Source organism: Clarias gariepinus, chromosome 16 (assembly GCF_024256425.1).
Source record: "Clarias gariepinus isolate MV-2021 ecotype Netherlands chromosome 16, CGAR_prim_01v2, whole genome shotgun sequence".
In the NCBI taxonomy this organism is placed as follows: domain Eukaryota; kingdom Metazoa; phylum Chordata; class Actinopteri; order Siluriformes; family Clariidae; genus Clarias; species Clarias gariepinus.
Genome location: NC_071115.1, coordinates 6,579,104 through 6,651,192, shown reverse-complemented (window position 1 = coordinate 6,651,192; position 72,089 = coordinate 6,579,104). Strand labels below are relative to the sequence as shown.

The window sequence follows — 72,089 nt, the reverse complement described above, 5'->3', positions numbered from 1 at the left end:
TTGTCTTTTTTAATCATTTCGAGTCAAAGGCTAGTGATGTTATAAGTAACACGCTTACACAAGTAGCAAGTTACATACATACAGTCACATATATACTGCATAGATGGATGGATAGAAATACATTTATATAGAAAGATAGCCCTGCTATTGTATAAGATGAAAAAAACTATGTGACATGCTTTTTAAAAAAAAATTATTAACTTCCAGGTTAATCAGCAACTTCGCTTTACATCACTTCATCCTGCTGTTGATTATTTTCCGATAACAGCACACTCAAACAGTAACCCTTACTTATTGTGTATAAAAAAGCTTGCCTATTATACCTCCTCCTAATTTTGCCTTAGAATGCATTGATTAATTTCTTATTAAAAAACAATTATTTTCTTAATGATGTGTTTTAGACCGGATCAATTTGATGCATTTGTGCACACCTTTTATGTTTTTTTTTTTTACGTTTAAGTTACTGTAAACTGTAAATTGTATCAGCTATGTCTTACTAGCAAATAGCTGCTCAAAAAAAACAACCGATACAATAAAAAAAAGAAGTACATAACATTAATACAGTTAGATGTGCACCAAATGTTAAGCCACAATATCCCGATGATAATAATAATAATAATACTGAGTCTTAAGCAGAATAAGCAATGATGCTGTAAAGTTTAATCAAATTCTTTTGGCTCTGGGTTTTGTTATACTCGTAACAACCAGGAAATGCAATATACAGTAATCAATAGGCTGTGCAAAGTACAACAGCTCTGGGTTTATATCTGTATTCGACATTGAAAAATGCACATGCGTATTTAAATTCGAGCTCCGTTCCTAGTTTATGCATAATTGGACTCAAAGTTGGACTCATCTTTGCATAAAACTTAACTTTTTATTTATAAACTACTTTACCCTACGCTAAAACTAAATTCTCATGAAAACCTTCACAAAGAATGCCTACATTTAATCCATAAAAATGTTCATACATGCATTGACCTTAATGTAAATCTGTTAAATGATATAATTATGAACAAACATACATTATCAAAACATATACAGTAAATAAGCAGTTTACTGTATTTTGACTGATACGTGTATATAATCTTTTTCTCAGAGTAACAGTCTGATCTTGTATAATAAACTATTATTAATAGATTATTTGGCTGCATGTAAATGTACCTTTTTAACACCTGTTTTCCAAACTCTTCCACTTTGCCTTCTTACACATTTCTTTAAGCACGTAAGGAGGCATTCTTCTACTGCAGTGTCCATCAATTATGCAGTTTATTGTTATTTTTTAGTCTAAATGTAAACCTAATATCTTTAATACCTTTAATATACCTTTAATATCTTCTTTAAACATATTACTAACAATATCATGACGCAAAACAAATTGTGACAGTGTTTTAGCTTCTTTTTGGGGTAGGTATAACTTCTTTTTTTTTTTTTTTTTTTTACTCTTGAAAGATTTTGGAAAAGTGAAATAATACTGGTTAGCCTTATTATAGGAAACTATATTACTGATACATAACATATATTTTTATATTAACAGATAATTGATCATATAATGTCCAAAAAAAATTCTGTAAAAATTAAAAATCGTATGTTTCTTGGATATTATTATTATTTTTATTATTATTATTATTATTAATAATAATAATAATAACAATAATACTGCTTTCTGTAACACGACAATGCTAAAAACATTATACACATATATGTATAATCCTACATTAAATATATATATAGGATGTCCAAACACGACACTGCATGACATTTTTACTTGTTTGCAATAAACATAAACATAACAAAGCATAACACATTCAGAGAAAATTGCATGACATTGCATGACTGCAATTTTCTGTATAATTATTGAGTTTATATATATATGTATATAAACCCACACTATTTATACAGTCTATACAGTAATAATCAACTTATGTTTACTCCTACAGTACTTACAAATATTACATGTAAAGTCATCTGTTTAAAGACAATAAATGCAAAAAAAGAGGAGACAATGTGTGATGAGCAAAATCCTGTATATACTGACTGCAATTATGTACCAAGGTGGTAATATAAAATTTATAACAAACATATACAAGAAATACAAAGCAGAATGAGATAATAACATGCATAAATGGTTAATTAATCTATTAACATTAAATTCATTCAAATCAAAACTAGGCAAAGCATACTTCCTAAACATGCTTCACATTAAGTTAAATATTATACCACCAAAAACAGAGAAAACAGAGGAGGGAAAAAAGTCACATAATTACTAAGAAACTTGAAAGAGGAAATCATTTTTATGACTGGCTTCCTGTTACAACTAAAGTTGCAACATTGTTTCAAACTGTAACTCTTTACAAAGCGCGTTTGAAATTTAAATGTTGATCGGTTTTTTTATGTTTCTGTTAATATTTTGAGAAGCTGTAAAGGTGTGAGGTGACTAAACAAACCGGTATAAAGTCAGTTCAAAAGTTCGAACTGTGAGCTGACCGTTAGTAAGAACGGCACTTCCGGTTTTTGCCGCCATTTTACAGAAACAGAAACGTTAGCGAATCTAACCAAGTCGCGTCCGTTACCGCGAAACCGGACTAACGTGACTTTCCGGATACATATTGTGTTTATTTGGACTAGTTAAAGTTAGATAAACTTACCTGTTTGTGTTAATTTGAGTGTAAATCTCTGTGTGGTGTCGTGGTGATGGGCGGTTTCTTCACTTCTCTCTCTGTCTCTCTCTCTCTCAGTCTGTTTCTCTCTCTCTGTCTCTTTCTCTCTCATGACGAAGCTCATGGCGGTGTAACCCAAGGGGAGGTGGGATGGAAAACCAAAAGTTTACTACACATTATAATATCATACATCAGGCATATATTTATACAATACACACTTATTAAGTTTCTAATCTAGTGCCAAAACACACCTACATTTTTGTAAAATAAACTTGTCATATGAATCTATGTAAATAAAAGAAAGGTTCGGTCTGTACATTGATCAGAACTCGTTTTTTTCAATGATTTTTTAAAACGTTTTATACGCAACCAATATCAGAAAAATTGCTGTCTGCATGTCTATATGTCTGTCCAGCCAGGATTTGTCACAGCATCACGCAAAAACTGGCTGGATGGAATTTAGCAAAACTTTTGCAGTACTCATGTTTTTGCCTGAAGTTACATCTGCGCTATAAATGAAATCAAGACGTTGAGTAGAAAGGACGTTATGAGCAAGTTTTGTGCCAGATTACATCACAGCAGCCAATGTTTTTCTTTTTATGACAAATATTGCACTTTTCCCCCCTCGAGGCGGGCGTAGCTATACGTGGCAATCGATGCGAGAATTCATTTTGTATCCGGAAAACACAGAAACGACAAAATCCTCAAGAAACAGAAACAAATGCGTGACACAGCACGGTTTACTCCAGTAAAAACTGAACCTTCAAAATTTATTGGACAGCTCAATATGTTTATTCAAAACTGCAGAAGGTTTAAAACCAGTTTGTCTCATCCAGTAGGTTCTGAAATCATGGTGATAATTAAAGCAGTAATGTGAAGCGCCACTTCGAGATTGTGAGGGTGTGTAAAATATATTTTCTTATTATATTATATTATTATAATAATATATTATTATAGTAATATTTGGTTCTTTAGTGATAGGTTTCTCACTTTCCATGTGGAAGGCCCGGGTTCTATTCACAGGAAATACCCAAACCCCAGCCATTGGATGCAGTGTAAGTCCGAAACCCAGATAAAATGGGAAGGTTGCATCAGGAAGGGCATCTATACCACTGGTTCATTTATCACAGGTTCCCTGGAGCCTAACCCAAGAAACTTTGGGCACAAGGCAGGGTACATCTTGGAGAGGCTGCCAATCCATGCACATGCTAAAAACTCACACACCTATTCACACACTACAGGCAATTTGGGAACGCCTAATCTACATGTCTTTATACAGTGGGAGGAATACGGAATACTCGGAGAAAACCCAACAAGCACATTGTGGACAGGTAAACTCCACACACACAGACCTAAGGTGGAAATCAATGTCAAACAATGTCATATATCCATGTTGTCAATTGGTCAACTGATTAGCTGACGTGATGTGATTGGTCACAGTAAATATTAGCTTAATAACTGTAAATGCTGAATAAACAGTACAATAGAGGATATACTATATTTTGAGAATGTCCTAGGAATAGTTATAACAAATTTTAAATCTTTTAAAGAAACATTTTAGAAATTTTGGAGGTGCGTAAGTATGTTCATTTAGACATACCCATGACGTTGGTAGTAATAGCCATAGTTTTTGCCATACTCACGAGATTGGACAGGACACCGAATGATGCATAATGTACAAGGATGAAGTTTTTTTTGTTTTCAACATGGCGTATGAACGTGAATGTGTTCCAGGAGATTTTTACTGTCATGTTAATAATTCTGCTCAACAGTCCTAAACTAGTCCTGATTGGAGGACCCACTATACATGAGAATCTTGTTTGTGCCTATTCATTAGTGCAGTAAACAAGTAAATGTTTCTAGGTTTGACCTAATGTTATGACTAACATCAGGACTTTTATAGAGAAGTGACCAGTGTACTTATCTAGATATGAGACCGACGCGATCAGATGACGTCAGATTAATGGGAAGAAGTGCATGTCTGAAAAGGGATAAACATTACTTATTTACAACTATCAGTTGTAGATTAATCAATATACAAATCTTTGGCATTGACTAACTTCTTGTTAACTCAATGAGTCATGTTGTTTTTCCTGCAGTAAACTCTGTAGCTTGAAGTTTATAGTGTCATACTGAGTTTAAAGTTTTTTTTTTTTTTTTAGAAGAAAGAGTCTTTAATTCTCAAATGGCTCCATTTTTATGTGATTTTTTTCACTTGTATTCTTTTTTCTCTTTAAATCTGAGTTAGGACATAGGGGTACTTGTGGTACAAATGTAAGCTTGCAAGCAGAAAAATCTTTGATTGTGTTAATGTTTAAAATAAATGAGTCATGAGCATGAATGCTGTATGATGTTTGCATGCTTGCACATGTTTGGATGTTTGCATATGACCAATAAAAATAGTCACCATCTTAATATTTAACAGTTTTGTCTATGCGACTGATGATGCTAAAACAGTTGGCAGGTGGAGTTTTACTTTAACCAACTGAAATTGCTCGTTCCACGGAGCTGCGATTAAACGTTTTGCCAAACTCTAAAACAGTCTATTGTTTTAATACATTTATTACTCTCCAAACACATAAAACCACTCCTTCTATTTATCAAAGAAACTGAGTTTGACACAGTATGTCAGAAATTTTCATTTATAATAATTTGAATTGTTCTTATTTATAAAGAAAGCATGTTGCCATGTGCCATGTTAAGCTTAAAATAAATCTTTAAAAATAAATGCTGGCTGTTTCTCATGTCTTGTTATTTCACAGCCACTCAGATCTTCCTAATACAAATTACTCATCTGCACGTTCACTGTTCATGATTAGGTTAAATGACATTGACTCATTATATATATATATATATATGTATATATATATATATATATATATATATATATAGAGAGAGAGAGAGAGAGAGAGAGAGAGAGAGATCACATTATATTAATAGATCTTTGTGCCAAGAGTGACTTTTGAGCCTTTTTATGGATTAAACACGAAGAGTCTAACTACAATAATAATAATAATAATAATAATACTATAACATCAAAGCCATGATAAAGCACCATTTTCTTTTTAATCGTGAGTACATTTAAAGGCAAGTACTTTTGTACTTCTACTCAAGTGGAAATATAAACCGAGAGTTTTACTGTAATAATCTGTACTGCACACATGTGTGGTAGCTCGAATGTTTCCTTCTTTGCTTGCTTGCTTGCTTGACTGCTGGTAAGTAACACAGCAACGGTAAGTATTTTTACCTCCTCAAACCAAAAGAACAAACAGTTCTAACCGTTTTCTAGTGGCATTCATCATTAGAATAATGAGAAGATCCACCAGCGTAGTGGCAGAGATGTTGTGCAGAGATAAAACATTCGACTTGGCTGGTTAGCGATCGACGTGATAACGAGTGTACTGCCATTGACAACATCATCAGCATGAAGCTTTGGACTAACCCTAACCCCTGTACATCACTGCTGCATTACTTTTGGTGAAGCGAAGACTCATTTGACTCATTTTGTAAGTCAAAACTTAATATGACTTGTCCAAGTAGGGAACAAAAACACTGAATTCTTTATGTTTTTCTCTAACTCTAATGCATATTTGCTTCCTTACTCTCTGGAGGTTGATTTCCCTAAAACAACAATTAGTATCTTCGGATGCTTCTGTCGAGGTGTTGCCGCGGTGGACCATTCAATCCGCACAACACTTTGACACAGGTTTTACGCCGAATGCCCTCCCTGGCGCAACCCTCCCATTTTATTTGGGCTTGGGACCGGCATCCATTGGCTAGGGTTCGTGCATTGAACCTAAGCCTTCCGCATGGCAGGAGAACAACTTACCTACCGGCTCGACCAATGCTGATGGTGCTGTAAGCAGTAATGTTGATTTGAACTTTTAATGATATCTTTACGTTTGATATATTTGAGGACCCGAAATCAGTCTCAGAAAATTTTCTAAATGTTAGGGAAGTTATGAGCAGTTATGCGCCAGATTATAATCCGCAAGTTTTAACAGCGTATTGCACATGCGTCAAACTGTGGGCGTGTCTTGAATCAATCGTTGGACAGAATTAAATAAAAACTTTTTGGATATCTGTGTAAGTTTAACCATAAGTAAAATCAAAATGTTGAGTTAAAGTGATGTTAGAAACAGTTTTAACGACTTTAAGCTAATAATGCGCTACTTAATGAATGTAAACAAACACCTGCACCAAAAGATATTATTCAAAAAAGCTAAACTGGATATTTTTCCTGGGATTAGTTCATGTTTTCACTTTTGCTGCAATAACAGCGCTTTTAAGGCAAAACTTTATCTTTATCCGATCTACTAATTCCGATTTCTCATCTGTGATTCACTCTCCGATTACCGAACAGGGAGTGTATTTGGCTGACGGCGAAAGAAGTACAACTTAAACAAACTGTAAGATACTCAACCTTACTTATGTTTGTATTAATAAGTTAGACAGAAAATTTAAGCTGATCAGATTATTTTTAGCTTTAACCTTTTAACTCTTTCTACAAACTCTTTTCTCGTCAACGACACATACTAACGCTAGTCGATGATTAAACTTGGGTTCTATGAGACGGAATTCTCAGTTGAGGGGATGTTTACTTTGCTGTTTTCTCTCTTTAAAGAGTTTTATGAGAAACAGCATTATCACCAGATCAACAGATAATATAACCAAAGTGAAAAAAGACAGATGTGTCCATGAAAGAAGTTTGAACTAAAAGTATGTTAAAAACCAGTGGAGATCAGATGTTGCTAAGGATTAGATGTTTTCCCACACTTGTATACTTTATGATCGGGTTTATACAACATGAGCGGGGTTTAAATTCACACAGTAATCCTCTCACAGGATGTGGTGGAACACTTGGACCATGGGAGGAACTTAAATCAGAACACATGGCCTTTAGAGTTCTTTATTGCGCCCCCTGCTGGTGAATTTTCTCTTCATCGTTCCTAGATGAATATGATATGCATTTTTAAAAATACATTTTTCTCCTAATTTAAATTGGTGAAATAGGTTTAAAGAGGTGTGTACCGGACTGTGAATGTTTTAATTGCAAAGTAATTTAGAAAAATCGTAGAACTTCTCAATTCTCACAATGAGCGGTTTGTGCAATATGTGGCATCTACTTTTCTTCTAGAAATCCCAGCGTCGTCAAAGTCATCTGTTAACTAGTTTAGGTATTGTGTCATGCTGAAATCTTCAACAGCACTTTAAAACCAGGACTACAATTCAAAAGATAATAATAAAAAAAATAATAAAATCGAAGCACAGTCCAGAGGCAGAAATATTGACGTTGAAATTTTGTAAAAGCTGAGCAATACAGAGAATCCAGGAATCATAAAGATATTGAACAAAGGGCGTCATGATCTCAGCATGAGTTCAACGACATGTACACGCTTGAGTAAGCTTGAAGAGCGGAAAAGTGAACTAAAGACTGCTCAAGAGTCAATATATAGAGTTCTGGAGAAGAGAAAAAAAAGGAACAGGAAGTATAATCTGCACCGGCGTGATGGAAAGAGGGAAGTGTGTAAAAAACATTTAGTATCTTACATGTGAAATCTACAGCGACAGCAGGGATTGTTTTGCACTTATACTGTGTGTTATGCGGCTGGAGGTTCTGTATAACAGGAGATGTGTCTATGTTAATATGGAGTCCAGTTCGTTATTGGAGGCTCACGTAGAAAACTGCAGAAAATTCCAGTCCTGAATTATTAAGTGACTGCAGTCACATGTGATGTGTGTGGTGACTGGGGACGGTTTCACTTTACTGTCTTTATGGTCGAGTGGAGCTGTCCCCAGTCACCACATGCATCCCAGGTAGACCACACAGGGCATCCAGAAGCTGGACACCAGGATGAGTCAGACAGGTCCAGAGAGTAGAGGGGGTGTGGATTACTGGCAGCTCATAGAGAGAGAGAGAGAGAGAAGACAAGAGAAGGAGAGATAGAGACAGTCAAATAATGTATAAGGTGAATGTACTGTATATGTAGTGCAAGACGGTACTCTGGAAGGACTGACTATGACAGCATAACTAAAAGGGAGAGCCAGAAGGAAACACAGACATGAGGGGGAACTGAGATGTGAAGCAAACAATCAATGAGAGTGATCAATGAGAGTGGGGAAGACAGCATGTAAACATACCAGTTCACCATAATACTCTACGTCCATGAGTCCCCCAGATCTTCTCTATTACCTAAGACAAATCTATTCACAAAAATGCCTGTACAATACATACACAATACATATAGGAAATGTGATAAAAGTGGATTGTGAGTTCAAGCACTGTTACTACAGAGGAGGCCAAAAGTATTGGAACGAAAGTAAAATTGAATGTTTCGGTGGCTGAGGTGGTTAGCACTGTCACCTTGCACCTCAAGGGTCCGGGTTCGATTCCCGTCTCTGTGTGCATGGAGTCTTTTGTATAGTACTTCAGATTTTTAAATATGGTTTGACTTATTTAGCTAACTAGGTGTCATAGTTAGCTAGGTTGTTTCTGTAAATTTATGTTGCATGTATGTAGCACCACGGTCCTGGAGGATTGCTGTTTCACTGTGTACTGAACTTGACTTGACTTGACTTGATGTCCTCCCCGCGCTTGGTGGGTTTCCTCCAAGTGCTCCGGTTTCCATCCACAGTCCTTTAGGCTAATTGCCGTTCCCAAATTGCCTGTAGTGTGTGAATGAGTGTGTGAGTATGTGTATGTGTCTGTGCCCTGTGAAAGATTGGCAACCTGTCCAGAATGTACCCCGCCTTGTGCCCTAAGTCTCCCGGGATATGTTCCAGGCCCCAGCGATTATATATAGACGATGAGTGAGTGATTGAATAATGTGAAAAACCACCAATCAATAGTCATTATAAAGTCCTTTATTCTTCAAAACCTGCCCGAGTCGAACAGACGTCTGCGGTGCTTTGCTGTCGCTTATTCAATCCCTGCCTGCTAGATTTCTTCCAGAAGATCATGCACAGAAGATCACCATTCACTTGAATTCAGAAACTAAAAGTCCTGCCACATACTGTGTGCGTTCCACCCAATATTTTAACCTGCTGATTCTAATTTACTCTTTGAGAACCAGCAATGTAAAAAAAATAGTCTTTAATCGTTTTTTTTTTTTTTTTGTAGGCCAAAGACTGGCTTGACACATGACCTTAAACTCTTCATTCCAGTTCCTGAAGACAAACCTCATGGCACAACCACTGCAACAATCAGGAAGTGAAACTAGCTGAAACACAGACCTGGTAAAAATTTCACAAAGAAAAGATCTCTATGCTTTTAAATTCCCAGGAGGGAGTTTACATTTTATTAAAAAAAAAAAAAAACATTTCCTTTTAAAACTGGCATACAACACTGCAGCCTCTTACTGTAGATGTACCGCAGCGCCCAGACAATGCATACGTCTATATTAGTGCATTTGTTCTTTGTATAATTGGATGTAAAGATGTAATCATTTGTTTTTACAGGCTGTGGTTGCCGTGTAACATCACAAGCCATATGTTTTATCTTGGGAACTTCAATAGAAAGGAAAAAGGAGAGTGGCTGGTAAACAAATGACTGTTATAAGGCAAGTGAAAACAGGAACTGAGCTTGCTTTGTAGGCAACATTACAGGAGAATAAAAACCTTGGGGATATGTTGATGCATAATTCATCCACTTCGAAACCTTCTTCACTCAAGTCTGATTTATTGTTAAGTCAATGATAGTACAAGGGATAGAGGATGAGTATTCACCATCTTGTACAGGGTCATGGGGGAACCTGGAGACCCAGAAGTCTCAGGAGACTCTGGGCACAAAGTGGATGAGATGCCAATCCATCACAGTGTGCACACACTCTCATAACACTTCTCACGTTATGGGCCAATTAGTCTAATCTGCAGGTCTTTAAACCGTTGGAGGAAACTCACCAAGAACGTGGAGAACATGCACACATCTCTTGAGACAGGAATCGAACCCAGACCCTGGAGGTGTGAAGTGACGGTGCTAACCACTACACCACCGTGCTGCCAGTTTGTAGATGAGTAATGACTCATAATCATAATAAAGAAGAGGATGAATTCACTTGTGCATATGGTTTCTTTCAAAGTTTCATCCTCACATTGTCTTCTTGCTACTATCACCGCAGGGGTGTTTAATATTTTGTTTATATTTACTTGCTTAACAGCCCAACAGGGACAATTAGGCAGTCATGAGACTTGAACCTGGGCCCTTCCGAACTATACTCCAATGCCTTAACCACTGAGCTATCCCAGTCCCAACCTGCTGATGTGGCTCTAAATCGAAGTCTGAACTTCGACTAATCAGTCATTTAACACCAGTCTGTGCATGATTGTTTTACTATAATTGTACAACCTGCCATTTTTATAAGTGTATATTTAAATCCTAATAATGAAATGAGTTGAACCACTAAAAAGGAGTCATTTCTTTTGCTCAACATGCACACAGACTTCTATTTTTTTTTTTAACTGATGACTCAATTCTGCCTGAAGAACATGAGTAATGGCAAAAATATAAAATTACTTTTTTTCTCTCTAATCTTATATCCCAGTATAGTTTAACAAATGAGAACCATCCTATCTTCGTATCGCCCTCATAAGATCACTTTGTCAATAAAGTCTATATATATATACCACAGTTGGACTTCAGTTAAGCTGCAGAAACATCTCAAGGATGATCAGGGGAAACAGGATGCGCCTGAGCTCAATTTTGAGCTTCATGTCTTCATGTCATGACAACTGTATTTATTCCCATTTAAAAACCTCCACACATGAACACACACTGCAGGCAATTTGGGAACGCCAATTAGGCTAATCATCATGTCTTATATCTTTCTATCCATCCATCTAGGAACCTCTGCGCCACTCGGAGGCCAAACTTTGAAGTCTTTGATGGATCAGAGCTCTCTTTTGCATCACAACGGAGATCTAGGCCTGGATATTAGATTTTAAACACACATTGTTATACATGTTTACAGGTAGTCCTCGACTTACGAACGAATTTCCGCAGATACAAACGTAGAGTGTGGTTCTACTTCTGGTTCAATCGTAGAAGTAGCTCACATGTATTGTACAAAAAATAGACACTGCAGTGCACCAGATACCGATATTTATATACATATGCAAAAAAAAGTGTGATATATAAAAAGTCTGATGTATTGTATGTGTGCGTGTGTGGGGGTGCGGGAGAAAGTCGGCTTTACCGGTTTCAATGAATCAGTCCAGGAGCACGATGATAGAAAATGTCTGTCCTGTAAAGTGAATAATAATAGTGAATAATCCTAATTTTGGAAAAAATTCACAGTCCAAATACAGTGGAAAACAGCTCTGAGTCCAGTATACCCCTCGCGATTTAAGGGCGCAGAGACAACACTGAGGGACGCACTCCTTAGGTGCGGTTATGGTTCTTGGACACAGGATGGCAGTGTGGGGAAAGGGGACAGATTTAGTTAAGTGGCTCTTTATGTTTTATGTTGTATATTCGTGTCATGACGTATAAGACTCACTTCGTCGGACTTAAGAACAAATCAGATTTACAAACCTGTTCCAGGAACGGAACTTGTTTGTAAGTCGGAGACAACTCCTTCGGGTATTTTATGATTGCGTTATGCATTATTAAATCAGCAAAAAACAAAATCTGAATTTTGAAAACATTTCACGTAGAGAATCATGTTTCAGACGAAAAAAAAAACAAAAAGAGATCTTCTGTGTTTTGCAAACAAGGAAAAACAAGCAGGTTTGACAAAGTCTTTAATTCAATTCAATTCAATTTAATTTTATTTATATAGCACTTTTAACAATGGTCATTGTCCCAAAGCAGCTTCACAAAAAAAAAAATTAAAGATCTCTCTGATGAGCAAGCCAAGGGTGACGGCGACAGTGGCAAGGAAAAACTCCCTGAGATGGCAATAGGAAGAAACCTTGAGAGGAACCAGACTCAACAGGGAACCCATCCTCATCTGGGTAATAACAGATAGAAATAACATCAAGTGTGTTGTGCAGGTGAAAGTTCAATATATCAGAAGTTGTATAGATTCAGTTCAGCAGTAGGTGCAGAGGGCAGATGGGGTCAGATCACTGGAAGCACAGGAGCAGGATGTGTAGCTCCAGCCATCATAAAGCAGAATCTAGCTGGAGCAGGTCCTTCTCAAGATGCCTTAGAAACCTTGCAGGGTTGGCCTTTGTCTACTGAAGCTGGCAAAATCTCCAGATGCCTCGGGATGGGTAGAAAAATACAGAAAAGATGGAGAGAATTAGCGTAGTTGCCATTCAGGATAGGTGTACTGGAGTATGAGGTTATGGGATGAGTTACGCGTATGCCAGATTAAAGAGATGCGTCTTGAGCCTACTTTTGAATTGGGAAACCGTGTCTGCTCCCCGAACAGTGTCTGGAAGGCTATTCCAAAGCTTTGGAGCCAAATATGAAAATGCCCTGCCCCCTTTTGTAGATTTTAAAATTCTGGGAATTACCAGAAGTCCGGAGTTTTGTGATCTTAAGGGACGTGGTGGATTATAGCGTATCAAAAGACTGGTTAGGTATGTGGGAGCTAAACCATTTAAAGCCTTGTATGTAAGTAGTACTATTTTGTAATTAATTCTAAATTGAACAGGTAGCCAGTGCAGGGATGATAATATAGGTGTTATATGATCATATTTTCTGGATCTGGTGAGAACCCTGGCGGCTGCATTTTGGACTAACTGTAGCTTGTTTATTGAGGATGCAGGACAACCACCTAGTAATGCATTACAATAGTCCAGTCTGGAGGTCATGAATGCATGAACTAGCTTTTCTGCATCAGATACGGATAGGATACTCCTAAGTTTGGCAATATTTCTAAGATGGAAAAAGGCTGTTTTTGTGATATTGGAAATATGATTTTCAAAAGACAAGTTACTGTCTAATATCACGCCCAGGTCTTTTACTGTTGAGCTAGTAGTAACAGTACATCCTTCTAAACGCAGGCTGAATTGTGAAAGCTGTTGTGTGCTGGTTTTTGGGCCGATGAGCAACATCTCTGTCTTATCTGAATTTAGTAAAAGAAAGTTATTGGTCATCCAATCTTTTATGTCCTGGACACACTCTGTTAATCTAGACAACTTGTCAACAACAGTTCTTACTCTTTAGAAGAACTGTACCTGGTTCTACAGAATGTTCAGTAAAACAAGGCAGCTAATTCCCTTAAATAGTATCTGAGACTATATTTTAAACAAAGTAACATCATACCAATTATCGACTTTGCTTCATTATCGTTCAATGCTTTTTAAAAAAAATTTATGTAGACACATTTTTAAAGCCATTGTTGCTTCATGGTGTCTTTTTCCCCTCCTCGTTTAGTTCCATTTTGTTTGGTGGTCATTGTTCTCAAAAACAATGCCTTCGTTCATTCATACTTTCCATGCTGTATTATTTTCTTATCCTGTGTAGGGTCACACTGGGCTTGGAGCCTGTCCATAGAAACGAGGGCACCAAACCGGCGACACCCTGTATGAGTGCTAACCCAATGCAGGGCGCACACACACTCACACACACACACACACACACACTCACTCACTCACTCACTCACTCACACACACACTTACTCACACACACCACTGACTTACTCTGTGTGTATTTTAAACTTGGGGAAAAAAAACAGAACACCCAGAGGAAACCCACAAAACAGGTGTTGATCTCCAGTCTTTACTGAAGGTGCGAGACGATTGTACTGTCCAATGCCATTAAGAAAGTTTCATTTGATTTCTTAAGCATTTATATATATACATCCATCCAGCTAGGAACCTCTGTAGTCTAACTAGGGACTATAGAGGCCAGTGATGAGCATTGTACCATTGACCCCCGGTCAGCATTCACACACATTTACTAACTATAGATAATTTGGGAACAACAATTAGCCAGTGGTAGTTTTCTCACCTGCCATAAGGTTCAGGCCAGGGTTCAATTCCCACTAAATGCCAAAAACCTCAGTCACTGGATGCAGTGCTGGTCCCGAGCCTGGATAAAATGGGAAAGTTGTGTCATATACATATGTGAGGTGGTATCCAAAAGTTTCTGGATTAGCTTTGTTTACAAGAAAGTACTTTATTTATGTATGTTTACACACTATCACTATGTACTATGTCCTGGAAGTCTTCTTTTTATAGCATGTCAAGCTCCTTCTGCAACTCGCGATGGTGTCAAAACCGCGACCCTTGAGCTGGATTCTCATCTTCGGAAGTGGCTGCGTAAGCGAAATCATGTTGTTTCCAGCGAAAAAGCTCAAGTAAGAGGAGAGCTCAGTGACAGGATGCATTGTTGATGTGAAGCATCCAGTTTTTCGCGTGCCACATATTTTGTTTTTTTGAGGGTCGAGCTTGTTAAAGGACTTTTTGATCTGGTCGCACAGCTCATGATGTACAGTCACGGCCAAAGGTTTTGAGAATTACATAAATATTGGAAATTGGAAAAGTTGCTGCTTAGGTTTTTATAATAGCAATTTGCATATACTCCAGAATGTTATGAAGAGATCATTGAGATCATTTCAGTAATCGTCTTGTTAACTCAGGTGAGAATGTTGACGAGCACAAGGCTGGGGATCATCATGTCAGGCTGATTGGGTTAGAATGGCAGACTTGACATGTTAAAAGGAGGGTGATGCATAAAATCATTGCTCTTCCATTGTTAACCATGGTGACCTGCAAAGAAACGCATGCAGCCACCATTGCGTTGCATAAAAATGGCTTCACAGGCAAGGATATTGTGGCTACTAAGATTGCCCCTAAATCAACAATTTATAGGATCATCAAGAACTTCAAGGAAAGTGGTTCAATTCTTGTTAAGAAGGCTTCAGGGCGTCCAAGAAAGTCCAGCAGGCACCAGGATCGTCTCCTATGGAGGATTCAGCTGCGGGATCGGAGTGCCACCAGTGCAGAGATGCTCAGGAATGGCAGCAGGCAGGTGTGAGCGCATCTGCACGCACAGTGAGGCGAAGACTTTTGGAAGATGGCCTGGTGTCAAGAAGGGCAGCAAAGAAAAATCAGGGACAGATTGATCTTTTGCAGACAGTATGGTGAATGGTCTGCTGAGGACTGGGGCAAGGTCATGCTCTCTGATGAAGCCTCTTTCCGATTGTTTGGGGCATCTGGAAAAAGGCCTGTCTGGAGAAGAAAAGGTGAGCGCTACCATCAGTCCTGTGTCATGCCAACAGTAAAGCATCCTGAGACCATCCTGAGTGTGGGGTTGCTTCTCATCCAAGGGAGTGGGCTCACTCACAATTTTGCCCAAAAACACAGCCATGAATAAAGAATGGTACCAAAACACCCTCCAACAGCAACTTCTTCCAATAATCCAACTACAGTTTGGTGAAGAACAATGCATTTTCCAGCACGATGGAGCACTGTGCTATGAGGCAAAAGTGATAACTAAGTGGCTCAGGGACCAAAACGTTGAGATTTTGTGTCCATGGCCTGAAAACTCCCCAGATCTTAATCCCATTGAGAACTTGTGGTCAATCCTCAAGAGGCGGGTGGACAAACAAAAACCCACTAATTCTGACAAACTCCAAGAAGTGATTATGAAAGAATGGGTTGCTATCAGTCAGGATTTGGCCCAGAAGTTGATTGAGAGCATGCCCAGTCGAATTGTAGAGGTCCTGAATAAGAAGGGCCAACACTGCAAATACTGACTCTTTGCATAAATGTCATGTAATTGTCGATAAAAGCCTTTGAAACGTATGAAGTGCTTGTAATTATATTTCAGTACATCACAGAAACAACTGAAACAAAGATCAAAAAGCAGTTTAGCAGCAAACTTTGTGAAAACTAATATTTGTGTCATTCTCAAAACTTTTGGCCACGGCGATGTCTTTTGGCACACTGACTCATGCAGGTTGGTGCTCCCTGTGACTGTACAGGCAGCCTGGTGCTGCCATCTGCTGGCTCGTTTAACCTTTTCCTCAATTTGACCTACAGTAGCTCTGCTATTTGATCGGACTACACGGGCCAGCCTTCACTCTCCATGTGCATCAGTCGCTAGTTGACCGGTTTTCCTTCATTGGATCACTTTTGGTTTGTCCTGATCACAAGAGCTGCAGCTTTGAAGTTGCTCTCAGTTTTTAAAGTCACTCAAATCCTTATGTTTGCCCATTTTTTCTGCTTCCAACACGTCAACCTCAGGGAAAAAGGTTCACTAGCTGCCTAATATATCCCACCTATTTCCAGTGGCCATTGTAAAGAGATATTAAAAATGTAGGTACCGTGAGAAGGGCCACATTGTACTGGATAGACGACTGGGTCAGAGCAACTCTAAAACTGCAGCACTTGTGGGATGTTTCTGGTCTGCAGTGGTCAGAACATACCAAAAGAAATCCAAGTAATTGTGAAAAGGTTAATGCTGGTTGTGACAGGAAAGTGTCAGGCCTTATTATTTTGGTGGCCTATTCAATATGAGGCGGTGGTCATAATGTTATGGCTGATATCTGTAGTCCAGGTAGGGTCGGTGGAGGCCAGTGGTGACCAGTGTATTTATTTCCATTTTGTATGATCGTGGTAGTATTTGCAGAGCTTCAATAACACAAATAAAACAAAGTGCAAAAAATATGTACTAACAAATTGTGGTAATGCTTTGGATAAATAACATCTAGAAATGGGTATTTGCTGGAATATATATATAATTTTTATGAAATATATAAAAATATTTTTTACCCTTAACTTACAAAACATTTTAAGATAAGATAAGATAAGATAAACCTTTATTAGTCCCACAAGTGGGAAATTTGTTTTGCCACGGCAGCAAGTGGACAGTATAAAGTTAAAAATTAAGAAACAGAATAAAGTAAAATAAAATAAAAATAGGGGAAATAAAATAAAATAACAAATACTAACAGTATAAATGTATACTATACAATCTGGCTATAAAATATGGACATCTGTGTAGTAAAAAATATTTACATAAATATATATGTAGACAATAAGTTAACACAGTTAATTAAAAAGTTGTTTATTATTATTATTATGTTATGAAATAGCAATAAAACATCATCAGGGAGCAAAGTCGTCTGTAGATACCTAAATCCACCACTAGGGGCCGCCTCTTGTTTATTTACAGCTCTGTACAGTACGTAGGAAAATTACATTACCAAAATATTGACCAAATAAGGGGATAAAGCAGAATGCTATTTAAACCTTATGATTCATAAAAAAGTTTTCACACTCCAAAAAGATAGCTATACATTACAACCTTTGCAGCACGAGTTGAAAACGTACAAGTCGACACAAATATACGCTGTAAGCAAACGGCAACTCCGTGTGTGCAATCTGATTGGATCATAAACCCATCAATCAACGTAACTCGCTCTGTGATTGGTCGTTTTTTTCCCTTTTCGGCGTTCCAGGCGTAAAGATTCCTAAACGAGAGCAGAGAGACAGAGACAGAGAGACAGAGAGGAGCTGAGACAAAATGGCTGACAGATTTTCAAGGTTCAACGAAGAACGTGATTTCCAGGTAAAAACGAACAAAAACGATGCGATATAAAATGAAGATTTGTGCACGGTGACGATTCTGCGGCACTTTTTATTTCTTTAAGGTTGTTTAAGGAGCGGCTACGCTGAGGGAGCTAGCTGTTAGCTAGCTAGAGATGCTAAACTAGCATTAGCTTGATAGCTAGCGCGGCTAATACAGTAATAAATGTAGGTTAATCTTGTGTTATTGTTTTTTTAAATAGTGTGAAACCTTTTATTATATGGATTTAAAGTTGGTATTGAGGTAAATAATTCGTTTATTAAGCAGCTGGTGCAGAACTTATATCTAAAAATGGGTCAGAATGGGATTTGTTGTGTTTACAAAGACAGTGTATAGGTTTAAAGACCAATAAAATACAAGTCTGTCTGGTAATTGCTTACATTTTAAGCAAACAGTTATATATATTTATATATATAACTATATATATATATAAAGAATAATGCCGTCAGCTGTGCTAGCATGTAAGCTAGCTAATCCATCAAACGCACCTTGTCCTTTTGTTAGCAAGTTTTCTCTCAAATTGTCTGTAATGATTGATTTAATTATGAGTTTCCTAAACTAATTAAAAAAAAAGATTAAATCTGCATTAGTACATTTGTGCAGGACAGCCTGCATTTTTGTCTCGTTGTTATTGTTGTTATTATTATTATTATTTGCTTTAGGGAAAACTAGTTAATGCATCCCCCAGGCACGAGCCAGAATCCCCCAGATGACGTCACAGGTGTAGGAGGAGTTAAATGAAGCCTGTGAATGAATATAATAGTCCTCTAATAGTTAGCTACGATGCTTTCTTAGCAGAAACAGGCCGACTTTGGGGACAGAGCGCAAAGCGGCGAGTTATGTTTATGTTTCTACGTTAATAAACTTTGTGTCGAGAAAATAAAGCTGTGTTAGTGAGGGGACATGTCCCCCATTCAGCCTGGTGAAACAGATCGTTCTGTGTGATGGGAGATTCTCTGGCGATGAGCGATTGGTCGTTTGGAGTCAAAGGGGACAGTGAATTATTAGTCGTTTGGAACGAAGGTGGTGATAAATGTCTTGTCGTTTGCAACCATGATGGTGACGAATAATCGGACATTAGAAGTCAGGGGACGACGAGTGATTGGTCGTTCGGAGTCACTTTGGTGACGAGTGTCTGCGATGGTTCCAAATGACCAATCACCAGTGGTGATGAATGATTGTTCGTTTGGAGACGGTGTGAGGAGGTTTTTTTTTTTTTTTTTTTGGGGCGGGAGGCCGGCGATTTATTGGTTGTTTGGAACCACTTTGGAGATGAGTGTTTACTCGTTGGAGTTAGTGGTAATTAATGTCTGATCATTTGGAATGGATGTTTGGTTATTGGAAACAGCGGTGATCTGTGATTGGTCCTTATGATCAGCGATTATCAGTGATTGGTTGTTTTGATTAATTGTGATCGGTCATTGCTTGTTGGGGGACAAATAAGTCAATTTCTTGATGGCTTGCACTTATGCAGATCAGTAACCCTTTGCACATACGTGTTAAGTGGACAGCAGATCCTGTCCCTTTCCACTTGTTTAACCAGCAGCAACTGTGTGAGCTGGAGAGCCCTAGAGAGTGCATGACAGTCGTTAGTAATTGTTTAGACACTCACTATATATTTTTTTCCCTTGGGCTTCTTTTCTTAGGAATAACATTGCGTAAGGGCTCAGAGTGACAGAGGCACCAAGTCGGGAGCTGTTTTATACGCTGAATGCGTCTCTTTCGCCTTTACCCAGTACAATGCCTCTCTTGTGTGTGTTTTTGCATAGCCAATTTGCAAGTTCGTACTTATAATGCTGGAATTGTTTTCTGTTTAGACTTGAAGCTTGTCTGGTATATATTTACCTGATCTCATGTTTTCGCAATAGTGTTTCACTTGATCGAGGAACAACTTTATTTTATTTTAAAAATAATCACAAACTAAGAAAAGACTGGATTGATATTCTGAAGGTGTGTCAGTTTTATAATTTTTTTGTGTGTGTGTGTGTGTGTTGCTTTGATAAGCAGTTTGTAAATTCAGCTTCTCAGCCACCCACTTCAGAGAGAAGTCTGGATGAGATGCTGTTTTCCGCAGACAGATGGTCTTTCACGTCGAACAAATGCTCAGCTCGGGTCAATCACGAAACGCGACGGGTCGTCCAACTGCCCAGTTGTCCCCACCCCCCCCCTCCTGTCACTTTAGTGGAGGAAACCGATTCTGTTTCTCTGCGATAAACGTATAGACTTTCCAGCATCTAAAGAAAGTTTAAGAGAGTTATAGAAATAGGTGTGTCTGTGTGTAGGTCACTTGTAGATGTAAAGAAGTGTTTGACCTTTTGTTTCGACACATACAGTCATGAGTTACGGAATTATACACACAAAGCAGATATTACTATAAAATATTATTTAAAAAAATACTATTATTTAGTTTCTTTTTTATTGTTCTTTTAATTAATTCAGTGTACCTCTTGTATAAAATCCAGTGATGTCTGAGTCGGTAACAGGGATATCAATTCACCTGGCCTCTTTTTTTCTTTTTTTTTTCTTTCTCTCGTCTCTGAGATTTGCGTGCATGTATTTGTTCAGATTTGCAATTCATATTTACTTTTTTGTCTCGCTGGTCCTCTCGAAGCCCCGCCCGTTCAATGAGCAGGCATGTTTGGTTTGCTAGTTGTGTGTCAACTAGCTTGGAATTTCCTGGTTTACCACTTGCCCAGATTTACTCAACCCTCTTTTTTGGTTTTGTTTTTATTTGGATGACCTTGATGATGATTCTCAGGTCTCTGTGCCCTTTGGTTTGGAGATTGGCACAGCTGTGGCATTCCTCTGGCAGAACGCTGGCCCTGTTGACAGCTCTATGTCCCGCTTTGAGTTTCTGAGGTCAGCTCGAAGGTTTCCCCCCATGTGTCGTTCAGCTATGTAGGCAAAAGTATCAGAACATGTTGGCGGTTCTGCTTTGTCAGAAATACCTTTTTAAGAGAAGTTGAAATGAGAGATGAGGTTCATGTTTAAAACATAAAAGAAAACAAAAAACTAACATGCTGGATCCAGTAGAGAAAGTGAAACAACGTTTCGATGATGTGTCAGGGAAGAGAGCATTTCAGACACGCCTGGGTGATTTGCGGTACCGCGAAGGTATCAGAAGCAGATCGGGTGAAAGTATGACCGGAAGTCCTGAGCCTGCGTTCCCACGCTGAAGCCATCTGTCTTTAGTGACATGTCATTTTGACGGTGACCACAGAAGCTTAAAGCAAACATGGCTAAGTCGGTCACATTAGGGTCTGGTTAATTTTTTTTTTTTTGATCAGTGTGAACACAATCGTTCCATGCTTGGGAACTGTGCCCAAGATGTGGTCTCAAAATTGTACAGCGTACTCGGGATCGCATCAGATATGGAAGTAGAACCGTAAGGCTTCTGTGATTTATTTTATTTATTTATTTTTCTGTCTCTCTTCCTGCTTGTCAGTTCCCGGGATGAGTTACACAGATGTAAAGCCGACATGTGGGATCGTGTGTGAAATGTCACCTAACTCTCGGTGATTGACCTCAGCGTCACTCGTGGCTGTGAGGGCGGAAAAATGAAGCAATGCGTGTTGTGTGTGCACATTGCAGTAAGATATAGGGTGTTTAATGAGAGTCAGATCTAGCTGTGATCGATAGCATTCTGATTGTTTTATTTATTTATAATGTGGAAGTCAGGACTGTAAATTAAAACACAGCCTGTGTGAGATGTGCCTGTTTTGTGCTTCAGCATGGAAATAAGAGCTTTTGGAGGACCTAATTATTTACTGTTTTTTTTTTTTTTTTTTTTTTTTTTTAAAACATATTTTCAAATTTATATAAACTGTGTGTACATGTGCTTTGTTATTGACCTGCAGTGGAGATTTTTCTATCAAGCTCATGCAGCTATATCATACTGTCACCTGTGTTTGAGTTGTAGGTACTTAAAAAAAAGTTCTGCTTTGTCTAAACCTATGAATCGTCTACATAGTTATTTTAAAGTACGTTACGTGTCAAAGATTGGAATTTGAACTGTAGCAGGGCTGGGAAAAAGGTGACTATGATTTAGTTTGTACTCTTTTACGATGGACAACTTATTCTGCAAGATGAAACCAGAAAAATGTCTAGCAAAAGTGCATCTAAAGAACCTCGTATAAAATCTTTTTCTTCTGGCCAAGGCAAGGTTATAATGTGATATTTATTTATTTATCCAGTACAAACAAATAAAAAATAAATAATAAAATACAAATAAATAAATGTATATAGCTACCATTTACATTTAGGCATTTGGCAGACGCTCTTATCCAGAACGACTTACAAAACGTGCTTTAATATTTACATCATTTAAATCCCTTACATTATATCTTTATCTTATATCTTACATTATATCTTTAAGTTTATATTATGTTGGTTTGTATAAATTGGTTGAATGTATCTGCCATGAAACAGCCTGTGAAGCTGATATGGCAAAAACCCTAATACAAACAAACAAGCAATGACACTCGAAGGTTAAATCCGTGTTTAGGTTCAGATTTAAGTACAGCAAGTTCCCGACTTACAACTTTCGAGTTACAACTTTCACACACATACAATATACGGGACTTTGGACATTTTAAACATTCACTTACACGCTGAAAATGGTGTATATAATTGTAAATATTGATATCCGGGGCACTGCAGTGTTTATTATTATTATTATTAGTAGTAGTAGTAGTAGTATTTTTTTTGTACAATACACATAAGCTAAGTCTGTGATTGAACTGAAAATATATCCGCAGTCCGGTCTTATCTGCGGAAATTCGTAACTCGAATGTTCATAAGTCGGGGACTACCTATATATCTTTCTGTCTTTCGAGCTGTCACGATGCTCTAAATAGACAACGGCTGACTTTTATTATTTTTAGCCTTATTCTAGAAAATATCTCAGGCTCCCGTGTTACTATGCCGAAAAATGACTAATTTTAAACCAGTCTCATTTTTTAAACTCGGTCTCTATTTTTACATTTTTAAGTCAGCAGATGAACCGGAGCTCCCATATGTCCTGAGCACACATCTTAATAAATGCTCTGGTACAAAGTTAATGCGCCATCTCATAGATTATATATATATATATATATATATATATATATATATATAATCTATATCACGTCGGCGTGCCTGCCACACCGTGGGAAGTCGGACACCGTTCTATAAATGTGTCTGTGTGTCGTGAACCTCTACTCTACACTTAACAAACCTCTTAATAAATGATCTCTGCTGATAAAGGTTGCGATAGTCACATGGAATAAGTTTCCTATTGAGACTGTTTGGTTTATAAATTTTGCATGATGGATATTTATTTAATTATGTATCACGAATATCGTCTAAGAATCTCTAAATGAAATGAGTTTGAAACAGATTACAACAATTGGGTAGAGAAAAAAAGTGTCAAGTTGAAATAATATTTCATGTCACATCAGGGTGATTGGAACTGTATCACATTTTTTTCACCCTGTTTTTTCAGTTTACTTTACAGAAAGTCTATTTTGAGCTCTGACAGCCACCTACACTGTCACTCGCACTAGACCAGCAACATGGCGGCATCGACAAAGGGACAAGAAGATCCACACCAATAGGTTTTAGCTTTGTATGTAAGGAAGCACAGACACGTTTGAGAGCGTGAGATGGGGTTTTGCTTTCTCTGATTTCGAAGTCAAGCAGCTGCTTATTAAGGTTTATCGAAGTTAAGAACTAAGAGGAAAGGAAATGCGCATTAAAAATTACATCACACTTTATTTTTATCGCTCTTAAAGCTGCAGGGACCAACGGACAAGTCGTTCGACTTCACAGCTGTTGGGGTCGTCTGGTGTCTTCCTCATAGAGAGAATCTATGATTAAATCCCTTGTGATTTTAGAATAATAAGATCCTTGTGATTTAATTTTTTTTTTTTTTTTTTTTTTTGTCAATTCGCTTCACTGGGTCGGGTTTTGATTTAGAATTAGTTCCCTGTTTTTATCTACTCGGTGAGATTCTCTTGTTATGCGAGATTTTTCTTGGGCCGGGGGTAGCTCAGTGGTTAAGGCATTGGACTACGGTTCAGAAGGTTCCATTTTCAAATCCCGCGACCACCAAGTTGTCCCTGTTGGGCCCTTAACCCTCAACTGCATAGATGTATAATAAGATAAAAATGTAAGTCACTCTGGATAAGGGTGTCTGCCAAGTTACTAAATGTAAGCTGGTGCACCAGTGCCACGTAAAGGAGTATCGTCGTGGGGGGGGGGGGGGTTTAACATCACTGTTTAAAATGTGAAATTTGAACAGACAGCACCGCTGGTAGCTTTTTTGTACTTGTAAGATCTTGTAAGAAATCTGGAATGCTGAAGAGTCAAGTTTTGCAGGATTCCACAAAATGTTTGCAGGATCTCGCAAAACTTAACTCGGGTTCCATGTCCCCATCCCCCCACCCCCTTTCCCTTTTCTTTTTCTACCCTTCAGATTTTTGTCTTTCGTTTTTTTTCCTCCCCCATGTCTGTAAGGCTCTGTAAAAGCTCGAGGCAAATCAGACATACAATTTTGTGTCATTCTATTTACTTAATAGTCAGTTGAGACAAAACTTAAATCAATTTAAAAGTTTCCTTGTGATTCACAGCTTTAAGGCTTTAAGACTAAATTCTGTGTCGACTGAGGTTGATCCGCTGAAAACTGAAATCGGGTCAATTCTGGTCACTGGCCGATCGACCGGTTCACCTCCATTGTAAACGTAATAGGTTTTAAACAGTCGACTCTGGAGTCAGTGCAGCGATACGTGAATCACCACACAAAAGAATCGCGATTCATACTGAATCGATTATTTTATTTATCCTTTTTCCCCTACTTTACTAATATCTACTTATTAGGGTGTTATTGAAGTTAATTCAGAAGGATGGGTTCAGAGTAGGGCTGCAACAACTAATCGATAAAATCGATAATTATCGATAATGAAATTCGTTGTCAACGAATGCCGTTATCGATTAGTTGGGCTGCTCACGTCACTGAGGCGCGCGACCACAAGATGCACAAATACACACAGATACACAGCCGCTCGCGCAATGGAGGTTACAGGAGCGTCTGCAGGAAAAAGCGCGCGCCCCGAGTCCTCCAAGGTATGGGAGTGATTTACATTAAACGCCTCTAAGAGGACAATAACCTGCAAGCTATGCAAGACCGAGCTTTCATGGCATGTCATGCACGAACACTTAAAGAGAAAACGCGTTGGTGTTACGGATGGCGAAACGTCAGCAGGGTCGGGAAACTGTATCTCTCCATCGTGTAAAAGTTGAAGTGCTTTTAGTTTAAACTGTTTGCTAACTTCGGGACAGTCGCGCTAGATCTGTTCACGTGCTACTCGCTAGAATCACATTGCGCAATCACCTCATGAGCAATAGTGATTAGTTAAACGGCGCTATTTTAGATCAGCTTAATTTACACGGTGTGAATAACAGTAGAATATTACATTTAGTGATTGTTGTGGTTTTCAGCGAATGCAAATAACAGTATATTTGTGACTATTAGCTTTTTGCATTTCTACAGTTTTTTTTATAGTCCACTACAAAGTTAACTTGTAATTTACTGTGGTTTTACTTATGCATACATCATTTTATTACAAAAAAATTACATTATTTTAGCTGTTTGTATCTTATTAACTAAATATATCAGTGTATTTTTTAAACTATATTTATACTGTATATATTATATACTACATTTTATTTAAGGTTTAAAATGTCAAAATTAAAGATTATTAAACTCTATATGTGGCTTTTGCATTTTTTTAAAGTTTATTTTTATACATAAATAAAACCCTGTTTTTTTTTTTATAGTTATAAGCGAAATATCAAATTAAAGAAGCGCTTAGGTTTTATCCGATTAATCGAAAACATAATCGCCCAACTAATCGATTAACAAAATAATCGTTAGTTGCAGCCCTAGTTCAGAGACGATACAGTTACGTTTTTTCTAATATTTTAGCGTTTTTTCCCCCCCCTCTTTTCTGTGTCAGGTCATATAACATGAAACTCTGTCTAGAATGTATTTTTCAAAAGATTAATTTAGTAGTATGTTTGCCATTCCAGGTGGCGCTCCAAACTATTCACACATTGGCAGGCGGTACAGCGTCCCATGTGGTCGGAGTGTGAAGTTTGTTTAGAATTGTAATAAAATCTGAAAAGATTTGGATATTTATAAAATTGTGATACTAGAGAATCACGATACAAATCGTATCAGCAGACGGATATCGTGATATAATATAGTATCGGGTGATTCCCATTTCTAAAAAAAAGCTGTATTTTTTTCTTTCAAAATGTTGTAGTTGCTCTAATGAAGCAAAAAGATCTAAACATTGTGTTATCTCTCTCTCTCTCTCTCTCTCTCTCTCTCTCTCTAACAGGGCCGGAAAGTAGACAAAAGTAGCTTGACTGTAGAGTTTTAAGGTCTTTATATGGTTGGTGAATTGAAATATTGCAGCAAATGAGTCATTGTTCAGCTTTGTAATTTCTGTGCTGTCTGTCTTTCTGTCTGTTATTTTTTGCATGCAGGGTTAAGTTGTGTTGGCTTTGCTTTGTGAAACACAGACACACTTTTCATACCCCAGACCGCCGTGGCTTAAATCTTAAACTTTTCCACTTGTTTTTTTTATTTATTAATCGTTTTATTATTTAATTTTTATTTTCCCCAGATGGTTTACACGCTTTCCTCCACCTTGTTTGATCTCTCAGTACACAGACACCGATGTATTCCTGGCTGTGTTTATAAAAAAAAAAAAAAATCCCGTCAGCTGGGAAATACCTTGAACTAAAAGGGGCATGGGGAGCCTTTCTCACATTTCCTTGCCTCAGGGCTTACCCTCATCGTTTCTTTGCCAAGATCAGCATTCCTTCACCCTGTTCTGGCCGAGACGCTGACATGCACCGCTGTTTCTGAGCCAGTGTTCAAAATTAAGATGTCAGGGGCAGAAGTTTTTTTTCTTTTTCTTACCACACTTTAAATCCAGTGTACCATGTTGAAGTGAGAATGCATTATTTCAGTTTGATTTCCTTTGACATTTTAAATAGATATAATAAAACCGAAAGCGCTGATGATAAAGTACTCTGAAGTGCTGATCTCAGATCCTGTGTCTGAAACCTGGCAGTGTGAAACTCGCATTCTTTTGTGCTCACAGAACCCAGATGTGTGCAAACAACGGCCTTGAAACTAATTCATGACTAATAGTGGATTGCAATTTATAATTTTTTTTTAAAGGATTTTACTTAACACAATAAAAAAATACTTTTTTTTAATGTTTATTTATTAAGATGGACTTTGGAAGAGTAGTAAGAGTGCCATCTATAGCAAATAGTGCAAACCGGGGATGATGATATAACCGACGCAATGCCACTTGAGCGTTTTTACATAAATTTGCTTATCTAACTTCCAACCTGTGATATTTACAAATCTTTAAATTGAACACTCTGTAAACAGTTTGCTTTAAGGTGTGCAGTTGTGTGCGCTTCTGATTATGTTGTTGTTTCTTTTTCTTTATTTTCAACTTTTGAAAAGGATTCAACAATGTTCAGCTATTTAAAAAAAAAGTATGTTTCCGAAACTCAGTTTTGCTTTGAGACAAAAATGGCGTCCGTTCAAGCGAGCAGTACACACCACGTATCAATGTCCACCCTCCTCCCATGCTCCTCATCCCCGGTCACCTTAAACAATGTCAGCTGACCATGCTGGTCACCAAATTTATAGTATAATGCAGGACATTTGTATGTTTATTTGTTACATTGTATATTGGTGTCAAATGGGTTTCTAAGACTCACTTTGTCGGACTTGCGAACAAATTCGACTTCCGAACATGCCCCCTGAATAAAACTTATCCGCAACTCGGGTACTGTATATCTAAGAATGTAAAATTTAGATTGAAACATTAATACTCATTGAAAATCGTGTTAAAACATTAATACAAATTGATCTAATGTGCACCAGCCGTTAGTTTTTTTTGTTTTGTTTTGTTTATTACAGCCGGACAGAACGACTAATACCGGACGCCTCTGTAGCGCTCACTCTGATGGAGCTTTGTTCATCACCTTTTGCAAGAAAGATAAAATCGTAGGTAAAGAGCGATGAGAGACGTCTTCACTTGCTGCACAGTTGATGGATGTGTCGTGTTGTCAAAATCATACGCTGTGAATCATGGAAAGTAATTGCAGCTATTACGGATGGAGTTCAAAATAATCATAATGGGTGTTTTATTTAAAAAAAAAAAAAAAAAAAAAGGATACAATTATGAGAAATGAACATGTGCTTTTCTGTCCTGTGGAATAAAAGCTGAGGGCTGTGGATGTGGGTGGATTTGGAGAGTTTGTTCTCTCTCTCTCTCTCTCTCTCTCTCTCTCTCTCTCTCTTTCTTGTGACACTTATTGTCAAGTAAACACACACGCACACTATTTTTTCCTCATTGTTTTTGATGTGCATTCATGCCCTGTATGCTCACTTTTATTTTCTCACGGTGACCAAGATTACAAGTTTGCTAGTTAAGGAGTGAAGTGTATTTAAGGAATAAAGATGGAACACATTGATCGTTTAAATTTTTTTTTTAATCCGTGATTTAAATTTTTTACGACAGGCAGTGTTTTATCTCTGGTCTGCGCTCTTATTTATAAAAGCTGTCGGCAGGCAGATTTCTAATTTTGAATAGACCAGGCCCGTCCTTTCACTCTCAGACTCCCAGCGGTTTGCACTCAGGAAAAAATAAATAAATAAAAGCGCTCTCCATGGAGCAGATATCTGTGCTAAGTCTGTACTTTTTGCTCCAGGGTTCATCGCGTGTCAACGCAGGACGTATCCATGTCACTGTGTTAAACCGCGCTAATTTGTTTCCCCTCGACGTTTCAATTCAGATTAAAAGTAGGGAGCGGTTTGGAGTCTCGTGGTTTTGATTTTTGTGTGTGTGTGTGGAGTAGGAGTGTAAGCTGGTTAAAGCCGCTTGAATGTAGGTGAGATGAGGACAGGGATTTGAGGGACGGATTTGTCAGTGGGATGCTATTGAGGTTTGGGCACACAGTAGAGACAGAATATGGACATTTAAATGCTGTTAAAATTAGTAGCTAGAATATAAAACAATTTAATCTATACATGTGTATCAATCTTAAACGATGTGTATTCAAGGAATGTCAGTGAGACAAACTTTGTATCTGTACTTTCTAAAGTTTTTTTTTAATTATTATTATAAATTATTTCATAATTTTGGAAAGACAGTATTGGTTCTGATTTTATTATTATTTTTTATGTTATAGATATTATACAGAAAATGTGTGTGGCAAAGAAGCTACTTCTGAAGTTTATGCAACAGAGGTGACCAATTTTGCTTCCCATTTAGCAAAATTCAAGTTGCTAACTTCAGCCGTTTTGGATATATGATCTTATATGTGCCTCAAAAATGGACATTTTTTAGCATTGTACTGTCATTTTATATTGGTGTCGAAGGTTTCTAAGACTTACTTTGTCGGACTTGCGAACAAATCCGACTTACGAACGTGCTCCCGGAATGAAACTCATCCGCAACCCGGGAAATGCATATCTAAGCATGTAGAATTGAGATTGAAACATTAAGACTCTTTTTGATTAAATTGATCTAATGCAAATCAGCTTTTTTTATTTAATTTGTTCATTTATTACAGCCAGACAGAACGACTAATACCGGACGACTCTGTAGCGCCTCATTGTACTAAAAAATGTCAGTACAATGCTGACATTTTTCAGCATTGTACTGTCTTGCTTCAAATAATTATTTAAAATGCTAATTATTCATATTTCATTATGAATATTAATACAAAAATTTCTGTAAGCGTCAAGTAGCATGTGACCTGCAAAAACTGATAGCACTTTTACCGTTTTTTGGTAAAAAGCTTAAAAAGTAAAAAAAAAAATAATAATCTGTAGTGTCTGTAACCATGTAAAATTCTTGCATATTAAAATACGCTTTTTCAGTGTATTATGTGTTTTGATGTGAAATCTAAATCGGTCAAGTTTCATCTGAATGACAGTTAAGATCGTTGAAAGATTTAAATTCAAAAATGTTTTGGACACTAAAACATAAAAGAGCATGAAACTGTATTTAGCAAATGTGTTTCTTTTAATCTGATAAACAATCAGGATCAGGAGATTAAAAGCTTTTTAAGTATTATTATAAATAATATGATGTTACATGATTCTATCTAAAAATTCACTTTTTCAAGAAGGTAAGACACTTCTAAGCACCGATACCACGTTTTGGCCGAAGGCGTTCAATATTTACAGGACGGTCACTGAGACATGTGGTGCGACAGTAAATATTGCAAGTAGCAACAGCCAAGCGTCCTTTTCTCCCCATGCGAGACGACAGCTGCGTAGAGGGCGTGCGTATACAAACAGGGTTAAAATAATCAGATGAAGTGTATCGGAGTTTGGTGTAAAACAGTGTGTAATTCACAGCCTGTAATTTTCTTAGGGAAGGACGGAGGAAAAGGCAGACGTAGCCGATCCAGACATAAATAAAATCACAGAGTAAAGCATGTGAATTAGGAAATTAACCCAGGGCCGTGTGGAAATGCGTTTCTGGTTGAATGTGGCTTTATTTAGTTTGTGACCAAGAGACAAAGTGAGGTAAAGGGTGGTAAAAGGAAAAGCAGTTTGTAGCTGATATAATGAGAGTGCTATAATGTGTACCTTTCCCAAATCCACTTGAAAACGTTGTCTTAAGCATGGTACAGCATTCTTGGGAACGGTTGGGAGGAAATTTGAAAACCATCCTACCTAAACACTAAAGTGTTGAGAATTCACCAGCACCCTAAAAACTTTTTTTAGGGGGCATTTCATTTTTTAGAAATTAAAAACGATAAATATACCCGCTTTCACACCACCCTGTTGTGAATTTTTTTTCTTCATGTTTTTTTTATTTTGACCTAGTTGTGACCGAGTGAGCCTCTCATATTATGATCTCTCCTCTTTTAAAGAAATTAATGATCTGATGGTCAGCTCTTCCTCGGGAAGGTGCCATTATTTCCTAACTTTATTATCTACCTGCCTTATTGCACATGCCTGAAGCTGTTCCGTCTGTACACCTGGATCAGTTTTTTTTTTTTTTTTTACTTCTTTCCCTAAAATAAGACCTTCAGGTCTAAGGTTTATTAAACAGAATTTCCTTTTAGTGATCTGTATTTGTTGAAAGTAAATAAGTGAGTACGGTAAGTCCCCTACATACGAATGATGTTCCTTTCCGAAAGATTGTTCGTAAGTCAAATTTGTACATAAGTCCAACAAACATTGTCTAGGTGCTAGAATATTAACACAATTGGCTATACGCAGGATAAAACTAATATGTGCTGTAGCTATCGAATATTTTAGTAATCGAGTATGCTACCAAAAATTTAATCAAGTAATCGGATAAAATTTACTTTTGCTTAAATAAACAACAATGTAAAATATATGAGAAACAAAGATTAATTGGTTTTCTTTTTAGAAAATCAACTTTTATTTTTTAAATGCATACAGCATTTTATAAAAAATTTACAGTCATTATTCACAATACAAGGAATAGCTTAAAGTTGACTGAGATAAATTAAGTGCATTACAGTGCCATACATTCTTGTTTTAAAGCCTTTTCTTAGATGCAGAAACTAAAAAAAGGTATTTCAAATAACTTGAAGTATCAAGAAAAACTAAGGCACACATGAAAATAAATTTTAATATGATTTTATTGCTCCCTTCCATTTTGCAGAAGTCTCCCTCAAATCAATACACAGCTAACTGTTTGCGCCTCCTTCCGCTTTATGGGTAAGCGCTGCTTCTTCGTCTGTGTTTACCGGCGGCTTGCATCCGGAAACGCGCTGTGTTGCGCCAAACAAATAATTGCGCAAAAACGTTACACAAGCTTTTTAAAATGAATTAAAAGAAGCTTCTAGGCAGAAGATTTTGCCTCGATCATTTAGTGTAATCGAATTACTCGAGGAATCGTTTCAGCCCTAAAACTAATATAAAGTATAAAGGTCTCAGTCTTATTTATTAATTCACTAACGTTTGTCTTTCGCCTGTATGTGGCCACAGGGCGGGAATCACTTTGACCAGTATGACGAGGGCCAGCTGGAGTTGGAACAAGCCTCATTGGACAAGCCCATAGAATCGGTAAGGACGCGCCCTTCACCTCGTACCATTGGATTATATTAATGACTGTGTATGTGTATATGTGTGTGTTTTATGAGTGGATGATTGGTGCAGTTAAGAATTCATAACCCGCCTCCTCTGCAGTTAGCCCCGCCCCCCATTTTTTCCCCTAGCGCCATCTTGTCTATTTTTATTGCCTGTAAAATCACCCTTTATCTGTCCAGTAGAGCCCTTCCCAGCTCTGTCTCCCCTCCCTCAGCGTCGTTACCATAGTAACACGGTGGAGGAGAGGGGAGCTGTTGGATTGTACCAATCACTGTGATCAACCCCACACACTGTTTTATTTTTGATCACAGATGTACTGTATGAGTGCTGTGTGTGTCTGTGGAAGATAGTGTGAAAGATAATTGTGTGTGTGATGGGGGGGCGTCATGCTCACGGCCTGTGTGTCATTGTTTTATCAAGTGTGGAGTGGATGACACGCTGTAGGACAAATACGAATACCTGTGGATAAAAAAAGCTAAACATCCCATTACAGTTTTATTTTTGTATGAATTGTTTACAATTAATCAATCAGATTCAGTTTTCTGCGTTAATTTTTTTAATACTAATTAAAAAGACAACTTACACAAATATATTAGTTACGTAAGTATTACACCCCTTACCTAAAACTTTCACTTTTGATAAGAGGGAAAAGTCTCTGCACACACAGGTGAAACACGGTGGTGGGAGCATCATGGTATGGAGATTTGATACTTTAGTTAAGCTCAAAGATGCGTCTAAATCTATCACAGTCATTCTGTAACGTGAAATTTTTGTTTGTTTTGGCTTGGTGGATATTTAGACGCTTAACTAGAGCTTTAATTTACATCTCCCATACCATGATGCTTCCACCACCGTGCTTTAACCGTGGGTTTGGAGTTCCTTTGAAAACGATTTAAACCAACAAGTTTCAAAGGAATTTAATTTCGTACGTAGCCCCGCACACAAACCTGAAATCTTTAATGTGTGTGTAGACTTTTTATATCCAAAGATGGGATAAAGATAGAAAAAAAAATCTTTAGTCCTCCTGCATGGAAGTTCATGCATCACTGTACAGAATCAGAAAGCATTTAATATGGTATCAGGATTTTTCTTAAATCATAAATCGACAATACACATTAAAAACCCGCCGCCAAACGTTTAAACAGGAGCGTCTGAGACTACTTTCGTGCCGCAGCGAAGTGTCAGGAAAGAGGAATGAGCGGCTGATCAGCTATTTCACGTTTATAGTGTCCTCACGCATGTCCATCAGTTAGTGGCCGACCATATTCTCGACTTCTTTCATTTGTGTTGTACATTCAGTGTGTTCTCCACTCCACAAAGAGTGTACGAGGGTGTGTCTGGTCTGTAAAATGGCTGATTGTGTGTGTGTGTCTGTGTGAGTGAGATTGCACCCCAGTGATCTGTGTATGTGTTTTGTTTTTGTGTTAGTGTCTGTGTAGGACAGTAATTTCAGATATTTACAGTATTGTACACAACTTGGGGTGTTCGACATTTCTCTCCTGCAGCGAATTGGCCCCAATTAGCTAAAGCAGCTCTGACCCGGTTTGTATCTGCACGCTCTGCTCTCCTACTCCTGTCTCTTTAGGGGCTCCTTGTAACGCTTATCTCACTGTCTCTCTCTCTGTCTCTCTCACACGTTCTGTCTCTTCTTTCTCTCTCTGTCTCTCCAACACAGTGATTCGGTGTACAGTACCCTCTGTCATTATGTGCTGGCATGGTGCTTGTGCAACTGGGACTGCATTATTCGCTGACTAGGCATGTAGATAATATCGCAGGCAGCTTTTAATTATTGATTTATTTTTTTCCCTTCAATTTTTATAAAAAAAAATTATATATATATATTTTTTAGTTTGAAGAGTCGAGCATGCCTGGCTGCCCTCCTCATCTCTCTGGAGCTCTCTCTCTGCACCAGTCTATGACTCGGGCTCTAATGTTATTTTATTTACTTTTATATTAGAACAGTAATGTTATGTTCATGCAGGGAATCAAAAATAAATAAATAAAATAAATGATGTATACAATAACTGGAACTCTAATATCTGGAAGACGTTTTTTTTTCTCAAAGTGTTGAGACTTATCTATATGGTACATCCTATAGATTAAAAATAGTGATGTATATAATATATAATAATGATTTAGTGATATAACTTGATTAAAACCTTTAAAGACATTGATGTAGCAAGTTTTTTTTATATATAAAAATATTATATAAATATATTATATAAAATATTATATAAATGTAAATATATAAAAATATTTTTTATAATATAAAATATTAGTTTAATTTAGGGCTGGGCAATTTGACAATATAATAATATAGATATTGTAGTAAATTATCTTGTCTGAAATAGCATGGATGTAAAAATCTTTCAAATTTGTTTTTTTTTTTCTTTTTACATAAACTAGTGTTGCTGTTAATGTGTTAGTTTATAATCCTGTAACCTGGAACACATACTGTATCTCAGAAATCCTGTACAGCACTTAGAGATGATGATTTATTTTATTATAATTTATTTATATATAAATGAAACCAAACATAAATACAGATATTGGCGTCTTTAAAAAGGAACATAATATGATGATGATGATAATAACCCCAAAGTAGGCAGGAAGGTCACAAATTTTACAAAGCGAGGTTTATTGTACGGAGAATATTACAGGACTAAAATCAAAGTAAATCTTTCCCCGAAAACAAGAGAAACAAGAATAATTTTTTTTAAATGTACCGTTAATTAGTGGGTAAATCGATCAACACCACAAAGTTACACAGTATTTCAGTGTTTATTCGATACCACAAGTATAGTTTTTAAAACCTGTAAGAGAGAGAGCTGCTTAAGACAAATCAGACAACAATAAGCATCAGTTATGTCGTTATGACCTGCGGAATGAAAAGCCCAGTTCATCGTTTTTTTTCCACGTGAACGGCTGAGAGAAAAAGGAGAGCGGAGGCGTGGCCTGGCAGCAGCCTGACTGAAGAGATTGATGCTCCTGCGCTATTGTCTATAGAGGGATGCAGATAGCAGAGTCATCACACACACACACAAAACCATGTTAAAGAATCATCCTGAATAAGGGGACAAAAAAAAAGCCACACACACTTATTTGTCCTTCAGCGTCCTGCTCTGGAACCCAGAACCACAGCAGGGCTCCTTTTCACAAACACTGCGACAATGGCGGCCATTTTCAACCGTGTGTGAGAGAGAGAGAGTGTGTGTGTGTAAGACTCCACAGCTTCCCTGTACCCCTCTTAATGCCGCACATTGTGTGTGTGATCTGTAGGCAGTTAGAGGTCTGTGGTTCTTAAAATCTGACTCAATATATTTTCTCTCTTTGGCGCTTTTTTTTTTTCTCTCTTTCTGTTTTGTTCTTGTTTTCTCTTTCTATCTAACATTTTCCCCCCGTTTGCATGCGTTATCCTGGTCGCAGTCATTATTGAATCTCATCTCCAATGATGCAACTTTCTCTCTCTTTTTTTTAATTTATTTTTTTATTTGTTATTAATAACCTCTCAAACCTGGGAGATGTGCACTGGGCAGCTACAAGGATACGCACACACTGAAACTGGGCTAATGTTTGGTATATGCACCTACAGCTACTTCCTTCCTTCTCTCTGTCTTAAACACACACACACACAGGTTTGTATGTTATTAGTTTTGAGACAGAGGCGCGTTTAATGACCGCACACACTGTTTTTATACAAAGAGGCCAATCATGTGCCTCACACACACACTGTATTCAAAGAGCCTTGTACCTAACGATACACAGGCTCGTAGTTGTGAATAAATATATTATATATAATTAACTAAAGAAAAACAAGATTTGTTTAGCGAGTGTTTTTTTTTTTTTCTCAGTTACGAACGGACTGTAAGTCTTGGCTAAGCAAGCTTGTGCTAGGCTAAAAGTTCACTTTGACATTCGTCTGAGATTTTTTATCAGTATTTAAACATTGTGTGTGTGTCTTTCTTACTGGTGACCTCATGATGCCAGACTCTGACTGGTGGTGTAAATGTTGTATAATAAAAATAAATAAATAAATAAAATAAACACTCGTACCTTGATTTCCTGGAGTTTTCTCTCAGATAGGCGGATTATTAAATGTTCTGAAGCCGTAAAAAACTAATAAAAGTCCAAAAGACTTTACCGTGCTGAGAAAATGACCAAGCTGAAGTACCAGGACCGGTCTAAGACCGCACCACTCAAGGGGCGTTCATGTCAAACCGGGACTTGTGAATAAAGGCGTAAAACAGATCAACGTTTACAGAACAATACGGTGTCGACTCTCTTAGCCGCGGTAAAACATGCGGACGGTTTATGCCGAGGTTTATGACTTCATGTCGACAGGCAAAGAACCCTGACCTCTGGCAACCCACAGGTTTATACACACACACACACACACTCATACACTAGAGGGCGATTTGGAAACCTACAATGCACAGTTTTTCCCACAGGTCTGAGGTGGTAGCCCCTCAGAACAGGCTGGAATGACTGAATTTTATTTACTTTTAACCAACTATACAAACATGACTTAATTAAAAAAGCTAAAAATAAAAAGAAAAAGTCACATAGGCGAAGTAATAGCAATATTCACATGTTTTTATAGTTGTTTTTATGACTAATAATAATAACAACGAGAGTAACAATACAATACTTGGGTGGCCGTCAATATACTCCATGTATACATACATGTACTACCACACACACACCAGAGGCAAGATTCAAACCCTGGACCTTAGCCACATGAGGTGATTGTGTTAACCGCTGAGCTACTGTCACGGGAGAGGGAAGTTTATTTAATATTACCTTATGAAATTTTATCTCTGCTTAGAGCACGAAACAGATACGTCTTTTATTTAGACGCAATTATTTAAGTCTTTTTTTCCAGCCAATGTTTTTCCAGATTTAGCAGCATCAATTTTAGGCGTTTCAAAGTTTTAGCGCTCAGCAGGTTGTGTCTGGCGTCTTGAATTTTGACAGATGTGTGCAGAACAGCACGTCTTCTCCCGTCCTTAATGTTTTTACTGTAACCCGTAAAAACAGAAATTGAGCAGAATTGGAAACAACACAAATAGATACAAACATTGAGTTTTGTAACACACCCGCTGCCATGTACATCTCTCTCTCTCCTCTCCTAGACACTCCTGTTTCTTTCAGTCTCCCAGATCGTCTCCATACTCTCTCACTCTTCTCTCTCTCTCTCTCTCTCTCTCTCTCTCTCTCTCTCTCTCTCTCTCTCACAGACGTATTAGCAGCACATTGCACACCTCCCTGTCTCTCTCTCTCTCTCTCTCTCTCTCTCTCTCTCTCCCCACCAAACACTCTATCTTTGTGGGAGTGTACCTGTTTGGACAATATAATAACATTTTTTCTTTTTTCTTTGATCTCTACAACTACAGACTGACAGTGGGTTGGTGTATGTCTGACACTGTCACTGTCGTAATGTAGTGGGGGGAACAAAACAAACAAAAACATTTGCACTAGCTTTTAAAATCCTTAAGAGTCAGTGTGAATAGTAGAGAGATGTAGAGTCTTTTCCGTTTTTGTGTGACGTTTGACTGTTCTTTTGACAGGCCAGGGTTTAAAAAGCCAGGTTCGTATGGACATGTTTTCACTCCACTTGCACTGCTGTTGGACTCCTTTTTGGCGTTGTTGGCTTCTCATCTGTCTGTTTAAATTTTTTTTCAAATGTATTTTATTTATTTTTTTAAAGCGCATTCATTCTGTTCACCCGCCCAAAACACGCCTCCCTCGGTGCCAGGTCACGTGGCCAAACATCTGCTGCTCAGTCTCGGTGCCCCCGGGTCCGGTGGTGTAGATAACTCTGATTGGATATTTAGGGAAATTTAAAAAAAATTTTTTTTTTTGTTGTTCTTTTGGTCCTGGATTTATAGGTGAGATGAGGTCATCTCTGTTCTCTCTTTATTCGTTTTTAAACTGCACTGATTTGTGAGTGTGAGAGAGGGAGAGAGAGAGTGCTGCAGAACCACTGCATTGCAGGCCATCGGGGCAGGGCTCGCTGCAAGCACACATTCAAAGGCAGCGTATAAATGCAGGAAGATCTGAAGATCAGAGTCTCAACATTGTTCGTCTAAGATTGTATTAGAGCCGCCGCCCTGTTTCTTTACAAACCTGCAGCACATAAAAAGAAATAATAATAATAATAAATCCGCCAAGGCTCCAGGTGATTTCGGTCAGGCGTTTATTTTTTTATTTTTTATTTTTGAGTAGAGTTGACCTCAACAAATCTAAACGTTATAGCGTGACTTTGCCAGAGGCGTGTTTTAAGCCGGTTGACAAACCCTCCCCCCCCACCCCACCCCATCCATCCAATCGGCATCGTCCTGCACTAACTCGGCTCGTCCATCGCTAAACAATACCCCCACCACCACCACCTTGGATCTCAGACCCAACCCCTCCCCCCCTTTCTCTCTCTCTCTCTCTCTCTCTCTCTCTCATGGCTCGGCCTGCTTCGGTTTAACAGCCCTCACTTGTCCCCTCGCCTGCGTCCTCAGTTTAGAGAACGGTGCTTTCTCTCTCTCGTCCGTGCCTGCTCTCATCTCTAACCCTCCATCAAAAATTTACATGCCCCCCCCCCCCCCCCCCCCCCTTTCCTCCCTGTATACGTTCAGTATACGCTCCGTACTAACACCGCCGTCTCTCCTTTCTGTTTCGTTTGTTTTTTTCTTTTGTTAACGAAATGCTGCATGCTTGTTTTGTTTTATTCATGTTTCTTATGATTAGTTTTTCTTCGTAGATTTTTTTTTTTTTTTTTAGAAATTATTATTAATTTTACCTTTTTTTCCATTCAGTGTGCTTGGAATGGTTCGCACAATATTTTATGGCTTGATGTAATGAAATATAGTGTTGCATTGTTTTATTTAAATTTTTTATTATAAGTAATTCATTAATTTTTATTTCCATTTCCCCTCCTAAAAAATCAAGTGTTAGAACAGTTTCTTATCCCAACACTCTCTCTCTGTTTTTTTTTTAATTATTATTATTATTATTGTTTTTAAAAAAATTCTTATGTTTCTCCCATTTTCTCTCTCTCTCTCTCTATCTTTCTCACACACACACACACACACACACACACACACACGTGTACATACATTGGGCCTCCAAATGGTAACCCGAGGCCTCTGCGTGTGTGTATGTATGTATATATATATATATATATCTATCTCTTTCTTTTTCTGTGTCTCTCTCTCTCTCTCTCTCTTTCCATCTCTTGCTTTCGGTTTGTCTCTGTCTCACTCTTCTCCTCCTTGTTGGCTGCATACTGTATGTTTCGTGGTGGTCCTGTTGTCATGGTGATCTCACAGAAAGCTTGTGGAAGTTTTTAAGTTGATGCAGAAAGGATGTTGTTTTGCTTCTCTTTTCTTTTCCCTTACTCTTTTGTGTATTAATCTCTCCCTCTCTCCCTTTCTCCCCTGCCCGACGCAGCTTATATATGTATGTACATATGCCCTGATGTAACTGCACATATATAACCGTGCGTTTCCCCCCTCCTCCTCCTCCTCTTCCCCGTACTCTGAGACTGAAAGTGAATCAGTAGACTCGGAGTTTATTTTATTTTTTATTTAACTTTTCCTACAGTTTGTGTGTGCTGGCTGTTTTTGAACTTGTTTTGGTGAATGAACAAATGCCTCATTGACCGTCTAGATTTAAAAATAAATAAATAAATCCTCACCCCTGTCTATTTTTGCTGTAACGGTGACCCCTGATCATTCAGGGTACTTTTATATGATGAACGGATGAACCAACTTTTTACATGCCTTACTTTCCCCATGTTTCCTATTTTTAATTTCCTTCTTTTTCTTTTTTTGTTTTTTGTGACAAGGAGTTCTGATGATATTAAATATGAGTTAGACGACAGCGCATAGATTTTGGCGTAGAAACAGTCCTGCTGCCATGTGTGCTTGTTGTTGTTTAGTGTGTGTGAGAGAATGTGAAGGTGTGTGTAAAAAAAAGAAAAAAAAAAAGAAAAAAAAACAGCAACAAAAAAAGCGCTTCTTATTATTGGAATATTTTTGGTTTTTCTTCCCTTTTTTTTTTTTCTTTCCCTCCCGCTAGGATAACATCGGCCATCGGCTACTTCAGAAACATGGCTGGAAGCTGGGACAAGGCCTCGGCAAAACCATGCAGGGTAAGGAGCATCACACACGAGCGCGTGCACACATACAGACACTCTGAACTTGTGAATGCTATTCTTATTTCTTTTATATATGTTCATATATATATATGCAATTTTTTTTTCTTATTATTACCTCCACACGCTTTTTCGATCTCATTCAACATCTAACTTGTGTGCCGGAGTTATTTGTACTGTCTGTTGTTTTGACTTGGTTGTAAACGCCGCAGAAGGAGGGATTAATCAGGTGTTTGCTCGAAAGTAAATCTTCTGGGAACTGTAGAAAGAAAGATTGATAAAAAGGATAAAGAGACAGGAGTTGGCAAGAAGGAGAAAAGAAACCGCGACGAGGTGAATACGGAAATTAAATCTCCTCTCGATGTTTTTTAATCTACAGCAGCAGTCAAAAAAACAAAAAAAAAGGTTTATGGAGGATTATTCCGGATTGTGATGTGCAAGGAGTTGTCCTTTCTAGTAAGATAATGAAGGAAAGACGCTATTTTTTTATAAATCGCCCATAGGACTAATTTTATTCAATCATGTGGTGTTTCTTATGAATTTATTAATTTTTCCCTCGGCCCAAGCACTATGTCATCACAGTGTGTGTGAATGAAGTCATTAGGGCCCAAACACTGTGTGTCGTCATAGTGTGTGAATGATGTCATAGTGCGTGAAGGGCCCTCTTGTTCTTTTAAGGATTTTAAATTTTGGGTTGAAAAAAACATGGAAATCAGGAGACAGGTTGGAATCTGCTGCCATTAGGACGTCTAAGAGTCTGGGCCCCGGGTGTGGCACGAAGCCCTCACACAAGATTTTGCCGCATAGCTCATACACACTTGCGCAGACACATCCAAATCACGGTGCACATTTAGATCTCAACGAGCCGAACAACTTTGCCATTGCATGTCATGGGATCCACACAACAAGAAGTCAGTTATTTTAAGTCGTTTGCAAAACACACCCAATATATTTTGATGTACTCCTCCTAGGGGTTTTTGGAGGATAGCCAACAAACTGGGCCGATGTGATCTAAAGATATCGAGGATGCAAAATTGCGGAGGAAGTTTTGATCTTTTGAACGGCGTTTTAAATTAATGCCAACAAGTGGTTAATAACTTTGTGTCACATCACATTGAGTGACATCATATTCTGATGCTTTTTCTTCCCCCCCCAGCACCCACGGCTTTTTTGAGGTCTTGACGTTAAAAAAAGAAAGAATCTAAAATTAAGTCATAGTGTGCACAAGGTGCTTGGGCCCGCTCATCGTTGCTTGCAACTATATAATTTGTTGTTAGCACAAAGTTGTTTACCGGTTGCAAAGCACGCGTATGTTTGTGTGTATGTGGGAGCGAGGTACATGAGAACCCATTTCCCGCGCACAAACACAACCCGTCCTTGTCTCTTAGAACAAGCAGCTGCTTTGAGATGCCACAGAGCAAAAATAAATAAATAGTAAATATAAAGTGTATAGTGAGTTAAAATAGATGAGGAAGGAGCAACAACCTGGTTTCCTTGACCTGATTTTGGGAATGACTTTATCCAGATGTTTATCAAACAGCAGCTCTAAATAGACACCGTATGAATTTTTGTCTTGGCTCCAAAACCGTACATGGAGGAGCTTGTGGAGAAGATGGAAGAGGACCTGCAAGAGAACATGACTTTATATAGTCGAGGTTGCACTTTCCAAGTCAGTGTGTGTGTGTATGTGTGTATATATATGTATATGTGTATATGTGTATATATATATATATATATATATATATATATATATATATATATATATATATATATATATATAATCTCGCAGAGTGTTAAGCATATTTTACCTTCGTCTATCTTGGCTAGTGTGTAGCGCAAGCCCTTTAAGTATGCGCGATGTTTCAGATGGTATGGCAAGTGTAACCACGTGTATCGGATACGAGTCATAGTTGAAAGAACGTGTAAACAGACAAAAAAATCAGATATAGGCAACTTCGCAAGTTGGCGACAAGTTATCCATCGATGTTTCAAAAGTCGGGCGTTCCACTCGCTAAACGTTCTTGTCATGTTATTTTTTTTTTTTAAGTGGAGATAAACCCAAGTATTGAAGAATGAAGAAACAGATACGTCTTTGTAGCAGCTTTAACAAACAAGTATAGATGACGTCTGCTTTTGTAAGACTACTGAGCAGATTAGCCATTTAATCTCCGCTCAGTATGACACATGTGTGGGTGCTTGTGTTACACAAGGCCACACACACACACTGTTGGTCAGCTGTTGTTTTTCAGCTGTTGCAACCGGTGCAGCCCACTCTATACACACACAGCACGTATTTACATTTTGTAAATGAGTTTTTGTTATGAGTGTTCAAACACCTGCGCCTTTCCGTTCAGGTACCACAGCGTTGATGGGTTCGCTGTAGGTAAGGAAAGGCTTGAAAAATGTTTGGGGCGTGTCCAGGCTGAGGGACAGGAGAGAGATTTCAGAAGAGGAAATTAATTAGCTGTATGTCCTTATGGAAAGGAGGAAGAGGAGGAGATGCAGTGAGAGGGGAAAAGCAATGTGGAAAGTGTGGTTCATGCTAATGCTGGAAAGAAATTACTTCATTCTTCCCAAGCCTGCATGTCTGGACTCTTAGTACATCATAATCTCACTTCTCGTTTATGGAGAGAGAAAAAAAACCCTGGATAATTATTTGCACGTTGTCGCGAATTTACTGTAGGGTCTGTTATTACTGGTTAATAGAAACCCCGATTAAAGAGTCTCGCACGAGATTTTGCTGCATAGCTCATACACACTTGTTGAAACCCAGTACACATTTAGATATTATTGAGCCGTCTCACTTCTCATGGACCCCACTCAACCGGACGTCAGTTTTTTTCTGGGTTGTTTGCTAAACGCACCCAATGTATTTTGATGTACTCCTCCTAGGGGGTTTATACGGTCGCCAGGATGCAAAATTGCAGAGGGATTCTTGTTATCTGAAACAGGTCAGCCGTAACAACGCCTTAAACCCATGCCAAAAAGTGGCTAATGACGTCCTGTGTGACATCACATTTACTGACCAGATGACCACTTGACCAGATTTTTGGAGGTCTTGACGTAAAAGATTCCAAAATCATATCAAAATGGTATTGGTATGTCCCCTTTAAATGCATATGCCCACTGTGTCCATGTGGTGCTTGGGCCCACTCATTGCTTGCTCACAGTATATTTATTATTTTTATATTTGCTTTGATAGCATTAAGTGTTGATGTACAAGCGGTTGCAAGCTCCCCTGGTTTTGGTATTATTATTATTATTATTATATATATATTTTTTTATCCGTTTAACCCACTGAAATATTTGGAGAACGTTTACGTGGATCGATAAGGTTTACCCTTTTTTTTACACCAACTTTTTTAGGCCTACGTAAAACTTCTAAATGATAAAACTGATTTTAAAATTCCTTTAAAAAAAAAAAACACAGACAGACCATCTGAATCGTGAATGAAAATTGGTTGCTTTTGTTTTGCAATTTTTTTTGCACAAATGACATTTGTGCCTATGTGTTCTTAGTGCATTACCGCCACCTACTGGACTAGTGCGTGAAGCAGAAGAGTTAAAAGGTTATCAAACCTTGTACGGGAATGACTCTTACGGGAATTATCCTTTTAGTAGTTATTAATATGACAAAAATCTGTAAGAAATTTAGCTGGTAGTGATGATGATAAATTAACAGTGCTACTGTTTTGAATCAACAGCCTATAAATGATTCACAGCTCCGCCGCTCATGGTGAGCCAAAAACACTCACCATTTTCTTGTTGAAAAGCATCGCTAAGGTTTCTGTTTTTTTTTTTTTTTTTTTTTGCTTCTTGTATGAAAGAAAGAAGCCGGTGATGGAATGATGGTTTCTAGATACTTGGAGTGATAACAGGAGCTGACATGCTTTATGGACGTTCTATAAATAGATGATAAGTATGATCGCTCTTTATTTCACTCAGACCTCGTTAGATGTTGACGGGAAGCAGAAACTCACTATTATGTTGCACGATAATTGGCGGAAGTAAAGAACGAGGTTTGTTATTATATGGAATCTGAGTAAGATGTGGATCCGAGTTGGATTTAACTCGTTGTGGAGAAAATGACCTCGCCGTACACACACACAGACACACACACACACACTCTCTCTCTCTCTCTCTCACTGTAATGAATTGTTTCCCGATGCTTTGAGTTTCCATTGTATTGACTGTTTTTTTTACTCTTCTTTCTTTTTTTGCTCTTGTTTATTTTTTTTTTGTTGTTGTTTTTTTGTTTTGTTTTATTTTGTAGGTAAGGTTTGTAGGAACCACCCCTGCCCTTTTTGTGTCTGTATACGTGTGTGTGTGTGTGTGCGTGCGTGCGTGTGCGGATGTTATGCAAAAAAAAAAAAAGCAATGAAGGGTGTCTCTTTACCATGTAGCTTAACTGCCTTTCTTAGTTCCCTCCTGTGAGCTTACAGTCACTAAAATTCCTCTCTGCCCAGAATGCTTTCGATTTTAAAACTCACACCAGATTCTTTAAACAAAACAAATAATGTAAAAATATATAAATAAATCATGGAACAATGATTGTTGATTTTTGTTCACCCTCGATAGAACAGACTCGTCTTATGTAATTTTCACGAGGGTGTTTGCCTGTGAATCATTAAGATTTGGGGTCCTCTGATTGGCTGCGAACTCATCCCTCTCTGCCTCTCTGATTTTTTTAATTTAATTTTTTATTTTAATGGTATTTATTTAAATAGCTTGCAGAATGAGCCTGAATCTCCGCCCTTCTTCCTCCGCCGCTCTGTCGGTTTGCTTGTCTTCCACTTTTGTGAAGTGACAGTACACGTGGTATAACGTGGGTGTGGTATTTCCACGTGAGTGTGTGTGTGTGTGTGTGTACGGGTGGGTTAGTGTCTCACTGGTAAGGGGGGGGGGGAGAAGGGGGTTCAGGTGTTTGGCTTGACATGGGGGAGGAAAAAAAAAGGCTCACACCATCCCGCTTGTGTATTTACACGTGCATTATAAACATGTGCACGGTAACGATCACCTTTGCTGACTTTTCTCCCCTCTCCTGCAATGCATGCTGGTCATCGCCTCTTGGATGGATGGATGGATGGATAGATAGATAGATGGATAGATAGATGGATAGATAGATGGATAGATGGATGGATGGATGGATGGATGGATAGATGGATGGATGGATAGATGGATGGATAGATGGATGGATAGATAGATGGATAGATAGATAGATAGATATAAGCAATGAATGACGCGGTCGGGCAACTCAGGTACGTATCTGCTCTATACGGGGATGTAAAGTGACTCATAAACAGTGTGTTTTTCTCACACAAACACACACAGGCACGCACAAATTTAATGGTTTAAACTTGACCGGCATAATGGATAGGGGAAAACAGGAAGCAGGGTGGTTGTGTCCTGATTACGCTTGGTGGTTTTTATCTAAAGCTAAAACGGGGGTGGGAAGTAAAATGTAAATCTTTTGTTCGATTAAGAATGTTTTTTTTTTATTGATCATTTTTAATAGGGATGCATTGACGCCTGATACCTGGATCAGTCTAATATATTGTGTTTCGAAGACGGATCGATATATATTTTTAGTCTCCAGTTCGTCTCATACATTTCCCCGATAATGTTGGCGATTATTGGAAAGCAGTCATGTGAATGCATTTGAATAAGTGAAAAGTTTCAGCAAACGTTTCCTTAGAAGTCCGAGTTGAGGGCGCGTGAAATACCCAAACTGGGAACCCCAGTAGGGGAGAAAAAAGGTATCCGTGCATTCCTATCATTTTATCCTCAGTAATCAATCTGATAAATCAGTGGTACAGTGAAATATAAGCCAGAAATTTAAAAGAAACTGTTTAATGTAGACCAGAATGCCAGGGGATGGTGAGAGCTCTTTCCCACCCAGACTCACTCAGAGAGCCAAAAAAGCCTCTGCTCCTAAACCCCTTTAACCCCCCCTCCCTAAGCCCTAACAGTTCACCCTCCTTGACCCCTATCCCCGACCCTCCCCCCCTCCCTCTCTGTGTTCCTCAATCTTCCTGCTTAACCAATTGGTGTTTCTTTTTTGCAGCGTTATGATCCTGGCCATGTTGTGCTGATGGTAAACTTAGTGGTAAATGTTATTTTTCCCCCTGATTGAAATTGGTTACTTTTTTTTTTTCTTTTTTTAAATCCCTTTGATATTTTTTTTTGTTTGTTTTGCTTAATTTTATTTTAACCCCCCCATGTGTATTTTCAATTTATTTACTTGTATCTATATTTTATGTCATCAGAGCACAAGTATTTAATAAGCTTCAACTGTTTCTACCTCTCTGTATTAGTTGTCATTCTGCTGCCTGTGTATCAGTGAAATTTACATCACTCTTCCTGAGCATTTCTCATCTTGTTTGTTTTCAGTTTTTTTTTGTGTGTGTATTATAAAAATTCCCCCTTTTTTAAAAGAAAATAAAAATAAAAATCTATTTACTTTTTACTATCCCTGGAGTAGATAATGTTTGACCATGCTATGCTTGTAGCAGAAAATCCGAAATCAGGTCAGCAGTGAGAGACCATTTAGCTTCGGGCCTGATTTGGGACGCCATCCTACTTCTACAGCACAATGACCAAAAATAAGTTCAATTTTTAATGGAAGATTAATAATCATTCATCAGTGAAAACTTGTCCTGTTTGGTTGAACGGACGGTTGGAGTCCCAATAGGCCCTAAATGTTCCACATTGTCCTGTAAGAAGAGTTGCACCACTGGGTTGAAGCTCCTGACCCAAATCGGCACTATTTTTTAAAAGAATTGCCTGAGAATAATTTTGGGATCCATGCGCTTATATTTACCTTTTATTTCTAGGTATTATTGTGTTGTAATAATTGATGATTGCCGAATGATTTTAGGGACCTCATTTACTGATTGTTTGTTTTAAATATTTCTCCACAGCATACGTAACTATTTTTTTTTGTTCACCACAAGAGGGCGGTTGCAGTTCAGGCAGTGTACAATATTGCCCATTGTAGTTTTAGCTTTTAAATTTTTTTAAATAATGACAGAAAAGTGTTAAGCAGTATTTTTGACATTTTATTTATTTATTTAAATTCTCCTTGTTTAAACTTTTTTGTGCTTTAATTAACTACATAACTAATTTACTTTGCATTGCGCCACTAGAAATGTTTATGTAAAACCTGAACTGAGGTAAAAGAAAAAAAGTCTTGTCACGAGTAAAATTACTGATTTAATATCTTGTTCATGGTTTAAAGACAGAGGTATGAAAATTGAGACCCGAAAAATAACGATAAAGAAAGTATATATAGTCTGATAGATCCAATAATAATAATAATAAGAAGAATGATGATAGTAGGCTACTGATAAGGGATTGCAGTGAGTTTTGACTTTCGAAAAAAAAATCCTAGCTGTTAGACGTTTTATGAAATCCAGAAATCTTGGAGATTAAACTAGAGATAATTAACTTGGTGCACACACACACACACACACACACACACACACACACACATATATATATATATATATATTTTTTTTTTTTTCCCCCAAATAAGATTGCTTCAGCCCAAGGGTGTAAACTGACCTAGGATATAAAATTAAAACCAATTGATTTTAATGACTTAAAAAAAACTGAAACCAAACCACATAACTGATTTGAGTCTAATTGAATGTGACGTGGTGCCAGCCTTTGCAGCAGCAGTTTTAGTATAACGTCTGTTGTTCTTTTGCCTTTCCGTCTTATTTGAAACCGCCCACTCCCTGTTTGTGTGTGTGTCTGTCTGTCTATCTGTTCGTCCACCTGTCCCCTCCATCCCCTTAACCCATTCCCCCTCTCTCAGGTAAGTACACCTTCCCAAAAACCTGCACTGTCACCATGGCAGCGTCTGGCCTGTGACATCACTCTGCTGCTGTAGCTCAGTGCTTGTATTCTTATCTGTCTCTTTCGATCTCTCTTTCTTTCTCTCTCCTGCTTTGTTTGGCTGGTTATGAGTGGATTAAGCAATCATGTGTCAGTTTCTGAGTAGTTTTGATTGTGTTTTTTTTTTAATTATTATTATTTTTTTTTTCTTTGATTCATCCTGGTTTTTGTTCCTTTTTTTCCCCCTTTTTTTTCCTGAAGTTAATTATTATTTGACCTAGCTCTTTTCACAGCTTGTGTTCCAATATATATATACATGGCATTAAAAATGAGCAGAAAACAAGATTGAATACCTTTAGTAAGCTGTTCAAAAAAATTATTATTATAATTGGCCAGTGCTAAAGTTTGCAGAGGATGTAATTCCAGTTTTAACCTTTTACACACCTTGTGTAGGAGCTTCCAGTTTTAAGTGCTACAGGTTTATCACTGTCTACACCGTAAAAAAACAACAACCCAAGGCCGACATATTGTCAAATCTGGCATTTTACAAATACTTTTTTCCCATTAAACATGCTTTTAAACCACCAGGCTTTTGGGAAATGGAAAATCCGGCACCTTACATGTTTAAACACGGCTCCTCCTCCGAACCGAGGTAGACCTATGCAGTAATAATCCCCTCGGCCGTTTAGTGGTGTGTAAATCACGTTCGTCGTAATGGCATTCAGACAATCTCCAGGTCTCGTAAGGAATTAGGAACACGGCGGATCATATATTATTGTCAGACTGCGGAGAAAAGTGAGCGATGTGGATCACGCTCAAAGCTGAGGACACTGTAGGGACACTGCGACAAATTTAGTCCAGTCAGTAACAGTCGCCTTCCTCTTCCCCTTCCCTCTCTGAGCTTTAGCAGTGGTGTGCCCCAAAAAAAGATTATTTTTTTAAATCTTAATTTTATGGGGCTATTTGAAATTATGCTCCATTAAGTGTGAAATGATGCATACTACGATGGTATCCTATCCCAATCTTTCAGACACAATGTGTGAAGGCCGAAACGCGGCACCGTTCCTTTTTAATGCAGCGTGCCGCTCATAAAGCTGTGAGAATGGCTAGCATTTTGGTTCACTGTAGCTTTCTGATCTCTTGCACTTGAAGGCAGTCTTATTAACCCAGCACCCTGTGCTCTAAGCAGGCTGTCCCACTCTCGCTTCGTCCGAAGCGCCGGTCGGAATCTAACATCCGCTCTTTTTCTCTCTTTCTCTTTTATGTATTTCTCTTCGCTGGCCTCGCAGGACGCACCGACCCCGTACCCATCATCGTCAAATATGATGTCATGGGGATGGGACGCATGGAAATGGAGGTGAGAGAATTCATTTGCATCAGTGTGACTGATCCATGCCGTGCATTTATGTTGTCTCCCTGACCTTTGAATGTCTTCCTTGACAGCTGGACTACGCCGAGGACGCGACGGAAAAGCGGCGAGTGTTGGAGGTGGAGAAAGAGGACACTGAGGAGTTGCGGCAAAAATACAAGGTGACATTTGGCTGGAGAGACAACTTAGCTTGCAGCAAGGGGGAGGGGGGGAAATATTTTATGGATATTCTGTATATCTCTTTATTCCACAGTAAATATTCCCAACCTGTAGTATTTTGGAGAATCCCTCCAGCTTTGGTCTTTTTTTTATTTTTTTTATTTAATATAGATGTGTCCAGACAAAATAAAGGCAATAATCAGGGTATCCTCTTGTCCATGCATGTTTTTTTTTTCAGGATTTCGCAGAGAAAGAGAAAGCCATTGCCAAGGCATTGGAAGACCTGAGAGCTAACTTTTACTGTGAGCTGTGTGATAAACAGTATCAGAAACACCAGGAATTTGACAATCACATCAATTCTTACGACCACGCGCACAAACAGGTAACAAATTGTAGTCCTTACACTTCAACAATATGACACTAAGTTTATTAGGTGGGGGGGGGGGGCCGCAAGAACGCATTACCCACACGCATCACAAGTCACATCTCTCACACAATTGACATACGCGCACACCATGCACAAACGCATTTACTCGTGTTACAGACTGATGCACACACACTAACACACTTAACAAATATTAAAATTCAAATATCACACAGGTTGTGCGGTGCACCCGGGAAACAATGGCGCCTATTGCAGGACCCTCTTGTTTTCCTAAGAATTTTTCCCCCACCCTTTTGGGTTTTTTGTAGGTCTTAACACGTTCAAAAGACAAACAGGTTGTGCGGTTTTGCACCCAGGTGGCGATGGCACCAGGTGCTTGGGCCCATTTATCGTTGCTTCCTACCATGTTTAAGTTTGAGCTTGTTACCATGCAGTACATGAATATAATCATCTCTGTGCTTGGTTGTACATTTCTTTAACCTCTTCTTTTTTCCTCCTCTTGTTCCTCGCATGGTTTTTCCACCCACAGAGGCTGAAAGAGCTAAAACAAAGGGAATTCGCCCGAAATGTGTCCTCACGGTCTCGCAAGGATGGAAAAAAGCAGGAGAAGATGCTGCGGCGTTTACACGAGCTGGCGGAGCTAAGGAAGCAGCAGGATTGGTGAGTGAAATGGCCACTGCTGTTCTCTTGTGTTATTAAGAAGGTACTACAACGGGCCAGAAAATGCAGAGTATACACTCAACTCCAGCCAAGTTGCAGTACAGAGTTTGCGGCCTTAGTCACTCGCGGATTTTTCCTCATTTCCGAAACGCCCGAAATTTCATTTCCTTCGCATGGTTGTTTTTTGTGGCAATATATCATTTTTTCCAGTGCGTTTTAACGCTAACCTATTACTAATTTTGTACTATAAATATTAACGTAAATTCAGCTAAATTCCCATATTAAATATAATACTGTATATATATTTTTTGTACTGTAGAAGGAACACAGTGACTGTAGAGGAGAAATCGGCTTGGGATGGGGAATTATTTCTAATATTTGGTCTACAGTACTTATACCAAAGAAAACAACAGCGCAAACCAATTATAATTTTTTATAGGGGTAACATCGGTATTTTACATTCTAGCTCTACAGGAGACTTAGCTGCAGAATATACGGGTATTTATGTTTTTAGAAGAGTTTGAAATGAAATTAAAGTGTTTTGGAAGCATATTTAGGGGGCTAAAAAATAGCAATTAAAAGTTTAAACCACATCCAAAATTAGCATTTTTTCATAATTTGTAAGACCGTAACCCTCGCAAATTTTGGGGGTTGACTGTACATGCTAGTTTTACTTTCACCTAACACTAATCACTAGTTCCGTAATTATTAAATGATAATAATAATCGTTATAAAATATTTTCTCCCTTTCCACCCTTCTCTTCAGTGTTCCTGGTAGCGGACCAATGTTCAAGCAAACCACAGTAGCAGTCGACGGAGACGAAGGTGGATTCTCAAACATCGATGGTGTTCCTATGACCCCAGAACCTGTGCCTGAGGAACCTTCAGCAGAGGATAAGGATAAGGGAAATTCTGCTGGTTTGGAACAAAGCTCCCCAAAATTAGGCCCAACAATTAGTTTCTCTTTTCGCAAGAACACTTCCTCACCCGTACCAAGTGGCGGATCCAACGCTCCCAAAGTCAGTGTGTCCTTCTCCTTCGCTAAGAAAGCACCCGTTAAGCTAGAGACGGCTGCTGCTGTGTTTGCAGACCTTGGAGAAGAAGCAGTGGAAGGAGAAGAATGCCAGGAAGAAGTCGTCGAAAAGATGGCAGGGGAGGAAGGAGGTACGGCATCCAGCACTGACAGCCCGGAGAGTACTTCAGGTGGCATGGGTGGAGGAGGGGATGAGCAGCCACAGTCTGATGATGGCGCAACCCTGGCCTCCACGCTAAACAAGCTGAAGATGATGATGATGAAGGAGGAAGGTTACTCTGGGCAAGAGCCACAATATTATCATTACATGCCTCCTGCGCACTGTCGGGTAAAGCCTCATTTTCAGTTTCTGCTCTTCATGAAGGCCTCTGACCAGTGTGGTAGTCGGGATGAGGAAGAGGATGGGGAGGAAGAACAGAAAGCAGTACCAGCGGAAGGAGATGCGGTACAGAAGGAGCCTACGGTCAATGATTGCAAACCAGAGAAGGAGCCTGCAAAGGAGCCGATTACAAGTTCTGCTTCATCGCCCAAAACGGAAGAAATATCAGATAACACTGCAGGAGTAGTGAGCAATGCAGATTCCTCAAGCACTGCTTTCCAGTCAGCTGAAGCTAAGCAGGACGCAGCTGAACCTCAAGATGCAGGCCCTCGCCTGCCAACAGGACCCTTTTTTCCTGTTTTAAGTAAGGATGAGAGCACAACCTTACAGTGGCCCTCTGAACTCCTAGAGTTCACCAAAGCCCAGCCTTCGCTTTCTTACAGTTGCAACCCTCTTTATTTTGATTTTAAACTTTCCCGGAATAAAGCCAGCCGAGCAGGTAAAGTGAACAAACCTGGGAAATCAGATGCTGATGGCGGAGAGTGCTCTAAGCCCGATGATATGACTGGCTCTAGCAGAGAACCTAGCACAACTGCGCCGCCATTACCAAGTGTTAACACTGACAATAAAGATGAATCTTCCTTGAAAGAAAAGAACGCAGGTGATGAGAAGAAAGACAAGAAGTCTGAAAACTCTGCAGACGGAGCCGGAGGTTCCAAGGAAAAGAAAAAGAAGAAGAAACGCAAGAAGTCGAGCAAGAGAGCCAAGCGAAAGGAAAAAGAGAAAGCGGAAGGGGAGATGGAGACAGCAACACCAGGAGAGAAGACCAAAAAGAAAAAGAAACACAAACGGAAGAAAAACAAAAATAAGGTACGTGTCGAGGAAGATGAGAAAGCAGGAGAAGGTAAAGAAAAAAAAGAAACGGGTGACAAAGGTGGAACCAATTCCTCCGCCCAGTCTACAGGCGGGACTTCGACCTCAGATGGAGGAAAGAGGAAAAGGCTCCATAAAGAAGTGTCACAAAGAGCAGCACCTCAAGAGGGCAACACAGGAAAAAGCAACTCTTCAGAAGAACACAGTGGTACAAAGCGTCCCAAATCTGACCCAAGCACATCGGTGGCATCCTGCTCTGCTTCTGCCAAGAAGAGTCCTGTCGGTGGTCAACCACCAACTAGCGAAAGTGATGAAGATGGAGGCTCAGCGTCTCAGCGCTCACGTCGTCCTCACCGTCACACTACCCCTCCACGTGAACGGCGTCACCACAGCGAGGACTCTCGCCAGTCAGGTCGCTCACATAGTCGTTCCTCTCGCAGGGGAGACCGCAATCATCGGCGTAACAGAGGTCAAGCATCTCGTAGCCGGTCATATTCAAGTAGCTCTGAGCGCTCCTCGGCAGGAAGCAGTGCTTACAGCCACCACAGCCGCAGCTATTCAGACAGCTATAGTGACTACAGCGATGGAGAGCATCGCAGGACAAAAAGACGGTCTTCGGACTCTGAGTACGATAGGAGAGGTGGTGGACGATCACATAGACGACATTATTCCTCCTCCTCTACTGAAGACGACTCGCGTTCGCGATCACGCTCGCATAGCCGCAGAAAGCACCATAGACGGAGGCGTCATCGCAGCAGTAGCCGGAGTTACAGTCGTAGCAGCAGGAGCAGCAGCGCCCGCTCATACCGACGCAGCAGTTACAGCCGCAGCCGCAGCTCTGCCAGTCGCTCGTCCAGCTCCACCAAAGGCTCAACACATCGGCACAGTCACAACCGACGAGAGGATAGCTCTTCACGTCGACGTGATTTTAATCGCTCTCGTATCTACCGATCACAGTCTCCGAGGTCTTCCTCGTCCCGTGCACAGACACGAACCAGCAACTCGACTCAAGCTACTAAAGGAAGTGGGTCAGGAGCGGGCACTTCAGAACATCGGAACTCTCTGACAGCACGACAGCTTCTAGAAAAAGTCCAGTCTCGCAAGGGCGGTGAAGATTCAGGAACAGGAAGCAAACCAGGCACCAAAATTAAGGATCCTCCACAGGGCTACTTTGGGCCCAAGCTCCCACCAGTGCTCGGAAACAAGAGCATGTTGCCCTTGTTCGGTAAACTGCAAGCAGGAAAAAAGACACCGTTGCTCTCTGTAATGCGAACAGAGGACGGGGATAAGTCCGGGATTGGAAAACGTTCTGATTCTAGTAATGAAGTGATTCTCGTGGAGCCTATTCGTGAGTTTCCTCCTCCACCCCCTCCACCACCTCCACCAGTCCTCCAACAGCAGCAAAAGGTGGAGGAGCCTGTCGCAAATACTGTGGTCTCAGATGACGCCAGAAACCAAGCATCGGAACCCCAAGTACTCCATGAACCACAGGCAATATTTGAGCAGGATTCAGCTAAGGTTATGCCTGCATACCAAGGTGAACCTGGACAAGACCCCAACAACCCAATGATAGATGGATGTATGTTGGGATCTGACATGAGCCAACAAACGGCCATGCATGCCTATCAAGGCTACCCCACTATGGAAGAGGAGGAAATGGGCATGGAGGCTGAAGAGGATGGCCTGGCACCACTTGAGAGCCAGCCAATCACATTTACTCCAGAGGAGATGGAGAAGTATAGTAAACTACAACAAGCAGCGCAACAACACATCCAGCAGCAACTCCTAGCAAAACAGGTGAAAACTTTCCCCTCGGCTGCGGCCGCTGCGGCGGCAGCTAACCTGGCAGCTGCTGCCAGCCTCGCCCCAGCACCTCCTCCACAGCCTGCTGCTTTACAACAGATTCACATACAGCAGCCCGCCGTGTCTGCAACTTCAGCCACATCCATTACGACCGTGCAACACGCTTTACTGCAACATCACGCCGCTGCCACGGCAATGGGCATCCACCCTCACACAGCACACCACGCCCATCCTGCTCATGCTCAACTTGCCCAAGTACACCATATACCCCAACATCACCTCACCCCTATCTCTTTGTCACCTCTGGGCCATACATTAGGCCACACTTTGGGTCATTCATTAGGGCACACTGGCCTGATCCCAGCTCACCCATCTGCCTTTCTCCCCGGGCAGCCAATCCACATAATCCCAGCATCCGCACTCCACCATGCCCCGTTAGCATTGCACCACGTCCCCCATGCTGCACTGTACCCTACTCTCTTTGCACCACGGCCAGCCACTGCAGCGGCAGCAGCGGCTCTTCAACTCCACCCTTTTCTTCACCCTATATTCTCAGGGCAAGACCTTCAGCATCCTCCTAACCATGGCTCCTGAGATAAAGCCTGTTCGTTCTCCATAGAGTGTGTGTGTGAGAGGTAGCTTTGCTTTCGGGTATCAGCCCTCTTTCCATGAGTGGTTGTTTCAGAAATGTAATATCAGTTAGTGATGTTAGAGGGTAATATCAAAATCATAATTAGAAGGAATATTTTGTAAAAGTAAAAAAAAAAAAAAATTACAATACAGAAAAGCTGTGTGAGGAGGGGGGGGTGGTCCCCTTTAAATTTGATGAGTTGTGACAAAATTTGTTCTTTAAAGCTGTTTGTTTAAAGGCCTTCACTGGATTTTTTTTTTTTTTTTTTTTGGGGGGGGGTGGTGTTTGTTTAAATTATATATATTATTCTTGATGGTCTTATTTTAACCCTGCAGTTAAAGAGACGATAACAGTGCAGGCGTATAATCAAGAATTATTACCGTGAACATCTTTTCCTCCTCCGAGTGAAGAACCAAAACACAAACATGAATTACACGAGAGGGATCGAAGCCATATTTCATACCTAACGCAACTTTGAAATGGTTTGCGATAACGATTTAAAAAGGGGGAAAAACGAACACAACTGAGGCGCTTAACAAAACTTTTGACGCCGGATGACGTGGACGTTCGTTCTGTTACACTGTCTTCTGGGTTGCCCCAACGCTCTGATGGACTAAGTTGCACTGAAACGGAAAAAAATTAAAAAATGTAAAGTAAAAAAAAAAAAAAATGGACACGTGTACAAGATGCTGCTTTTGCATCATGAAAGAACTGTATGATTGTAGTATTCTGCAATAATTTTATTTTTTATTTGATTTTAAATTATTTTCCAGGTTTTTTGAAGCTTTCCCATATGTAATTAATTCTTTGTAAATAGTTATCATAAAGTATTGTAAAATAAGACCTTTGTAACTGTTTAAGATTAGTAAAAAAAAAAAAAAAAGACAGAAGAATGGTAAAATATGAAATTTGATCAGGGCTGGTACAATAGAGTGTGAACCTGCTGTAACCGGAGTGGTCACTGGGCGAGTCTGATGATGATGATAATGGAGGATGGGTCTGAGTGTGTGTGTGTGGGGCGGGGGTGTGTTGCTACATAATACATTGAGTAACCGGAAAGCTACAATATTTACTTTTTTATTCTTTATTGATGTGTCAGGGGAAAAAAATAAAACATTTTGAGACCTAAATGGCTGCAAGTCTGGGTTCTTGGTACATTTTGGTCGATGAGGTAGATAGCAGACAGTTTTAACTTATCACAAAAAAACAGCAGCACTGAAGTGTGTTTAATTTATTCATTTTATTCATTCTTCAGTAACTGATTTATAGATACACCAGATAATGTGTCGTTCAGCATAACCAGTTTACTGACCGGTATGGTGGGTGGTGGTGGTGGGAGGAAACCAAGTTGGACAGAAGTGAAAGCGTGAACTCCATATACACACACACACACAGTAATGACCCGAGTCGTGATCTCAGAACCAAAGCAAGTACCCTGGAGCTGTTGCCGCCACCCACACAGCAGCGTGACAAAATCATGCCATGTGATGATGCAGCGATCACTGTGCCAGCTTCAGTTTTGTAATGCTTTGCTCTTGTTGCACTCAACATGATTCTTGCTTCACTGTTGTGACTTTGTACACAGTATGGTTTGATTTTATTGTATAGTAAAGATGTATTTGGTGTCACAGAAAAAGATGGATTCCCTTTTAAGTCGCCTTGACGTTTCTTCCTTACATCATTTAAATCTAAATGTGCATATCTTCAAACCTGATGCCTGGAAGATGCTAAAATCTAGTCTAAAGTGTGAACATTTTCATCCTCACCGTGGCATTTAGTGAGACTTTGTGAACTGAGTGGAGGTGGAGCATAACCGAGGCACTGGATTCCTTCACTGTAGAAGTAAAGCTTGTTATTTGTTCTTATATTCACAACACATGAAAAAAAAAATCACTTAGTTAACCATATCAGACTTGTTTTTTTTATTATTTTTCATACATTCCCATCGATCGAATACATTTTTTCTTGAGGGGTTTTTATACTCTCATACTATAGATCTTTCGTTAATGCAAGCAAGAACCAGCTGCTTTAAAACAAAACAGACCTTCATTTCATCTGCAGGCCTGTTAGCAAACATGCAACATTTATGATTTTTACTCAGCTGTGGTAAACAACTTTTAAAGGGAAGTTTACTTGAACAGAATTTTATTTCCTTAATCAGTGGTAAAGACTTTGCTGCTGCCACTTGATCTGTCGACATCTGATGGTTCATTATCATTAAACACAGTTTTGGCTTGTAACAACTATGAGCGAAATATAATTAAGGTTTAAGGATTGCTGTTACAAATCCGTTTGCTTTAAAAATTACGTTAAATGATTATGGTTTTTGCCACATGCCATCGCTGTAATTGTATTGCATGAAGTCTCCACTGCTGCAAGTACTCTGATGCCGGTCTTGGGGCTGAAGAAGGTTCTTGATGTTCGTTCTGTAGCATCTTGCAGACACAACTCACACCTGGCTGCCTGGCTTACAGTAAGAGGACTATCTCATGTGGTGATTATTCCCTACATCCTGGTCTCCATGTCTCAACTGCAGCTCAAAAGTCACCTATACGTAGATCTTCCTGACCTTATCTTTCATTTCATACAGAGGTATTAGCGTGAGGTGGTTCATGTTTAATATTATACAAAGCATAATACATCAGTTAAGCTTGTGAGGTTTGTCTGCTTTTTGTGGCCTGCTTTTCTGTCTGTCTTGTAACTTCAACCTTTGCTTTCATTCAAAGAAATTAACAGTACTTAATTCAGCCACCAGGTGGCACTGATTGAGCTTGAAATTGCAAAGTAAAGACGTTCAGTAGAATATATGATTTCAGGGTGTATATATAATGAGACGCGGATGCATGCATGCTTTAGGTTAATGTATAATCTACTTATACTTCTACGATCACTTGTACTGTAATTATACATAAATTCAGTCATGACTCGGCTCTGCTTTTCTAAAAGTGCAATTTGGAATTTTACTGTTTTTCTCAAACTTAAAAAAAAGTAATTTTATATTATTATTATCTCCCTTTTATCTAATTTGTTACACTTTGGAAAGAATCGAAAGCAGCTCTAACCAATTCCTCTGGAATTAATAAAGTTCTTGAATAGATTTTAATAGGTTAGATGTTTTTTTTTTATTATTATTGTTAAGGAAATCTTTTATGAAGCTGGTTGAAGAGTATCAACGGCTTCATCAGGAATGCTGCTAAGACTTTTTCGTATAATTCCATACATGTTTCATGGTTCTGTCGTTCTAAAATACTAAAAATGAAGAAGACTCTTTCATAAACAGGTGTCCGAAGTTCACTCCATGTCCGGTACCAGTCAAAAGTTTGGACACACCTTCAGTTCTTTTTCTTCTCTACATTCTATCAACAGTACTGGATTTTGTTCTGGAACATTTCTTGCAAGAACAGTATTTTCAAACGCATTTGAAAACAAGAGGAAAAGTTCATTTTAGAGTCTCAAAAGTCACCAATTAACAACCAACACCGCAGATTAGAGCCAGAATTAGAGTACTGTAGTTTATGCTAAGAAAAAGAAGAACAGACGCACTCAGAGCCTTTGATGTTGCAGTATAACACTACATGAGAGCCTCATGCACCGGACGGTATTAATGCACACTTCTGTTTTTATATATGATTTGTTAAATTAACAGAACATTGTGTTTTTATCATTTCTTGACAGGTTCACTTTTGTCTGAGTGGAAAAACGTTCAGGATTGTTCAATCGTCTGGCAGATCTGGTTATATACATTCCTTTTAAATTATTTTAACTTATCTTCATCTCTTGGTCTAAACTTCTGACCGTCCTGTCCTCTATCCACTTCCATCATCACTGTGCCTGTGACAAATATCTATGGAATTTCGGTACGTGTGCGTGTGTAGGGGCAGGTCTGGGAGGTTATGATGGTTTAACATTAAAGTTCTTTCATTTCCTGTTTTAAACATTCTCATCGACTCAAAAATTCTAAGTTGCCCCCTTTTTGTTTTTCAGTCTTTTGACATTATGAGACAATAATGAGCTGAAGTTGAACACACAGGCTTGAGGAAATGGACAGAAAGTGCCGCTGTATATGCTGCAAACATACAGTACATTCGCTGAACACTTTATTAGGAACACCTATAGACTTACCTCATCAGAGCAACGCACACAATCACACAGATATGATCGGCTCATGCAGAATAAAGGGGGAGAAAGAAAAAAAAAAGTGTGAGCTCTGTTTATTGTCCATGTGAAACAGTCCGATGCAAGTCTTTTCTGGGGATTTCACAAAAACACACAATAAGTCTCTCGAGCATGATGAGGAAGGTCAAGGGTCAGAGCTGACAGACAAGCTACAGTAACTTGTGATGTGCGTTCTGAGATGATTTTCTGCTAGACACACAGAATCTCGACGGTGATGGGCTACAAACAGGAGAAGACATACGTCATACAGTCCATGGACCCGACTGGCTGGTGGAGGTGATGTAATGGTGCGGTGGAATGCATTCTTGCCTTGCATATTTAATTAAATTGTTCATTGCTTCATGGTGATACATTTCTCAATCACCTAATGGCTGCTTCCAGTGACGATGCACCGAGTGACGAAGTGAAAACGCTGTCAGACTGGTTTCACGATCATGACGAGGCGTTTGACGTGATCATGTTCAGCGCCTTTCCATTGACAAGATGCACTATACTGCCAAAAGTATTCGCTCGCCTGCCTTTACATGAATATGAACTTGAGTACATTCCATTCTTAATTCATAGGGTTTAATATGATGATGATGTTGGCCCCGCCCCCTTTTCCAGCTATTTTTGACCAGTCCTGACAAAACACCTTTGTGATAAAATTTGAATTAGAGCGGGTTTCATTCATCATCAGGGTCTGACCTCACAAATGTGCTCTTGGAAGAACGAGTTGAAGCTGCTATTATAGCTGCAAAAGGGGGCGGGGCCAACATCATTAGATTAAACCCTATGGATTAAGAATGGGATGTTGCTCAAGTTCATACTCATGTGAAGATGGTGCGATTGTATACTTTTGCAATATGGTGTATTAATCACAGAAAAACAACATCTTCTGCGATGTGGCTTGATGAAAGCAGACTGGAACTGCATTGCACAATCGTGTCCTGAACATCAAGACCAGAATCCAGTTTGAAAGGGAATGTTTAAGAAGTCGAGCCATGAAGGATTTCATATATTTGGATGTAACGTTCCTAATAAAGTGCTAAGTGAGTCGACAGACAGACAGACGCAAAAGTCCTCAGAAAAAAAAAATTCTGAGTGAGTGTTCCAGTTACTAAGATGTTTTTTTTTTTTTTTTTAAAGCTCAAATCAGGATGACTGATTTAACCCGAAGTTAAATCACAAGGAGCGATTAGATTAAACGTAATCGCTTATGTTTTGTTTTTGTCGGTCCATTCGAGACGAGGTGTTTCAGCTCAGGTATTTAACTACCAGGAACATGACGATGCAGGTGATCAGCATGCCTCCTACCATGAGGAACTTATCCTGATTGGCTCTCTTCTCGATCAGACGCATCACCGTGTTGGACAACCCCAGCATGTTCGCCACGTCCAGCATCTTCTTGTGTGTACCCTGTCGACCAAGATACAGGAAGGTCAATCGGATTGGAAAAATAAATTAACAGAAAACACGTTCTTGAAACCCGGAAACGCACCTTGAGCGTGCCCCTCTGGTCGCGCAGGCCGTTGAGGATGCTCGCGCCGGAGCCGAGGAGGTCGTCCATGCCTCTGTGCGCGTTGTGCAGGCTGGAATTGAACTGAAGTGTGTCGTCTATGGGGATGGAGGTGTCTGCGTCCTAACACACAGTAAAAGAATCAATTAATGGAAATTAAAACAGTGTTCAGATGCGTGTGTATATGTGTATAGAAAGAGGACTGACGTTGGTGGTGAAGGTGCGACTCATGAGCTCCTCCCTCTCCCTGTCCTGAGCCTCGCGTGCGTATCTTCTGTGTTGGAAGTTCCTCAGGGCCGACTGCAAATGCTGCACGTCGTACTTCAGCTGCTCTACACGCCTGCAGCAGGACAAGCAAAATAAATAAATAAATGATTTCGTGATTCGTTCCGTCTGACAAAATGTAATACCAAACCCGAAACTGTTCCTCAGTTACATCCCAAAACAGTGCTCAAGTACTCGCAGGTGCAAAAATTTGCAGGCGGTACAGAGACTCGCTTTTCTAAAAAAAAAAATGTAAAAAAAAGGCGCTACACCGAGGAGTGAATGAGTGAGGTGTCCTCTGAGGCCATCGAGCCAGGAATTTAGCTGATGAGAGACTAGACTGAGACAACATTCGTATATTATGATCAAGTTTGATCGCACTCCCATAGGTGCATAAGAAACACTGCAAGCGGGCTCAGCATGTTGCCTTGTGGAACACCAGGGTTTAATCTTCAGCTCTATAAAGTGTTACAAAGCCCGAGAATGAGTGCTAAAAAAGTAATGATGGTTCATTTTTTTAAAAATTTCATTAGGAGTGAGAATCACCAGGGACCTGCCGATACGATATTATCCTGATACCGATTGATATTGCGATTCTGTAACTATTGCGATCCTGATTTGACATTACATTATTGCTTTTCTGATTTTCTTACAATTTTATGACAAATTCGAAATTGCCAAAACTGTAAAGTTTCATTCCTTAATGACCACAAAAACTTAAATGTAGCCCGTTCCTCATAACATTAAGTTTTTACTTATAAAGCGCAGCTTTTATAGATTTTAAATACAAGATTTTAACAATTAACCTTAAATTAAATTAAACAAAAAGCTACACATCTTTCCATTAAACAAACAAACTTGGCTTTTATTCCACCTTGAATACACAAAGAGGTGCACAATTTATGCACAATTTAATAGTTATTTATACCATTTCTTTCTTTTTTTTTTTTTTACTCTAATTGAATCACGGCAGCAATGTGTATAATTTTTTTTATTATTTGTTATTACATTTCAAAATAACCACACTATGCATTTGTCTGCAAGTTCTACATGCATTTTTTTTTTACCTAAAAGTATGGTTTCCACACCTCATGGCCCTTGGGTATTTTTTTAAGTTGCTTTTTATTTCATTTAATTATGTTCAATGTGAAACCTCAGCTGAAAGTATCTATTCTGGACATGTGGAAGCAGACATGACCCAGCCCTTCTTTCTGTGCAGTTCTGTGTGATGTTAGCGAGCGCTAGTTTATATAAAAACTGTCCATTTTGTTTCTCTTCATTAGGGAAATGATTGCGATGTGCGTGATCTTTAATCAGCTGTAATCCTCACTTACACCTGTGGACCAGCTGTGATGCCGCTCGAGGTTTAAAGCCGTAGTGTCGTGTTTAACTGCCACGGGGTGGGAGCTGTTGCGAATGAATGGAGAACATGTGCTTGAAAAACAAGATTTTTTGAAAAACTCGTTCCTGCTCACTGTCAGGATAACAGTGTATGAGAGGACGCGACTCACAGTTTGGCGTTCTGCCGGCGGTTCGGCGGCTCCTTCCCAGCCAGGATCTCGAGTCGCTCCAGCTGACCGAAGACGTGCTCGATTCGAGCCTGCAGCTCATTTTCAACCACTGTGAATACACACACACCAGAACAAACACTGAACAAAAAAAACTTGTACAGCACCATCTAGTGAATTTTGAGATGAACTAATGATTTTTTTTTAAATGATATTAAAAAAAAAAAAAAATATATATATATATATATATATATATATATATATATATATATATATATATATATATAAATAATTTATTTTTTTTTTTCATTTAAACTATAAAGTAGCGTATATTCTCGTTTTCCGGTGTTACCGATTGCGATGAAAGTTGTTACCTTAAGCTCGGACAAATATTCCTGTGGAAAAAACCTTATTAAAATTCTTTCAGTAGTTTTCATGATCCAAGCAGAAAAAACAAAGAGACAAACAAAATTTTCATGATGTCTTCTGTTACTCTAATCTTACGTCCCCACAAATAATTTTCTTTTCGCACATATCTTCAATGTACAGACATGCCCACTTTTTTCATGTTTAAATACAAGATGATATATTTAACAACGCTCAAACGGAACTGCCACTAAAATACCCTTGATAAGGTTCTGTGCAGGGGAATGAGAATTAACCCTTTAATAACCTTTATTTATTTAATTACCCTTCACAAGCTAATTAAATAAAAATACACATTGAGTCCAAAGATAAAAACAAGCCTCTTTCTCTCTCCCTCTCTCTTTGATTGAAGACCAGGATGTGTGCCTGTTTCCTGGGAGAGGCTCTAAAGCTGGTGGGAAACATTATCAAAACTTCAGGGGAAACTTAATGATGCGCGCACACACAGCCTGAATCTGTCCAGCTCCCCACCCACTCGAGAGACTCTTCACACTCTTATGCATAACACAATGGCATGATGTCATCGGGACACGCGGGCGACTGCTCGGCCCTGAGACGGTTTTCTGTCCGAGTCCCGGACGTGCGTATCAAACCCAAACTTGGACTTCCCTTATCCCTTCATGCCTTTCTTCACCCATCACCCCTCCCTGCTTCTCTCTCCATCGTACTCCGCCCTGTCCTTCCTGCTGGGGCACCAGACTGACTCGCTGCTCTCGGCTCGGCCCCGCCTCGACACGTCACTCAGACGTGAAATCCAAATGCTAAACTGTTAGAAACAGCTGGGAATGGGAATTTTTGTTATTACTATAGTAATATATTTAATTCAAATTTATAGAATGAATTACATCATCATGATCTCGAATTCTTGATTCTGGTTGGTTGACAGTTTTAGATAGATTTGATAAATGCATCTAATCGACAATACGATTAAATCTTTTTTTAAACAAAGACGTCTATCCGGCGTTTGTGTAATGAGTCTCCAATGTAAGTGGATTTGTAACGTTTAGATGTAAACCTGTGACATCCAGACGGGTCTTTCTTTACAAGCTGCATGTTTGTTTGTTTTTTGTCTTTAAGAGAGGGACTGATGAGGAAACAAGTATTTTTATCCACTATAATGAGTCACAACTTTCACATTGGCTGCAGCTATAAACAGATAAAACATGTTTTTCTTATTTAAAAATAAATAAATAATAAAACCAGGAAGTGTTACAGGAAAATAGTCAACTTCAGGTTTTTAATCAATATTACCTCATCATAGCATTATGTCGTTAATTATTTTCCTGTACCAGCACATCTCTGAGGAGACTTGTTTAGATGGACCTTAATATTTTGGTCGTAATTAAAGCAACAGCCTAATCAGAACTAAAACACATCATGTAAACACTAAACACTTGATATCTCTTATGTTGGAATAAATACTTTTTTTTTTTTGTGCATGTTTCCTTGGATTATGTCTGAACATCTTTCACTGAGTCTCTGGCTAAGGAGTCATCATGGATAGACTTTCATTTTCATACATATTAAAGCTTCTAACACATCACGAATGAGATCGAATTCTTGCAACCAATCATCACACAAAAGGGGTGGGGGGTTTATTAGGGTAAAAAGGAAAGGAGAGAAATGTGTCATGTCCAGGAGCACGATGATAAAAAATGTCGGTCCTGTAAATCTGTCCTGATGGTGAATAATCATAATTTCAGGAAAATCCTCAACAAAACAGAGTTCACAGTCCAATACATTGGAAAACAGCTCAGAGACAAAATGTTGAGCAGGATTCCCCCTCATGATTTAAAGGCACAGAGACAACACTGTTACATTTTACGATGAAATCCATTTCCTCAGACGTGGTTACTTTTTTTGCCACATGATGGCAGTGTGGAGAAAGAAAACAGATTAAGTCAAGTAGCTCGGTATGGTTTACATTGTGCATTTGTGTCGAAGGCGTACTTCATCACACTTAAGAGCAAATCTGACTTACAGACGTGATCCTGGAGCGGAACTCGTTTGGAAGTTGGGGACAAATGTCCATGTAAATGCTGACGATGTTTTACTCCACAAAGGTTCACTCCATTAAAATAAAGTTAACCTTGGTCAAGCACTTTAAAACTCTAGTAAAAATCGACTTCCCCGTCTAAGGTGATCAGGACATCCAGGTGTTATAATAAAATGGTGCACTATATATACCTATATGTTAACGCATGTGTGTGTGTTTTTGCATATAGTTTCCTGTTGCACAAATATTTGTACGACACAGAAGACTAGAAGGATTATCAGACATCGGTTTGCTGTGACTGACAAGAAGAAGGAAAGGGAGGGAGAGAATCACTCACAGTGCACTGACTCCCGCTCGGTTGTCTCCAGACGCCCCATGTGGGACTGGATCTCCTGGATTTGTCTGGTGATGAGACGAACAAAATCAAAGTCACATTGGTAAAGTTGGCTTTGTGATAAATAACAGGGTGTGACAACATGGCAAAGTAACAACAATAAATAATACAAGTCATAAGTAATGCTGGCGAATAAGATGATGTCGCCACTCCGAAGTCCACTCCGGATCACTGCACCGGCTGTGACACAGCTCTATCCAGTTAAGCAGCTGGAACATTTAACTTTCATTCAGGACAAATTATGTCAACATGATCTTTGTTATGTTTTACCTTAAGGAATCACAATAATGAGTGATGATTTCAATTAGCAAATAATCCAAAGATTCGTTAATACATGACAGATATTCCAAAAATAAATTATTTAAAAATTTTAATAAATTCTTTTTAGTATGCATTTTTAAAAATGCTCATTATAAACTGCCTGTCCCCAAAAAAACAAGCTTGGCATTTCAGGAGGGTCAAATAATAAGGCTGTATGAAGCAAAGAAAACAACTAATGAGATTTTAAATGACTTGAACTTGGTTAAGAACTCAACACATTGTGGTTGAGGGACAAAAAAAAAAACATACGAATCAGAGCCATGTTTAATAGTGAATGTAAGAGCATTTCCATGCACACACACACACTTATATTGTGATGAGAACTCGCAGGACTAGAACTAACAGCTGTGTGTCCTTAAGTAAACCATGTGTTTGCTTAAATTTGCTAAGGAGCACAAAGATTGAGCTTTGGGGCAATGAAAAAAGGTCATGTTGTCTAATTCTAGAATGATCTGTGCAGCTGTACAATCCTCTGGAGGCAGTGTTATGATCTGGGGTTGTTTTAGTTGCTCAGGTCTAAGCTCAGCAATGTTATGTGGCAATAAAATGAAGTCAGCTGACAACCTGAATCACTAGATTCTCACATCTATGTAGTTTTTCCTTGCCTGATGGTACGACATTATTCAAAGACTGAAATTGTAGAAGAATTTTTCTGGGAGCATAAGGAATCATTTTCACGCATGACCTCAAACCTAATCAAACCTTAAGGTGATTGAATGAAACCCTAACTGTGTACAATTTTTTTTAGCCAGGCAATGTATTATATGAGGAAGTAACATGGCTTGACAGGAAAACGGTCAAATTCTGTAAACAAGGAACCTGAAGCGTCACCAAAGACTTAATCAAAGTAGAGTTTACATAGGCAAAAGTGAAGGCAAATCATCTTTTATTTTTATTTTTTTTGCATATGTGCGCGTACAATTTGAAAAGTAAATATGTCCACATTATATATATTTCTTCCTAACATTTTTTGTGGCTTATTTCATGTGAGTGCAAAACTCATAATAAGCAGAATACATGTTTAATTGAAAACCGAAAGTGAAACAGATTATTCCTGTCAGACTCGTTTTAAGAATCGTAGGAACTAATTATTTAGGTAATGTTCAACTATATACAATTATAAAATTATAAACAACTAAAAATGTATAATTATACAAATTTAAGACTATAATAAGGGTTTCAGACTGTCTTACAGACTGCAGGGGTCTCCAAAATAGTCTAAGAATAATAAACTAAATACTATAAGTAATTTTTATACAAGTTATTTTTATTACTATTATTGTTGTTGTTGTTGTTATTATTATTATTATTGTCTAGTATTATAAAGAGAGCAAAACCATGATTTATTTATTTATAATATATTTAATATATTAAACCTGAGTTTAAGAGAATAAGAATGATACACTTTGATCAAACGAGCAACTAATCATTATAATAAACACGTTATTAAATATAAATTTCATTTTATTATTTTGCTTTTATGCTAATTATGACTATGTTAACATCCCTGTCTACCTCTGACACCAAGGGGTTATTAAAATGTGTTAACAACCTTAAAAACCTTTTAGTTATTTTTTTAAAACTCAATATTACATTTTTATTATCAGTTATTAGTCTAAAAATTAGTGTTTATAGCTAACTCTGCTAACACTAAAGCAGCTAGCTCGCGTTGCTAAGCTCTCAGAATAAGTTGCGCGCGCACTCACTTGTTGGTCTGGTGGTAAAGCGTCTCCATTTTGCGAAGAAAATCGGCGGAAAGTCCCGAAATTAAAGAAACTAAAGAAAACGACTTGCTTGTTGCTTTCGTTCCTGTCAGTAATCAGACATGTCGAAGTGCATATCCACAGGAACACGTCAACAGGAAGACGCGAACTCCGCTCCGAGCCGGAAGCGATGCGCAAAAACCCGGAAGTGGTTTATGGCAGCCATTTTATGTGCGTCATAATGAGTTGAATGATTTTTTTTTAATGAGTCATTCTAATATGCTATTACGTAATATTACGACATATGTACGTAATATATATATATAAATAAAAAGTATTAATTATATTAAACCCAAATAACAATAATCTGTGTGGAACAGAAATCATACAAATGTGTGTTTTTTTTTGTGCAGGTTGTTTGTGAGATATTGTGACTGTGTCAAAATCAGCTTTGTGGCTTTGTTTGCGCCGAAAATTGTTTGTGTGTTTGTTTGTTTGGCCAGTGTTTGTGTTTGTTGTAGCAGGTGTCAGATATTGTCAGATATTGCTTCTGGCCTTGGGGAGTGTTATGACACAGAGGATGGTGAAGGAGTTAGACGGAGATGGAGAGAGTGAGAGGAAGAGAGAGAGACAGAGAGAGAGAGCAAGAAGCAGCATGAATGCAGTGTAGCGGTGGCCAGTGTTTGGGTGCCCAGTGTAGCGGTGGTTTATATTTGGGTGCCCAGTGTAGCGGTGGCTGATATTTGGGTGCCCAGAGTAGCAGTGGCCAGTGTTTGGTGCCCGATGGAACAGTTGCCAGTGTTTGGTGCCCGATGGAACAGTTGCCAGTGTTTGGTGCCCGATGGAACAGTTGCCAGTGTTTGGATGCCCAGTGTAGCAGTGGCTAGTATTTGGGTGCCCTGTGTAGCGGTGGCCAGTGTTTGGTGCCTGGTGTAACAGTTGCCAGTGTTTGGATGCCCATTGTAGCAGTGGCTAGTATTTGGGTGCCCGGTCTCATGGTGGCCAGTGTTGAGTGGTGAGTGCAGTTATGCAACAAGGTGGATGCCAACTGCTGGTAAATGCCAAGATCACAAGGCAAGTCACTGATCAGGAAAGGAAGCATTTAATGGCTTTCATAAGGAAAACTGGACTGGACTGTATAGAAGAGGGGCAGTGACACCAATAGGTGGCGCTAATGCAACTTCTTGGATGCCAACCGGCATAAAACGAGAAACAAAACCAAAAATAATATATCTGCCCCAACATTGGAACAGCCTAAGAAGCAGCAGTGGGTTGACCACACACACATAATGGTAGCATGCAGATGTCAGGAGCAGCAAAAATATTTTAGTCTAAACACCTCATACTATAGAAGGAATACAATAATATATGTCAAACCAGGACTTGCGGTGAAATTTCTCCTGAATGAAGACATTGTCCACCTCCAAAAGGCTGGGGTGCTGATGTGTGTGGCACCAGGACTTTGGCAGCAGGTCTTTTGGGAGCTGTGGGATATGGAGTGGGGCCTCTCTGGATCATATTTGTTTGCCTGGTGCATCCCATGGGTGCTCGATTGGTTTGGGATTTGGTTTGGGTTTGCTGCATTGACTTTACTGTGGGATCGTACAGAATGGGCTGGCTTTTGGTGATCATGACCATGGGTGAGCTTTGGGTGCCTATGAATCCGTCACCAGTTTACTGGTGTATAACTCATAGTCAGTGTTAGTGAATTAATGTTTTGGGTGTTAATGTTGTGGTTGATCAGTGTATAAGTAACTTTATGATGGCTTTATTGTTATACTGAACTTCCAGCCTCCTAACACACAGTATGATCACAAATTAAAATATTCTTTTGTTAACGAGGCAAATGATCTCAGAGCCACACCTGAATCAACCCAAGACATCAACAAACCTGTGGAATTATTTGTCATTCCATTACCACGACGTATGACTGCATGATCTTGAAATTCCCTACATGTCTGACAACTTTATTAATGAGCACGTCGCTCTCTCTGTAAGCTGAATCATCCATCAATTGCATTCTTTATAAAAAAATTGATTATTATTTTTTCTTAAACGACAAAATGTGCACCTGGAGTCTGAAACGTTGACTTCACTGACAGGAAAGACTAATGACGAAGCATCTCCGGGCTAAATTTTGTCAACTCCGACACTCAACTTGTCTTTGACTAATTACACATGTTTCCGTAGCTCTGTATCGAAGCAGCGCAAAGCTGTTTTTTTTTGCCCCAAGTCACAGACTTGAGTGGTGACATCAAACATCAAATGCAGGAAAAAAGAGAGAGAAAGAGGGAGAGAGAGAGAGACAACCACTAGGTGACAGGCTGTTTGTTGACCTGTTTTTCTGAGTTTTTCGACATGACAGGGAGGATGAAAGACATTGATTTCTCAACATTAGGATGTTGTTGGGATTTTTGCCCCTGAGTAAAATAGCAACAGTTTGGTATCAACAATCTCTGGACATCGCACCAATACCGGTACAAGACCCATATAAAGGCAAAACATCAGACTTATTAGACTGAAGTGTAACGTGGACAGTGGCAACAGGGGTTTGTGTGCAAGCATATGTTTATTGTTGCAAGGGTGATGATACAGTACAGTGCTGAACATACAATAGTTCAGATTATCAACAAATTAGCTAAAAAAAAGTAAAGCAAACTATGCAGATAAATTAAACAAAGAGTCAAAATTTGGTGCAGACTGTTTATAGCTGCTATGACAATCAATAGAAAATTAATTGTTTTGCTCATTTACTTGAATAGAAGACTGACTCTGCTACTTCTGAGAAGGATATCTCAGGAGAAATTGCTTTTTTGATCATCTACGAGAAGAGACTTTAATCTTGTAGCATGTCAAAAAAGGGGCAAAGATTGTCCCAATTTTTTTTTTCCGTAGAATCTTTTTCTAGGCATATTATAGGAAAAATCTTTAAAGAAAGGTATTAACGGATTCTTATGATATAAACACTTTAAATGCAGGTTTTAAATAAAATGTATAGGTAGTTTTTAGGGGTCTGTGCAAAATTAAGCTATTTTAAGCAAAATTAACGTGCTTTTTTTTTTTTTTTTTTTGCTTATACACTGTCTACACATTAAAACCCTATTCATTTTCAGTGGAGCATGTTTTTTTATTCATTTTTTCCAAAGTAGCCGTGATTTCATCACAAAATATGTCGTTTTTTTAGTCAGACGTGGGAGAAAAGGGGTTTGGCGCAGGTTTGGATCTCTGTTTTGATATAGGCTTTGTGAGTTTGCAAAATTCATGGAGATATGGCTGTCTGTTCAAACGTGAAAACAAAGGGAATTTAGGGAAAACCGTCTGTGTTCTTAGAAAAGTAATAGCGAGTGATTTACCAGGGAAAGGGAGGGACTGGGCAGTTCCCCTCTACTGGTATGACCTGTAGCCTATTCCAGACTTAGGGCACAAGACAGGGTACACCCTGGACAGGGTGCTAATCCATCGCAGGGCAAACACACCACACACTGTGGGCAATTTGGGAACACCAATAAACCTAATCTGCGTGACTTTGGGAGGAAACCGGAGTACCTGGAGGAAACCCAACAAACACAGGGAGAACATGCAAACTCCATACACACAGACCTGGAGGCGGGATTCGAACCCCCGACCCTGGAGGTGCAAGTCTACAGTGTCAACTAACAACTACTCCACTGTGCCACCAACTGCCAAAGTATATAAAAAGTGCAATAATAATCGCAAGGGAACACCTTCCATCTAGAAAAGGACACGATGAATGATGTGTTGTTCTTTAATACTAAGGCTGTAACGAAAGTAATGCAAAAGTAAGCATAATGTTTTTATTAACTGATACAGACTGCACATGTTGGTAGAGCAACTCTTACTATGTACAAATAAACTACTTAACATAATCTCGATAACAAAGCCATGCATTTGCACCATCGTCAAACCCAATTCTCGAATCTGCTTTGAAAATCTCCTTCTTCACAGCTGATGGTTTATTACTGCATGGTTTGTATGATGGTTTCTTCTTCTTTAAACTTTCCCATCCATCTGTGTGCAAAGTTCAGACCAACAAAGGTCATTTTGTGTCTCAGTGTGTCATGGGGCCAGGAATGAACGTCTGTACGTGCGTAGGTTGTGTATCTTTGCAGCAGTCGAGACAGACAGCTATGTACAGAGGATCCTTGAAAATGCTAGTTGCTGGTTGATGCTTGTCTGCTGCTTTTCCGACACTGCCCTCCAGCCCTGACTTCATTCATGCTGCTTCTTGCTCTCTCTCTCTCTCTCTCTCTCCCTCTCACTCTCTCC

General features: G+C 39.0%; 3 protein-coding genes across 7 annotated transcripts in view; 1 reads left to right on the top strand and 2 right to left on the bottom strand.

Annotated features, from left to right (window-relative positions):
- map3k14a (mitogen-activated protein kinase kinase kinase 14a) overlaps positions 1-2,797 on the bottom strand; it is a 21,971-nt gene extending 19,174 nt beyond the window's left edge. The window contains exon 1 of the mRNA XM_053514569.1: positions 2,649-2,797. The gene's annotated coding sequence lies outside the window, so the exon portion shown is untranslated. The remainder of the gene's footprint in view (positions 1-2,648) is intronic.
- A 15,217-nt stretch (positions 2,798-18,014) lies between these two features.
- On the top strand, positions 18,015-55,709 carry gpatch8 (G patch domain containing 8). Of its 5 annotated transcripts, none has more exons than XM_053514668.1 (10): positions 18,094-18,126; positions 32,198-32,275; positions 33,805-33,841; positions 37,867-37,886; positions 40,370-40,442; positions 49,574-49,641; positions 49,728-49,814; positions 50,051-50,194; positions 50,727-50,857; positions 51,624-55,709. In XM_053514668.1, the coding sequence occupies exons 5-10, from the start codon at positions 40,436-40,438 to the stop codon at positions 55,477-55,479; spliced, it is 4,293 nt and encodes a 1,430-aa protein (XP_053370643.1). In that variant the 5' UTR covers positions 18,094-18,126; positions 32,198-32,275; positions 33,805-33,841; positions 37,867-37,886; positions 40,370-40,435; the 3' UTR covers positions 55,480-55,709. The 5 variants fall into 5 exon arrangements, with proteins under 5 accessions (XP_053370642.1, XP_053370643.1, XP_053370645.1 ...); XM_053514670.1 differs by lacking the exon at positions 33,805-33,841 and adding an exon at positions 46,510-46,551 and having other exon boundaries at positions 18,101-18,126; XM_053514669.1 differs by lacking the exon at positions 33,805-33,841 and having other exon boundaries at positions 18,101-18,126.
- A 3,859-nt stretch (positions 55,710-59,568) lies between these two features.
- On the bottom strand, positions 59,569-67,982 carry gosr2 (golgi SNAP receptor complex member 2). The gene is made up of 6 exons (XM_053514673.1): positions 67,806-67,982; positions 65,722-65,786; positions 62,966-63,074; positions 61,398-61,530; positions 61,173-61,313; positions 59,569-61,090 (listed from the first exon to the last, which is right to left on the bottom strand). Exons 1-6 carry the CDS (start codon positions 67,832-67,834, stop codon positions 60,929-60,931), a joined length of 639 nt encoding a protein of 212 aa, XP_053370648.1. The 5' UTR covers positions 67,835-67,982; the 3' UTR covers positions 59,569-60,928.
- Between the last annotated feature and the right edge of the window lie 4,107 nt (positions 67,983-72,089).

What these genes read in the sequence shown, in the direction of transcription:
- gpatch8 (XM_053514667.1), top strand. Translation starts at nt 18,082, where the DNA reads ATGGCTGACAGATTTTCAAGGTTCAACGAAGAACGTGATTTCCAG. An exon ending in ACGAAGAACGTGATTTCCAG is followed by an intron (nt 18,127 to 32,197) that starts GTAAAAACGAAC and finishes ATGTGGCCACAG; the next exon opens with GGCGGGAATCACTTTGACCA. An exon ending in CCTCGGCAAAACCATGCAGG is followed by an intron (nt 40,443 to 49,573) that starts GTAAGGAGCATC and finishes CTGGCCTCGCAG; the next exon opens with GACGCACCGACCCCGTACCC.
- gosr2 (XM_053514673.1), bottom strand. Translation starts at nt 67,834, where the DNA reads ATGGAGACGCTTTACCACCAGACCAACAA. An exon ending in CTTTACCACCAGACCAACAA is followed by an intron (nt 65,787 to 67,805) that starts GTGAGTGCGCGC and finishes TCTCATCACCAG; the next exon opens with ACAAATCCAGGAGATCCAGT. An exon ending in GTCGCACCTTCACCACCAAC is followed by an intron (nt 61,314 to 61,397) that starts GTCAGTCCTCTT and finishes ACTGTGTGTTAG; the next exon opens with GACGCAGACACCTCCATCCC.